This window comes from Leguminivora glycinivorella, chromosome Z (assembly GCF_023078275.1).
Source record: "Leguminivora glycinivorella isolate SPB_JAAS2020 chromosome Z, LegGlyc_1.1, whole genome shotgun sequence".
Taxonomy (NCBI): domain Eukaryota; kingdom Metazoa; phylum Arthropoda; class Insecta; order Lepidoptera; family Tortricidae; genus Leguminivora; species Leguminivora glycinivorella.
Genome location: NC_062998.1, coordinates 8,410,042 through 8,482,130, shown reverse-complemented (window position 1 = coordinate 8,482,130; position 72,089 = coordinate 8,410,042). Strand labels below are relative to the sequence as shown.

Genomic DNA, 72,089 nt, shown 5'->3' with positions numbered 1-72,089 from the left:
AATTTGTCACGAGGTTAAGCTTCAATTTTGGAACGCCAAGATACCTAGCCAAATGCACAAACGCTCACGATAATATCTCTTTCGTAGCTATCTATCTCTATCGCTCTTGCGTATTGGCGTGACAGAGCCATACTACCCATCTGTGGCGTTTCGATTTCGTTTCGCGTCGCAGAAATGTCATTCGGCTACGGGGCCTGAGATATCCATACCAATATTATAAATAGGAAAGTGTGTGTGTGTCTGTTTGTTTGTCCGTCTTTCACGGCAAAACGGAGCGACGAATCGACGTGATTTTTCAAGTGGAGATAGTTGAAGGGATGGAGAGTGACATAGGCTACTTTTTGTCTCTTTCTGACGCGAGCGAAGCCGCGGGCAAAAGCTAGTAGATAATAAATCATTGAGCGGAGGGTAGTTTTTAGTTATTTACAAACGTATATACCTAGTTACTTATTTCTTTCGAGATTAGTTTTGATGGATAGGTATTTTTACCCGACTACGGCAACGCAAAAGGAGGGTTATGATTTTGACCGGTATGTATGTGGGTATGTATGTATGTATGTATGTATGTTCATCTGTTCCCTCATAACTTCTAAAGTACTCGTTAGAATTTGACAAACGATATGTCATTCGAATCGTCTTAATCGTCCGCTGGTTATAGGCTATATAACGTCACCGCAAACGAAACATGGCGCCCTCTAGAGGTCATAAAGTAACGAAGCAAAAAAATAAAATGAAGTTAGGATGACATGTTGTATATCATTTGAAAGGGCTTAATTAGCACATTTCAAATATGTACATACCTATTGTTAGCTTTTACTTCCAGCATTACTTGATTACACCGGATAATTCATTAATTTCTCGGAAAAATTGACTATTTGCAAATCCGCAAGCGCTCTGCCATAGTTCCATGCATTATCACACAAGAAGGCTTTTGCCAAAGGAACTAATTTGGCTGCTTTATATAATTATTTTATTAAAGACTTGCAATATTTTTCGACCTAAAGTTCAATTTCGTACAGCAAATTGTCATAATAACAACTAAACGTAGTTTGACACTGTTTTGACATTCTGACGTGTACGAGTATCATAGATTGTAGGACACCCTAGATGAAGGGTATGTTACGTCATCATGGCATAATGAGTTTCCACTACGACGATATATTATTGAAAGCCAGTTAATCATCTAAAATTAATATAATTTTCATAAAGAGAGAGAAATGCGGTATCACGATACTGATTGTCAGCTATGCCTGTCTCTTTCAGTATACGGTATGCTTCATGAGAGTGTATATACATTCTAGTAGACGCGGTTCTAAACGTACTTAAAGAATCACGCGGTCCTAAGCCGGGCGCCGAAGGCGCCCTCTAACTTAAAGTGTCGGGCGAATCCCGACGCACGCGGTTCTAAGCCTGGCGCCTTCGGCGCCCTCTAACTTAAAGTGTCGGGCGGGCCTTTTGGCATTAAGTCCGCCATTTGTACATGTTTCGTTAGTTGTGCAATAAAGTTTAAATAAAACTAAATAAATAAATAATAAGCCCGACGCATGCGGTTCTAAGCCGGGCGCCCTCTAACTTAAAGTGTCGACGCACGCGGTCCTAAGCCGGGCGCCTTCGGCGCCCTCTAACTTAAAGTGTCGGGTGAAGCCCGACGCACGCGGTCCTAAGCCGGGCGCCTTCGGCGCCCTCTAACTTAAAGTGTCGGGCGAAGCCCGACGCACGCGGTTCTAGGCCGGGCGCCTTCGGCGCCCTCTAACTTAAAGTGTCGGGCGAAGCCCGACGCACGCGGTCCTAAGCCGGGCGCCGAAGGCGCCCTCTAACTCAAAGTGTCGGGCGAAGCCCGACGCACGCGGTTCTAGACTTAAAGTATTGACGCACGCGGTCCTAAGCTGGGCGCCGAAGGCGCCCTCAAACTTAAAGTGTCGGGCGAAGCCCGACGCACGCGGTCATAAGCCGGGCGCCGAAGGCGCCCTCAAACTTTAAATGTCGGGCGAAGCCCGACGCACGCGGGTCTAAGCCAGGTGCCCTCTAACATAAACTGTTGACGCACGCGGTACTAAGCCGGGCGCCTTCGGCGCCCTCAAACTTAAAGGGTCGGGCGAAGCCCGACGCACGTGGTCTTAAGCCGGGCGCCGAAGGCGCCCTCAAATTTAAAGTGTCGGGCGAAGCCCGAAGCACTGAGCCGGATGCCTGTTTGCCACCGTATGCCTGTTTGCCACCGACGTGGTATAAAAAAATCACCTATTAAATTAGGTACATTTATTTTGGTCCGACCGAGATTCTCGGCTGCGAATAAATTGTATGAAGACTATCGGCCGAGACTTCATACAATTTATTCGCGGCGGGTTATTCTGTTACACTCATATACTGAATAACCAGGTCACGCTGAACAACTTTACAGTCATTCATTACCTGCACCACCCATCTGAATTAATTTTGTACAAAGTCGTCGTAGCAATTAAAACCTCTGACTTGATTTCTGTGATAAGTACTAGAGTTTTTTTTCAGAGGTGGGGTTAATCTTCAATGGATACTGCCGACCTGGTATTCGACAGCATGCCCGACTCGGCTACGCTGGAGATCTCGTCCTAACCGCCTACGAACGTTACTAGAAGTTGAAGCATAAAATACGAAACATAAATATCCTTAGTCATTCACAAAGGACGTGCTGACTACCAAACGTAGAAATCTGTGGGGCAAATTCTCTTCACAGGTAGGGACTTCCTATATATCGATAAATTATCCACTAATGAGTCATTTAAACACCGTTGCAAACAATGCTCTTTCTACGACCATGCATGCCACTTAGTTTTTAATAGTTTTCTAGAATACTATCGTGAAATTCACGCTGTAACGTTAATAACAACGCGTTGCCATGGTTACAGAGCCAAACAATGCGTTTTCAATTTTTTCCTTACTACGCGCGTGCTTGGGAAGCCGGCGGGGGTTAACTTTGGGGAGTCGACTTTTATGTTGGGTTTTAAAGATCTATGCACGAAATTGTAAATGACGAATAACAATTCGGGAGTAGAAAAAATAATAATACAATTATCTTTTCTATTTTTTAAATTTTAAAATTATGATTCGAATTTTATCACTTATCAACGTAGATAAGACATCTATCACACTCACACTGACATATTTGCCAAAGCGTGACGAATACTTTATCCACATAGATAAGTGATAAAATTGCAAGCATCATAGGCCCACAGTAGGAACATATTCACCAAAATGTAGTCAACAAAAATACTTAGAATATAAATCACGGCTCGTTCCCTACATCAAATTTAATTTACATAAATATTCGCCCCAGGTGATGACGAAATATTTCGGTGTAAAGCGTAGACTAGCTACCTGACGAGTTGTGCTTGTGTACCTACATTAATGGAAACAGTTATTGGAAAACCAATTTTAGAGAACGTTTAATTAATTTTAGATAGTTACCATATTTTGAAATACCTACAAATTAATATGCTTATAAAATGTGTAGTGGTAGAGGTCAAATTTTTTTTTTAATTTAAATAATGAAATATCATATACACGTATATGAGCTTATAGATCAAGAGCCCAGGCCCGCCAGACCTTCCTCAAATTCTCAAGGATGAAACTTTGGGACAATGTAGAGTTCACATCGGCATTTAATGTGTGCATATTTTCTAGTTCGGCCCATCGGCCAATTTTTTGCTATCAAGTGATGAAGGTGAAAAAACATGCATTACTTTCCTTAAATTCTCAAGCTGATTTTTATATATGTGTTAGAGCACGTTGTTAGAAATTGGTTATCATCAATGCCAGACCGTTTCCGCCGGCCATGATTTTTACCAGACGCGACAAAGTTGGCAAAAAACGACTCTAACTTACTTCATTTTCTCAAGCCTGATTTTGATATATGATACGCAGGGACCTGTAACTAGACCGTTTGTAAGCAGCCAGACCAATCGGATGGACCCAACCATCCGCCAAACCGACTTAAAGTTTCGATATGAGCATTAGTAGAATTGAAATATTCCGGGTCTATAAAAGCTAAAAAACTTGAATTTTCTACATTAAGCTACGTGTATATTGTATACTTGACGTAATAAGCGACTTTCAAAAATTTTACTTCTAAGGAAATAAAAAAATGAAAGTTTATATGTGGTGCAAGATTAATTTTAAGCTATGAATTTTATTTACACTGCGTAAGTACATGTGTATTTTATTATAAATATAACTTTTACCAGACGCGACAAAGTTGGCAAAAAACGACTGTTGTGTGAGCGGCAGCCATACGTGCGAATGAAAAGTCCCATCGCTCCAATGTATGGCCGCCGCTTACCGCTGCTGCGCTTAGACCAATGTCGTGGCTGAGCCGTAAGGGCGAGCAATGTGTGCTTACAGCCGAGATGGTGCTAGTAAAAAAAAAAACAAGCTGGCGACCTCCTCGCACAACGTATATGCGATACAGCGAGGAAATGTTGCCAGTGTTCTTGTTACAATGCCTCAAGCTATTTTAGACATTATCTAATAGCTTTCAAGTTTAGTCTTAGTTTCTTATTATAATTATGTACGTAAAGATTTTAGCAGTTAGTTTTTCACTAACCGTGTTCATGTGAAGAAGACCGGTGCTTCTCGTCTCCTTTTCTCTCCATTTCACTGTTCACTGTTCATGTCCATCACTGGAGTAAATCGGTGACCGCCGCTTCCAGGACGTGTTTTGAAAGTCTTTCGGTTGAAGATTACTTTCAGAGACGCGTAACTGCAAAAAAAAAAAGGTAAGTTAAGTACTAACTGTATACTATACCTTCTTCTTCTATACCTTCAAATCAAGAGTGAACAGGCATCTTCTGGGCGAGCTCACTCCATCGTAGGCCGGATTATGCGACGTTCTTGCCAATGTCACTTCTTCCTGTTCGCAATTCTGGACAATCTGAATTCTACGCAATTAGTATTTCACCTCATTCGCTATTGTGCACAGTTATTACTTGTGGACAGTGGCGATTCTTCCTGTTCGCAATTCTGCACATTCTGCATTGCATACAGTAGTTTTTGACCTCATGCGCTATTATGTGCAGTCATTATTTGTGTACAATAGCAATTCTTCCTGTTCGCAATTCTGCACAATCTAAGTTCCACACAATAGGTATTTCGCCTCATTCGCTACTGTGCACAGCCATTATTTGTGTACAGAATAGTTTCTTCCTATTCTCAATTCTACGCAATCCGAATTCGACGCAATAGGTATTTCACCTCATTCGTTATTGTGCACAGTCATTATTTGTATACAGTATAGTTTCTTCCTATTCGCAATTCTACACAATTCGAATTCCACACAATAGGTATTTCGCCTCATGTGATATTGTGCACAGTCATTATTTGTGTACAGTATACTTTCTTCCTATTCGCAATTCTACGCAATCTGAATTCAACCCAATAGTATTTCAACTCACTCGATTTTATGCACAGTCATTACTTGTGTACAATCTTGTTTTGCATAATCTCAGCTTCCTCAATCCCCGCAAATACGCACACATAGAAACGCAGAAAGTGCCTTCCGCGGCGCACTAGAGTAGGCAAAGCTCCAAATAGCATTATTAATATTAACTACCGTTATACACATTCAGCAAAAATAACATTTAGGTGTCAGATGGCGTTGTTACAGGCACTGTTTTCAATTTTGACACCTAATTTCAATATAAATTAAATCTAACCAGTCACCATATCAATATCTTGTAAGCAAAATGTTAAAATCGAACCTTTGCTGACTATAGGTTTAGGCCAATATTTACTAAATAATTACTACTACTATTTACTAAGTATTTTTCGGGAAACGTTCGTATTTGTCATGCTATAATAGTTCACATTGTGACATTTGATGAAGTAGAACTGCTGATAATAGATCATAACGAAATTCCTCAGTGACGTATAGCTCATGTAATGAGATTTCTGCGTTTCTATGTGTACATGTGTTTGCGGGGATTGACGAAGCTGAGATTGTGCAGAACGAGATTGTACACAAGTAATGACTGTGCATAAAATCGAATGAGGTGAAATACTATTGAGTCGAATTCAGATTGTGTAGAATTGCGAATAGAAAGAAAGTATACTGTACAAAAATAATGACTGTGCACAATAGCGCATGAGGCGAAATACCTATTGTGTGGAATTCGAATTGTGTAGAATTGCGAATAGGAAGAAACTATACTGTATACAAATAATGACTGTACACAATAACGAATGAGGTGAAATACCTATTGCGTCGAATTCGGATTGCGTAGAATTGAGAATAGGAAGAAACTATTCTGTACACAAATAACAGTGGCGAATGAGGCGAAATACCTATTGTGTGGAACTTAGATTGTGCAGAATTGCGAACAGGAAGAATCGCTATTGTACACAAATAATGCCTGCACAGAATAGTGCATGAGGTCAAAAACTACTGTGTGCAATTCAGAATGTGCAGAATTGCGAACAGGAAGAATCGCCACTGTCCACAAGTAATAACTGTGCACAATAGCGAATGAGGTGAAATACTAATTGCGTAGAATTCAGATTGTCCAGAATTGCGAACAGGAAAAAGTGACATTGGCAAGAACGTCGCATAATCCATTAAATGGATTAAATAAGAGTAATTATTTTTTTAATGCGTCCAAGCGGCAATGTACCTACGCCGTCCAAATTAATTTGCATGACGCCATGTAATGACGATTATGTACGTACGCTAATTGATGTGGACGTAATACATTGCGTGCTGAATTATTATGTACTAGCTATTGCCCGCGGCTTCACTCGCGTTAGAAAGAGACAAAACGTAGCCTATGTCACTCTCCATCCCTTCAACTATCTCCAACTAAAAATCACGTCAATTCGTCGCTTCGTTTTGCCGTGAAAGACGGACAAACAAACAGACACAAACACTTTCCCATTTATAATATTCGTCTGGATGAAAAAAAATCTCGTATATTAAAAAAAACATGTAGTTAATAGGCCGATATATTTAGAATAAAAACATGTAAGTAATAAATTTAATGTCCGTCTATACTTCTAGGTATAAGTACCTATTTATTTAAATTTCGACAAGAAGACGAAAAGAGTCAATGGCCTAGATATCTGGATGTCTTGTACAAATCTTCGAATATTACGAACTGCACTGTATCGCAAAGTACATTGAATCTCAATACTTAATTTAATATCAATTCTCTCCTAGCATAAAAGACAGAAAACTAGGTCGAACATTTCCTCTATTCGCATCTAATTTCCTTTGAATCTAACGTTATTCAGTCATACACTCGTATGTATATAGTTATATACTATACATGTGTTGGTACAGTCATCAACACAGCCGTGCCACACACAAAGTGCCAGAAATAGATATACAGAACTTTATTGCCTGTACATTAAGAGGATACGGTAGCGAAAATGCTAAAATGGAAAGGAGCCCCCCTTTTACGCTCTCGCCTCTTTCCTCCTTCAAAACTTCATCAATCGGAACGAAATTTGGGAATCTGAATAACAATGAAATAGTCTATGTCGGACCGTTTAGCTTTTTTGGTTAATTGTTACCAATCTTGAGTATCACACCTTTTTTTGCGCCACAGTGGAAAAGGCCGTTTTGGAAATTTTTGATTGGCTCTAAAGTCTGTAAAAAGCAGAATATCAAAAAAATCAAAACGTCCGACACAGATAAAAATAATAACAATCTGTGTTGAAATAGTACATTACGATACAAGTGCGTAAAAAAGGAAGTTCGAAACGAGTGGCAATAAATAGTGTTTTAAATACAGTTTATTTCCTTTTCGACGAGTATGTACGACGTTTTTCAGTACAGATGGCCATCCGAAGTTTCGACCTGACATATAATGAACCACTTCTCGCACTAGTGCGTAAAAAAAACACCATCTGTACTGAAAAAATCATTGCTCTATCTTCAAAAACCAGGGAGGAAATAGTCGAGAGCGTTTGTATGGAGAATTGACCCCTACCGTATCGTCTTAAGGTCTGCATACATATTTTTGGCACTTTGTATTCACAGCTGTGTTGTTGACTGTACCCAACTGCTAAAGTGTAAGATGAACTTTACCCCTGTAATTTGAAGTTGACTGTGTAAGACTGCTTATAATTTAGAAGCCACATTGGAACTATAAGGCCGTGGTATTGAAGCAGCGGGATAGCGGGTGGCATGGTGTCGCTTCCGCTGTCGCCCAAAATAGATTAATTCAAGTTTATATGTTTTTTTCGTGAGGTATGGCATAGATTAAATATAAGAAGATCATACCATCCCATACATTAAATAGCGACCGCCTAAGAACGCGCATACACTACACCACACAAAGAATAGATGGCGCCACAAAAGATGCCTTGTTGTCATCGATTATTTGTAGATTGGCGGTAAGTGTGACTTTCGAGACATAAATCTTTGTCAAAAGTGTAACGTCATCCTTTTCCCAGACAACGTCACATATATTTATACCATTTCGCTTCTTAATTGTAATTATCCATATCCATACTAATATTATAAATGGGAAAGTGTGTGTGTCTGTTTGTTTGTCCGTCTTTCACGGCAAAACGGAGCGACGAATTGACGTGATTTTTTAGGTGGAGAAAGTTGAAGGGATGGAGAGTGACATAGGCTATTTTTTGTCTCTTTCTAAAGCGAGCGAAACCGCGGGCAAAAGCTAGTTTCTTATGAAGATGACCGTTGCTTTTATTGTCCTTCAGATCGCAAACATTTAAATTGTACCTACTTGTTTAAAAACCGGCCAAGAGCGTGTCGGGCCACGCTCAGTGTAGGGTTCCGTAGTTTTTCGTATTTTTCTCAAAACCTGAACCTGAACCTGAACTGAACCTATCAAGTTCAAAACAATTTTCCTAGAAAGTCTTTATAAAGTTCTACTTTTGTGATTTTTTTTCATATTTTTTAAACATATGGTTCAAAAGTTAGAGGGGGGACGCACTTTTTTTCCTTTAGGAGCGATTATTTCCGAAACTATTAATATTATCAAAAAACGATCTTAGTAAACCCTTATTCATTTTTAAATACCTATCCAACAATATATCACACGTTGAGGTTGGAATGAAAAAAATATCAGCCCCCACTTTACATGTAGGGGGGTACCTAATAAAACATTTTTTTCCATTTTTTATTTTTGCACTTTGTTGGCGTGATTGATATACATATTGGTACCAAATTTCAGCTTTCTAGTGCTAACGGTTTCTGAGATTATCGGCGGACGGACGGACGGACGGACGGACGGACGGACAGACAGACATGGCGAAACTATAAGGGTTCCTAGTTGACTACGGAACCCTAAAAAGCAGCCTATGACAAATAAAAGGGTTTTAAAATTCTCGCAAAAATGAAATCGTGCCGCTTTTGAAATGTTCGTATGAATAAAATACTGCTGCTTTTGCATACTTAGTTTATTTAAAACGTAAACAAAAACCCCAATTTCACCGTAGCTTTTAAATACGTTATTATAAATGTAAATTAACGAATAAATTAAAGTGTTCCCTTGCTTCAGTTAAATCATTGGTAATTTGAGACTGGAAATAAATTACCTATTATTAATTAATTAATTAATGTTAGTAAGTTTAACCTTCATGGTAGGTCTAAACTAAATAATAACAAAGACATATGTAACTCCGTATAGACAGATAGTCTAAGAAAAAAACGTACCTCAAAACCATACAGAAAAAGTTACAGTGACGCTCGGCTAGATGGTACTAATATTAATATTTGACATTTTAACACATATCAAGCTAAGAATATGGGCCAAATTGTCAAAACTGAGATTCAAAAGTTTTAAGCTTCTGTCGAGGGATGCATGCACTGTGATTACACATTTTACTTTGACAGTAACTCTCTAGAATACTCGATCCTGTTTGATAATAATAACTCCACGCCCGAATTCGGCCACGGCGACTGCTGTCAGCTCCGGTGCTGTCGCTGATGTGCTCGCAAGTGGCTGACGAAGCCAATCTTGGCGGTAAATGTTCGCGAACATTGCGGGCATGTGAGCATACCATTAACATAATTGTATGGTGTTGCCGCTGGTGATCTGGCTTTAATTGTGTCACGCTTGGCATCAAGCTCTAAGCGCCGACGAGATTCAAAGTCGGTTATTTTGGAATTTATCGCAAATCGCCATCGTCTTTTTTTTTAATAAAATGGGCTTACTCTTGTCCACAGACTAGCCAAAGGCAAAGACGTGGCCTACGATGTAGTGAGCTCGCCCAGAAGATGCCTGTTCACTCTTGATTTTAAGGTTGCCGGGTTATATGAGCTCGGAAATATAGCCGCCGGCAAGGAATTCCATAGTGCGCATAAGAAAAGAAGAAGCAAAGCGCTTCGTGCGGATTCGTGGAATATCTACCAAGTATTTAATGTTCAATACTCTGAGGCTCGGAGGAAATATAGACTGGAGTAGCCTTTCAGTTACTTACCCCTCTGCCAAAAAACTTGAACAAATGTTCATAAAGTCACGTAAATACAATTTCACAATCGATTCATGCTCATTCACAGAATCGCCACGACACATATCACTGGTAATTAAAAATGCCCGCTTGTGCTGTGAACACTTGTAATAAGCGCTCAAATACCTCAAGTTTGCAAAAAAATGGCATAATATTCCATTTGTAAGTAGTTTTAATATATTACTGTTTTTATTATCTAAATGATAATATTTTTGTCATACGTCATCGAATATCGATTTATGTGATCGAATGCAATCGATTTGAAATTTGTTGGTGGGTAGAAATTACGTCACGAACACTCCCCACGAGACTTCGATTTTTTGCTGTTTAAGAAGTTACCTAATGTGGTTTACAATAGGGTCGATATTTATATATCAATTTATTCATAAAAAGACGCACTCCCCACGAGACTTCATTTATATATTTTGTAAGAATTAACCTAATTTCAATTAGAATAGAGCATATATTATAATAATATTGACAAGGATAATAAAATTGAAAATTAGAAAAATCATTTGACCGAGACTTCGTCGTAGAGATGTGGGCATGGTCGATGAAATACCAACTATCGATAAAAAAGTATGATTTGCAAACCTTGATCACACAATTCATTTGAAATATATTTGCAATTTTCCGAAAGAGAATGATTTGAGTTTTATTACATGTACTTAATAAACTTTACACTTTGAACCAGTATTGAAAACAGTTAATGAAGACTAAACCATTTCTAGTTTATTTATTTAACCAAGTTTGTCTATAATGATTTAGTACCACCAACCGCAGTAAACGTTGTTGATTAGTTAGTCTAGAAAAATAAATTAATGTTTTGTCAAAATGTCAAATATTTCTTTACCTACTAATCCTATTATCCATCGCTGGTCCACCCGCGTGATACCTACTACCCAGGATTGTCATTAGTGAATTTTAATATGATTATAATAGTGCCAAACATTAAACAGATCTAGAAAAAACAACGACATCATTAAAATTATAATTTGCTTCATTAATTATTATCGACTTCAGTTATCGATGCCTGCCTCATCCCTATAGTTTGAGACACACACGTGCGCATTTAGTGTCCGTATACACTGTGTTTCTACGAAGTATTTCCATGTGTGATATGTCTGTGTGCATCATAATGAGCATGTGTTATTTTTTTATCATAATGTGCGTGTGTATTGACAATAATATTTTTTGCATTTGTGAGTAAGGTAAAATACCCCATAATGGACGGTGATGCCATTATGGACAAAAAAACACAAATCCTTAAAAATAAGTATCTAAAATAAGTTTCTAAAAACTGACCGCTATGTACCATAAACTAGAGTTGTAGAACTGTTTAATTTTGAAGTTTCAATTAATTCGGTTATTTCTGAAGGATTTGGAGACAAGATAAAATTCACCAGTTTACTGAAAAAAATATCAAGACGAATTCTTAGTAATGATGCTAAGAGAGATGAGTTCATGTATAAAATAATAAAAAAATAACGCACGGTGTAATCTTGAATGCGTTTTACTTACTGCATTAAGCATGAGATAAGGTATAAAACATACTAGTTTGTTGCTCCAAAAATATAAAGAAATGACGTTATTTTGCGAGTGTCCATTACTGGACCCGAAAAACTGCCTACCTCCTATGATGGACAAGGAACAATTTACAAAACCAAAATTTACAAGAAACAATCCTATGTTAAAATAACCCAAACTAATTGTATTTATGGTGTATAAAATTGACTCATTGCGTATCAGTTGGCTTTAAAAGTAAAATTTTAAACTTATTTCACTGTCCATAATGGGGGATCCATTACTGGAGAACTGCCGTCCATAATTGGAGAAAAAACACCTAGTTTTAATTTGTTAACTATGAAGAAACCAATAGGAGTATCTATTCTGCAATACGCTTGAAATGTAGAAGAAGGATAGGACATTCAAGATTTAACACGCTTGGCGGTAGAATTTTTACATTTATCAGTGAAATATCAAAAACAGGCGAATTTTTTTCTTAAACTGTCCATGATTGGGTCCGTCACCTTACTCCTTTACATGTGTTATTTCCTCACCTCCCGCGAATCTTGGTAGAATTATTTGTACGTAGACGGAACATGAAGGCTACTCCAGTCTATATTTCCTCCGAGTCCTGAGGATTTGCGAAACAGTTATAACTACTCTCGATTATTTTCAATAGCAGTGCGATGCAGAGAGAACTTAGTGTTTCTTCGAACAATAAGCACCTTGACTAGGCACCCCGCCGGCCTAACCAAGATTACTTATTTTACTACTAATGAAACGCTTGGTGTATCTCTAACTCTTTCCTATTATATTGCGACCGTAACAGTTCTGTTACACTTGATCAGTGAAGTGAAAATAAGCTCCAATATTGCTAAAGAAATGTGTGAAAAACAACTTTGAAGGACATTCAGAAGAAATGTTTATTTCATAAAATTTCCTTTCACTGTCAACAAGTAAAAAAGTTATTTTACTAACACCCCCATTCATCGATATCGACAAATATCCGTTGAGCAAAGTTTTTGGGTAAATGCCTATTCTAAAAAACCGGCCAAGAGCGTGTCGGGCCACGCTCAGTGTAGGGTTCCGTAGTTTTTCGTATTTTTCTCAAAACCTGAACCTGAACCTGAACTGAACCTATCAAGTTCAAAACAATTTTCCTAGAAAGTCTTTATAAAGTTCTACTTTTGTGATTTTTTTCATATTTTTTATACATATGGTTCAAAAGTTAGAGGGGGGGGACGCACTTTTTTTTCCTTTAGGAGCGATTATTTCCGAAACTATTAATATTATCAAAAAACGATCTTAGTAAACCCTTACTCATTTTTAAATACCTATCCAACAATATATCACACGTTGGGGTTGGAATGAAAAAAAATACCAGCCCCCACTTTACATGTAGGGGGGGTACCCTAATAAAACATTTTTTTCAATTTTTTATTTTTGCACTTTGTTGGCGTGATTGATATACATATTGGTACAAAATATCAGCTTTCTAGTGCTTACGGTTACTGAGATTATCCGCGGACGGACGGACGGACGGACGGACGGACGGACAGACAGACATGGCGAAACTATAAGGGTTCCTAGTTGACTACGGAACCCTAAAAAAGAGATGGTAAACTTTTTTACGTCTACATTTAAGTAGGTTTTTGTTGTCATTTTATGTAGTATTTGATCATAAAATCAACGGCGTTCGACATATTTTCTGTTTGTAGTAGCAAAGTGAGAATTGCTATGGTGGTCGGCAAAGAGCACAGCGCTACGAAAATTTTAGAATTCACTACGCGTGAGCTACGTGCAGCTACGTGCTACGAGCCCAATAGCATATTCGTAGAGCGCCTACGAACAGAGATTTTTTTTGTAATTTTATGGCCTGGTACTCGTAACTCAGCAGTTCTCGAAAAGTTTGTACAAAAATTAAGGGAAAAGTTAAATTTGTTTTTATTAATTCCTATTTTGTTACCAAGATTTTGTTAAGGTGGCTCGCTTTCCATACAAAAAACATCTATCATTTATTTAGTCACCGCATACTACAACTCAATAAAAATATGCGCATACATCTACTATACATTATCCGTCGTCGCGGTAGTGAATGAAATACATTGGTTCATACAGAAATCATGGACAAATCCATGTGAATTTTTTATTAATTTTACGTAAATGTGCGTGCCAAATTTTGTGTACAGACACAGAGCCGTCATATTTCGCGCATTTTTAATTGACATTGTCATCAGTGACACTTGGCTCTTGACAAGTAATTATTAAAGATATTGGTTTAGTTAACTCAAGCAGACTCAGAAATAATGACGCATTTTGTCAATAAAGATACATATCGTATATTTCGGCACTGCTAATGTAAATCGAAATGGCGTCTTGGTCAAATGCACCGATTATGAAGCAGAAGATCTTGAGTTCCAACCCGCAGTTTTTTTTAATCATTTGATCTTTTTTTGCATTTTTTTTTATATTTTTTAAATGGAATATTTGGCTATTACTATATTGCTTTCCTATTTTTTATTTTCATACAAAAATACAATACAATCTTTTATTATGCCTTTGTTGATAAAATAAAATATTACACGTCTGGTATAATACATTATACATAGGTCATAGTGTGGGCATAGTATTAGTAAAGTATTGCATTTACTGAGCTGGTTGACCTATGTTATTGTTGTGTGAATGTTTTTCTTCAACAACTAAATGGTTATATACAAGAATATGGGTAGCTTTTGCACATTGCAATTTTTCCTCAGTCACTCGTTGACCACGAACGCTGTAAAGTGTTTGAAACATCGGGAATTCGGGATGAATTTTAAAATCATTATACGCGATTTAATCCGTTTTCATAGTTTTTATTTCATGAGTAACTATCGCGGTAACTGAAGACAATATTAACTAAATGGTTACAAATAATAATTATCATCAATATAATCTGGTCCAGGCAGGCAATTATGGTCGCGCGATAAATGATAAAACATCTGGCCGACCCTATAATCGCACTTACTAATAGTGCGACAGGGACGGCCTGATATTTTATCGTCTATCGCGCGACAATGCTACCCGTGCTGTACTAGCTTTTGCCCGCGGCTTCGCTTGCGTTAGAAAGAGACAAAAGTAGCATATGTCACTCTCCATCCCTTCAACTATCTCCACTTAAAAAACATGTCAATCCGTCGCTCCGTTTGGCCGTGAAAGACGGACAAACAAACAAACACACATTATCTTTGGTGAAACAACGAATTCTTCCACTTCAGATTATAGAGTAACCAGCTTTTCCCATTTATAATAAACTAGCTTTTGACCGCGGCTTCGCTCGCGTAAGAAAGAGACAAAAAGTAGCCTATGTCACTCTCCATCCCTTCAACTAAATCCCCTTAAATAATCACGTCAATTCGTCGCTCCGGTTTTGCCGTGAAAGACGGACAAACAAACAGACACACACCCTTTCCCATTTGTAATATTAGTATGGTTTTGACATTATTATTTATATTTAATTAATTATATATGTATAGCCCAATTTCGTCGGGAACAGCGTGTTATGTAATGGCCTCGTTGGTGTACAGTCGTCTGTCACGCCGTGAAGGTGCGTTCGATTCCCAGGATTCTATTAACTTTTTGTATTTTTTTGGATAATAATTTCGTATTTTTTATTGACCGAGCAAGAATGGAGAGCCGAAGGTATCAATTTTATCTTAGAGAACCTATTGATATTTTTATTGTCATTTTGATTTTCTATTTATTAAGTTGAGATATAAAACACAACTTTTAATACCCTCGCTAAATATAATATTTTATCGAAATTACTCCTTAGATAAAAAAAGTCCACTTGAGTTTTTAAAGCATTACGTTACTCAGTTAACTATTGCATTTTCATTTACTAATTTAAGATTTCAAAAGCGATTTGAATACCCTTGCTCCATCGAAAATAAACAATTAGAAAAAAAAAACATTCGAATCGTAGTTTAGAAACTAAAATTTATCTATACTTTTTTGGAATTTTTTAAAATATCAGATTAGGATAATTATGTTAGAAATTCTGAGTTCGACGAACCCAAAAATTATTACCATGTAAGAGAATAGGTTTTTAATCTTTTTTGTGGAAAACGCTCAGTAACTACTGTACGAGTTCATATACATTTATGTATAATAATAAAACAAAAAATAGTGTCTCATAGTGTTGTGTTCCTGCCGGTGAGTAAGGCTGCCAGAGCTCAACGAGGGTGTGGGGTGCTGACGACGGGAGGACTTACGGAACTAATTTGTTCCGTCTATTGTCCTTTGAGTCGTCGGCAACCCAAACCCTCCTTTGAACTTGTACACTCCTTTTTGCTGTGCACACGCAGCAAAGGGGAGTGTACAAGTTTCTAATGGGGCGGCAACGCGCATGCGACACTCTTTGAGTTGCAGGCGTCCATAGGTTACGGTGACCGCTTTCCATCAGGCGGACCGTATGCTTGTTTGCCACCGACGTAGTATTAAAAAAAAGAAAGAGAAAAAGTCCTGGATTCGAACCCAGTACTTCCATGCAAATCATGCGATGGCACGTATTTACCGCAAGGCTATTTAAGAGGATACGATACCGAAGCACGAATTCAAATTTGAGATTTTTAGGTCTTTATCGCCGTCGCGCTGACGGGGGCGGCACCCACAGAGAGGCCCTGTGTGCGTGCGCGTGGCGCACGCACACACCCGCGTCCGCTGCCGGCGCAAGTACTTACTCGCGCTCAAGCGCTCTCTATATTTGTCTAGTTTCGGACTTTTGATGCATAATGTTTTGGACTCCGTGAAGATATTAAGTGTACTGATTTGACTAAAATGCAAATTTGTAATGTTTTAAGGAATGGTAGAAACAATTCCTTATCTTATACATAATGTGATTATCTTAAAAGATGATTTCTTTTAAGATAGTCACATTGTTAGCGAAATAAAGTTATTCGGTATGTAAGAAGCTAAAACCTTTTCGATTTCAAAGAGAAGCCATATTATAGGAGTAGGTACGTACAATCAACCAATTAATCTGAATCCTAGACCATAGGCCAATCTAGACCCTTTCACAGTAAAAGTAGAACTGACTTCTGTAGCAAATAAAGGACGGTGTCAATACGACAGGGTTCTAGAGTGGCCTAGGATTCTACATAATTGGTTGACAGTATCTACCTACCAAAAATGTATGTGAATCTTATTCTTTTTTTTTGCACATGTTTGACAGAAGTGACAGCGTAGGAAAATTTAACTAGGTAACAATTTGGTACCTATTATACTTACCAGACACCGGATTATGTTCTAAGGTAATTAGAACTTTTTAGCAGAATTCTAACAAAAAATCTGCCAAACAAAATCTTATTGCATATGAAGCATAAGGACCTTTTTCAGATGGAAAGCTACATATGAATCTTATATTTCTAATTTTCTAGGGTTGTGTATACATATTACCTACCTAGCATTAGAAATACAAGGCTTAGCACAGAACAAGACCAACCATAAAAATGCTTAACTAATTTGCCATCTAAATTTAAACCTAGGTATCGGTACTTAAACGTTATAGATACTTTTGATATTTTTATTATTTAAAACTTATTTATACTTACATATCAGCATTTCTGTTATCATAGAATTAAAACGTATATAACACTCATTTCATCTACCAACTAAGGGCATCTGTAATCTACATACTAATAAGGCCCGGTTAAAAGTCTCGAAATGTTATGTACATTTTATAATTAGATAAGTGTAAATGGGTCAAAAAATTGGGTCCATGTGCAATTGTGCATTAAGTAGGTGCACTTTTCCCAAATTGCTGCATGTATGAAATAAGGCCCATCAGTAACTTAACAAAAAATAAGGTATTTCTTACATACCGAATTAAGCGTAATTGTGTCGCTTAACTTCAAACCTGGATAAATCCATTCTGCTACAAGGCTGCTATATTTTTTATATATTCAATCTTAAAGCAAAATGGATTTATGTACCCAAGTTTGAAACTAAGCGACACAATTAATTGATAGTATGTATCTAGGAGATTTTTTTCTTTACAAAATCGTATTATTCAAGAGCGCTATGATAAACGCACGTCGAAATAAAGTAAAATTGACAATATTTACCGATGAGATTGTGCTCTGTGTGTAATGGTAAATATTAATAATATGAAAAGTAATTGTTTCAGTCAGAGCATCTTCACTCGTCAATTTCGTCTTACTCTTTAGTTGTGAAACATGGGTGACAAAAGACGGTCGCCGGAAGGAAAAGAATAAAAATATATGGATACCTATATATATTATAATATTTATCCCGTAGGACAGCAGGTTACTTCAAAGTACTTTAATTAACTACCTAATTTTAATGTTGTCTTCGGTTCCCGTCGTCGTTCGTCGTTCGTCGAATCCCGGTAAGGGTATTTATTTGTGTGATGAGCACAGATATTTGTTCCTGAGTCATGGATGTTTTCTATGTATATAAGTATGTATTTATCTATTTAAGTATGGTTTTGTATTTATCTATGGGATATGGGTTAAATTGTGGCGTAGGCGAGAGGCTGGCAACCTGTCACTGCAATGTCACAGTTTCGTTTTCTTTCAACCCCTTATTTGCCAAGAGTGGCACTGAAGCTTTAGTAGTTTCATGTGTTCTGCCTACCCCTTTATGGGATACAGGCGTGATTGTATGTATGTATGTTATCTATTTAAGTATGTATTATTTATTTATTAGTAAAAACATGTTTACATGACATTACAGTAAAACCAATGCGTCACGAAACTTAGATAACAAAAAATAAAAAAAAACAGTAAGTAAGAACATGAAAAAAAAACAAACAATAAAGTTTAAAACTAAACAATTTATTTGGGCGATGACGTAACAGCGTGGCTCCTTTGCGTCGTTTGCCCCGGTGTAGGATTCGGCAAGTTGCCCCGAAATCGCCGAAAAACCACATCTTTCGGCCAGAAGTCTGCGCTCGCGATGGTGTCCTGCGCTATATCTTTCCTAGCACCCATAGTACAAGCTTTGCTTAGTTTGGGGCTAAGTTGATCTGTGTAAGTTGTCCCCAATATTTATTTAATTATTTAATTACTTATATAATCATAATGTAATAAAATGTGCATTTTTTCGTGGTTACCAACATGCATACCAACCATAAAAATGCTTAACTAATTTGCCAGCTAAATTTAAACCTAGGCTATTTAAACGTATAGATACTTTATATACTTTCATTATTTAGATCTTATTTATACTTTTCGGCAAAGCATTTTTGTTACCGCAGAATTAAAACGTTGGTAATACTCATTTCATCTACCTACTAAGGGCATATGTAATGTCAATGCAAACAAGGCCCGGCTATTAAGTTTCGAAATGTTATGTACATTTTATAACTTGATAAGTGTAAATGGTTCAAAAATTTCGTGCAGTAAGTAAAAAAGTAAAAAGTAAGTATTATTAAACAGAAAAACTATGGGTCTTATTTGATGCAGGTATGAAATAAGGCCCATGCCGCCCATGTGTCCACATGTTCACAACCTTCGATACCCAAGAAGTAGCGCTGCGGAAATAGAGATGGATCGGATATAATCTTCAAAGATGAGCTATCAACAGCGCCAGTATTTGAGTGGTGGCCAAAGAGTGGAAGGCGACCCCGCAAACGCCCAGTACTTATGATACACAATACACATAAACACAATACATTAAAATATTTATTGCCCCGTAGGACAGCAGGCTAACCCACACTACTTTAATTAAATACCTAATTTTGTCCCTTTAAACTTAATATGAAATAAAGTCTGCCTATCTTGACCACATTGACCTTGACGCACTGCTTGTTAAGACTTGAACCCCTCTAATTTAGAGTACCATATCCTAAATGCATAGTCCTGAATAAATGTGTTTTAGACGACAGACCGTAGTATAAATACTTATCACAAAAATTGATGATTGAATTCATGAACACAATGTTTATACAAAGTTATAAAACTTAAGAAGCGAGCGATGGGCCTTATTTAGAGAAGTAACTATTTAGGGCATTTTTTGATTCTATGTCTGCGAAGAAAATATACAAAACGGCATGATTGATAAAACTTAGAAGAAATATAAGCACTGGGCCTTATTAAGGGCAGGTACTGGTACCAACCTGAACAAACTATGTATTACTAAATAAGGCCCATCGTTTTTTTAAATATTTTAAAACATGACTTGAATTATTAATATTATGTCTGTTTTTATTGTGTGTAAAGAAGTACATATAATATGACTAATATAACTACTTACCTAATTGGTGTTCGGCAGAATAGTAATAAATAAACAATGATGACCGAATACCAAATTTTCGGCAAAATGGCTGAAAAGACCGAATACCAAATAGTTGCCTAATATTCGTGGAATCTATCGTAAAATACAGCATAACTTTATAATTGTTACTAGTAAATCAATGACGAGAAAAGTTATGCATGTATAAAATAAACCTATACCTGTATGCAATTTTTACGTACCTATACTTAAAAAAATATGAACTTAGTATTTCTACAGAATATATAATACAGATTCAAACTTTCACGATTTTTACACATTTAAAATTGCAAACGGGATTTAATCGCGTATTTACTATGTTTTAAACACTAACCTCCGACGTTTCCAGGACGGCATTATCCCCGTGGTCTCGGAGCAGACTGGTCTTTTTTGGACCACCAATTTTAAATATGAACATATAATAGTACGTATTTCTAACTAAAAAGTTCGTCAAACACGCTATGTCGATATTTCGACGTAGTATATCGATAACTTTTCACATCACTAGATTATCGACATTAGATGTCGAGTATTTCCCATCACTTTATTTCAGTGTACGTATATAAAAACTTAGCCCCGCCCCTAAATTTGGTGCGATAGGGACAACTGCAGCTCAGGCGCGAAATCCCGCATAAAAACTGCAAAAATCGAGGTTCCGCTCTCGACTGTTTCCTCCTCCAAAACTTAACCAATCGTTACGAAATTTGGAAATCAGAATGACAAGGAAATTATCTGTGTCGGACCGTTTCGTTTTTTTGGATAATTAATCTCAGTTTTGAATACCACGCCTTTCTTTCTGGAAAATTCAATTAAGCCGTTTTGGCCAACTTTGAGAGGCTCTAATTCCTTTTAAAACAAAAATATCAAAAAAAGCAAAACGGTCCGACACAGATATTGATAATAAAAGTCTGTGTTGAAAAAACCATTGATCTAGCTTCAAAAACCAGAGAGGAAACAGGCGAGAGCGTTTGTATGGAGAAATGAGGGGTATCGTAGCGTCTTAAACAAGCTGTCGCCGCGTGAAATTATTAAGCCTACGAAGCCTGAGTAACCTAAGAACTTACGAACAGAGAACTTCCCTACCGGCTTGATTCGAACTATTATATATACCCACGTCAAAGATATGAATTGGATATATCACTTTCTCAAGAACGTCACTTTTTACCCTGACATTTCCGACCCATATCGTATTTAGAGCAAATTACGGACGTGTATTCAAATTTGAATCAGGCAGTTGCCAACCATAAAATACCATAAAATGCAACCTATTATAATGAAATTGGATACAAAAATATATAAACCTATTACGCACGTCAGCGTAAGTACTGTTCTAGATCTATGAGAAACCAATTTTCATGTGTGACCGTGACCGTGAGTAGGTACCTAATATATTATTTCGTGCGGCGCCTACGCGGAATGTCAAGGTTAACCCGTTATTTGTGGTCAATCTAGATTGATTTGATTATATTCCCAAGATTTTCATCAACCAGGGAATCGATTTATGAATCCCGTATGCACGACTTCGCTATTCGGAAATCTGTAGAAAACAATGAAAAGCTGTATTTGAAATTATTTTATTTTGGAATCTAATGGCAATGACCACTCACATAATCGAATAATCTTCAAAAATCGGCCCCAGTAGTACCTAATTCTAACCCCCAACTCAAGGGTGTTATAATATAAGTACCTACCTATGATGCTATCATCATTCGTACAGCTAGGCCATTTTCTTTTTCAAAATTGTTCACCCCACTTTTTTTGTAACATATATTTTGCGCGATTCATACTCAGAATCGCGAGCTCTTTCGATCCTGATAGGAGAAAAAATGTCCCAAGATTTCCATACATTTTACAAACCTTCTATTCCGTTACCGCGCCATACAAAATGTATGAAAAAATGGTAACTATAGGCAAAAAAAAGTAGAAATGGTCAAAATAGTTGCCACATGCCAATAGTTTCTACTGTTTTTGCCACACTGTAGCTTTTAAGCGGATGGGATAAAAGCGGTTTTTAACGTAAAAGTGGTAACAGCAAAGTTTTCTGGCGTTGGTTCATTGCTCTGCTAGATTAAAATGCAGCAGTTAAAAGAGTAGTTATTTAGTAAATATTATTTACCAGAAGTGCGAGGAATTTTTAACTTGCAGTTATGTATAAACTAGTTTTTTCCCGTGGCTTCACTCGCGTTAAATTCGAAAATTGCGGAATGCTAAATACAAACGTCTACCCCCCATTTAGGGAACTGAGGGGTTATGAAGACACAAAAAGTGACCTATGTCACTTTCCATCCCTTCAACCGTCTCCACTTAAAAAAACTTCGTCGCTCCGTTTTGAAAGACAGACAAACAAACAGGCACACTTTCCCATTTATAATATTAGTATGGATTCTTATAAAATATATTATAATATATCTACCTGACACATAATTTTACCTATACACCAAGTAGAACATGCAAATGAAGGTAACGTTATCAACCGGAAAACCCATGTTGTACATTATATGACGTAGCGTTCCGAAGGGATGGTAACAGATTGTTTGCTTTGTTTGTTTGTATAACTCAAATGCTCCTTCATCTTCAAAATTCAGATTCAGATTCAGATTGTTTATTTGCATAAAGTACATGTACATGCAAATACAGGTATAGGGTATTTACAATTATTTACATTATTTACATCATGAATTTCAAATTTATAAATATAATTACACTGGCATAAAAAAGAAAATCATTATACAAAATCAATGTCAGGTACTAGAATTAAAATTATATAAAAATAAATAAAGATAGCCAATACAATAAAATGTTAATAAGTCCATTACAATCAAATCAATCCAGTGCATTAGCAAAGTATTCATCAATAGTGTAAAATGGTCTATTAAATCTTTTACTTTTATGTCAAAGGATCTTAAATCACTGCATTGTTTTATGTCAGTGCTTAATTTATTAAAAACTTTAATTGCAATAATGTTCAGGCTATTATTAAAATGTATAAAGTTAGATTTAGGTTGGATCAATTTTGATTTATTTCTTAGATTGAAATTATGAATTTCTTCTGCTTTTTTGTGATCATTTTGATTTATATAAATATACACACATACTCGATATAAATACAATGCCGTAACTGTAAAGATTTTATGGTCTATAAACATATTGCGATGAGTTACTGGTATTCGTTTAGACCCAGTGATAATTCGTAATGCCTTTAAAATGGAGTGATCGATGGCGATTTTCGGCAAAAAGTTAATACAAAGTCCGAGGGGTTCAATTTTCCAGAAGACGAGATGTTATACTGTTTTGAAATATCACAAAAACTTACATAATTATTTTTACATTAAATAAAATCAAGATAAACGTTTTTATATCAATCAATTTTCCAACAAAAGTAAACAATAATAATATATCTTTATTGTACATAAAAGGGCAAGTTACATAATAACTATACTAAGGATTTGTACAAAGATGTCGGCTTGTAGTGGTCAAACTTTGATAAAAATAGATAAAAATCTGTCCTTAATTCTAAATTTTCTGAATAAAATCTTTATTTTTTTTTTATTGAAGAGGCAGGTACCCTGTATTTCTATAAATAAAAATATACGTAATATTATAACCGCAGCAAGTTTCAAACGAATTTTATATAAGCTTTTCGTCTGCCTCGAACTTAAAATATGTAATGCTAAATTTTTCCGACAGCTGTGCTAAAAATGTTGATTATTAAATCAGCAATTCCCGTCAACTTTGTACAAAAATTAAGGGAAAAGTTAGTTTTCCGACAGCTGTGCTAAAAATGTTGATTATTAAATCAGCAATTCCCGTCAACTTTGTACAAAAATTAAGGGAAAAGTTAAATTTGTTTTTATTAATTCCTATTTTGTTACCAAGATTTTGTTGATTAATTGAGATTTTATTAAGTTTTATTTCGTCATTAAGGTTCTCTAGAATCTATATTTTCTTAATTATAACAATTATCCTGTATATATCTTACGAAAGTCGAATTATATTACTAAATGTTGGTAACAAAATAGGATTGATCAATTAAAATTTGCTGACGTGGCATTGTACAAAGTTGACGGGAATTGCTGAAATACTAAATATTAAAAATAGGTAAACATTAATCTAAGAACTTTTGGTAATTACCTACCTAAAGCCACAAACTTTCCATCTCTAAATATGTCTCATTTTCAGTTCGTACACTTTTCAAACAAATAAATAAAGTAACAAACCAATATCAACAAATAAATAAAACAAAATCCAAATCATCCCATATATATTAACAGAATACCGAAACAATTGAACCGCCCGATTCTAAATTCAAATAAAATGAAAACGGTACGAGGTTAAGTTAGCACGAATGAGCCAATCGCGAGGCGTCTCGGCGAGTGCGGTCGCTCGCTTCGAGGCGCGATACTCGACTGAGCCGAACTGAGCCAAGACTCCAGTGGCTATCTGCTTATGTAACATAGTATCGACTCACCACAACTTTGAGCAATAATTTATACCGAAATTATGAGACCGGTTGATTAGATTTCAGATTTGATTAGGGCTTGTCTTTTGGAATGAGTTCGCAAATTAAATTTAGGTCTGTAGTGGTGTCGGTACACAGAAGTTTAAAAATAATAAATGTATCTAATTTCTTTTTAAAAGTATTTTTAATGTTACAGTTAAAATTTCAATAATTTTACGTTTTAAAGTTCAGCTTCTCATCTAAGTAGTGAGAATTAAAATCCGCTGGGATGTTGTTGATATCTAGGCGGGGTGATATTGCTTGGCCTGCCTGCTTTAAGTAATTTCGGCAGACTTCTTTTAGTGGGGTTACTTAAAGAGAAAAATGTATGTATTCCAATAAACCGGTAATCACAGTAAAATTAAAAATTAAAAAAGAATTTCCGCGAATAAATCCAATCAGTATCTCTGCAACTTTGTCAACAACGAGTAACGACAGTCTTTCAAAAGGCCATGCCAGGATAAGCTAAGTGAATCTATCCCCAGCGAGTTTTGGCTTGATTTTTTTTGTTATTGATTCGTCTTTGTATTAGTATCGAGTATGCCAAATTTCAGCTCCCAAAACTTTATAGTTTAGTAATTAAAAAAAAAACGAAATTTGAACTTTCTTCGATATTTTTTTTTTGGGCAGCCGATTTTGACGCGCGTCACGTATATTGTGCATGTAGGTCGGACAATTATATGATATTAATTTTGTGTTATATTGCCATACAAAAACTTAAAAAAAAAATTTTTTTTTAATTATTATCATGCAAGCGACACCTCCAGATTTTTCATCAAAGTAAGCTCTTTAATAAGCTACCAAATGAATATAAATACTTAATTTTATCTGTGGTAGAGCAAGGTGTTTTTTTTTTAATTGAATACATCACAATACATTTTACTTCCATACACTCGTTAAAACGAATCGCTGACAAACTCCAGAGAAACGTGCACGTTCGTCATAAACACTGGCCACTAATAAAAATTAAAAAATACATATATGAATATGTTTTAATCCGCCATGGCTGACGAGGTGGTGGACTACGTTCGTCGGAAGACTGGCTACACGCTGAGGGTGCAGTCGCGTCTTTACGTGCACTTCAGCTCGTTCGTTGTGCGCGTGCCGCGGCCGCTGCAGGACACCATCGCGAGCGCAGACTTCTGGCCGAAAGGTGTGGTTTTTCGGCGGTTCCGCGGGGCAACCTGCCAAATCCTACACCGGGGCAAACGACGCAACGGAGCCACGCTGTGACGTCATCGCCCAAATCAATTGTTTAATTTTATTTTTAATTTTGTTCTTTTTATTTTCTCTCTTTTTTGTTATCTAAGTTTCGTGACGCATTGGTTTTACTGTAATGTCATGTAAACATGTTTTTACTAATAAATAAATAAATAAATAAAAAAAGTCACAAATTGCGAAAAAAATGTCTTATTGGCTGGTAGAATTTACCTATAAATGATGATTTTGAATCATCATTTTGAGGCGCTGGTGACCTAGCGGCAAGTACGTGCGACTTTCGATCCGGAGGTCGCGGGTTCGAACCCCGGCTCCCACCAATGAGTTTTTTGGAGGGTTTATGTGCGAAATATATATTTTGATATTTACCAGCTTAATTTAGCTATGCGGTGAAGGAAAACATCGTGAGGAAACCGGACTAATTCCAATAAAGTCTAGTTTACCCTTCGGTTTGGAAGGTCAGATGGAAGTCGCTTTCGTAAAAACTAGTGCCTATGCCAAATCTTGGGATTAGTTGTCAAAGCGGACCCCAGGCTCCCATGAGCCGTGGCAAATGCCGGGATAACGCAAGGAGGATGATGATGATGATGATTTTGAATCATAAATATTGAAAAGATTGATGGATTTGATTTAGTTTGATGTTTTATAGGTATTTTTTGTTCGTATTGGTAGGGTGAAAAATTTTGTGTTTCACTCGGCGGCAAAGTTTGTTTAACCTTCGTGCCTTGAAACCCTCGCAACGCTCAAGATTCCACTTTTTGAACCACTCGCTGCGCTCGCGGTTCAATATATTCCTAACTCTGCCACGCCATGGTTCTTCCCAGTTCTTTCTTTTTCCTAACAGAGCCTGATAAGGTTATTTAGATTCTACTTACTTTAAAAACCTACCGTCAATATTTTATTCTATGTCTATGCCAAGTCAATGCTCAACATAAAATGCAAACTTTGGTGTAATATCAGGGGTGGCTCACTCCGCGATTCTATCGCCTCGCTACAAGTACAAGCTGTCGGCCGCGAGTTCGCGGCCTAATCAGGGGTGACGCGCGTTCTCACGGAACGCACGTTCGGACTTTTTATTGTTACTTTACGTCGCAAATATTTTTAAGGTTCATATGCGACGTTCGCGTGTGGATTTGTGGAATGGCTAATAATGCTTAGTTTAATAAACATCATGAATAATAAAATAGGACAATCTTACACAGATCTACTATTGATTAAGTCCCACGGAAAAGCTCAATAAAGCTAGGAACATACTACGCGGACGTCCGTCGTAAATCGACCGCGACCGCGACCGATCAGTGTGCACGGTCACAAAACATCCAGCAATGTATATTTTTTTTGTAGCAAGATTTATCCGGCCCTGATCGGACGTCCAGGTAAGTACATAAACAAACCATTTATTTGCAATCAGTAGGTACGGTTAGCCAAGAAGGCAAGAATGTATGAATATATGACTTTCATAGCCAAAAAGCCACATAATAATGCAAATGAAATGTTTATATTAATATTGTATGTTTTCGTACTTTTATATATTTAACGTTTATATTATGTTTAAGGTGAGAACGACCGATAGTTTAACACAAAACCAGGGCACGGTTACGTGAATTTTTATTATATGTATATTCATTGTCCAGATCCCCGTCCGCGGTCGATTTACGACGGACGTCCGCGTAGTATGTTCCTTAAGGCCTGTCTTAAGGCTTGTGCTGTTGGGACTTAAACAAAAATATATAAATACTGTATATATATAAAGTACTACCTATAAAGTACCCAAGACTTGAATATATATTAATAGTATGACATTTTATTTGAGTATTAATTCGTTTTAATCCATAGGCAACCCTATCGTCCGACGCTGCGCCCATGCGGCTCGTTTCTTTGTTAGACTTTTGTAGGCAAAGGCGGCATTTCGTGTATATCAAAACAGTGGGCCTTCTGTACTTGTACTATTATATATTCTGTGGAAATATTGTGGGTAATATCCCAAAATATCCCCTATTCATCGATTATTGAATCGATTCGATTAGACCACCTAGCATCTTTTCATTATCTGTGCATGTTAACTGTCACTAACGTCAGTTAAGTAGAACACTGTCAAATGTCATTACAGTTTGTACAGTGGGTCTGCTGCCGAAGAAACACCTATTTTTAATAAATATAAACGATTTCTGTTTAAACAACGTCCTATAAAAATGGCAGAAGAAGCAAAGAAGCGGAAAATTTCCGATGCTGAGCCCGGTAAGTAGTCTAGTAGACATAACCTACATTTCTATTTGTTTACGACGCTGGATGGTCCTAACTAAGTTTACCTGACTTCCAGAGACTTCGGCGCCATCGGTGAAGATGCCTCACATCCAGTGCCCGTACCTGGACACTATAAACCGGCACGTATTGGACTTCGACTTTGAGAAGTTGTGTTCGGTGTCGTTGACTCGGATCAACGTGTACGCTTGCCTCATTTGCGGGAAATATTTCCAGGTTAGTGAACAGTGGGAAATCCTGGTGACTTATTTTATATGGCTAATGTTTGTGACTACCATAAGCTACTCTGTAAGAGTAGATGCCATGTTTAATACACAACATGGAATACATTTTGTATTGAATATTTGGTGATTGGTGCTAAAAGTCTTGAAACTCAATGGAATTTTGTTGACAAACATAATTTAGGGGGAACTTATAAGTGATTCTGTGTACAATATCAATTTTATATGAAGGAAAGCATTGTGAGCAAATATAAGACGAACTAGGTAAACCCTCTCTTATGCACTTCATCAGTTTTAAATACTTAACAAGACATTACAGACAGACATTACTGGCTGACTAATACAGGCTGTTTGTGATCTTTACCAGACAGTATGACAATCTTACCCAGCAGTGCCAATTAATTATTGACATTCTTACAGGGCAGAGGCACCAATACTCATGCGTACACCCATTCCGTGGCCGATGGGCACCATGTGTTCCTCAACCTGCACACACTCAAGTTCTACTGCTTGCCGGACAACTATGAGGTTATTGGTAAGTCTGAACACTGCACAATAAGAATAAAATAAATAAATAGCCCAGTTCATTTTAGATTCCATTAACTCTCCAATAGTCTTTACACCCTGGCGGGTGTTGCCTCTGCGTGAGTCCCATGATACAATATGGGCAACATCAACTCGGTGTACCCCTTACATTTCATTAAAGTGCACGCCTCCCAAAGGTCCGGAACAACATTGTTCCGTGATGAGAAAGAAGCCTACAAATTTAAAAAAAAAAACCTTTTATTTCTGGTAAAAAATAACTTATTTCTAATCCAACATTTCTGTTATTTTACACCAGAACCCCCAATTGAGATATAGGCCTCTTCCAGCTGGGTTCATTTGATGCGGTCTTGGGCTACCCATATCCAGTAGATCCCTGCTACCTTAACCAAGCCGCCTTTCCAACGCGCTAATGCACTGCACAATCCTGCTCATAAATGTCATCAAGGTTTTTAGAAACTACTGGTAGCAGAACTCTGGTAGTTAAATAACTAGTTATTTATTTACTAGCTTTTTCCCGCGGCTTCGCTCGCGTTAGAAAGTAGCCTATGTCACTCTCCGTCCCTTCAAGTATCTCCACTTAAATATCACGACAATTAGTCGCTCCGTTTTGCCGTGAAAGACGGACAAACAAACAGACACACACACTTTCCCATTTATAATATTAGGATATGGATTAGGAGTATGACCTTGCTATCCCAATACCTAGATTTTATCTAGAATTTGTTTTTTGGTTTAAATAGTGTGAAAAAGTAACTTGCGGACTTTTTAGACTTCTTGTAGAATTAACATTCTGGCAGCAAGTTAAAATTATATGAAGTATGAATGGCACATACCTAATATTTAACCTTTTGAACTCTTTGCTTCTGCACTCCAATACCTCTACTAGTAAATAACGAAAATAAACCTTATCTAAAAACAGGACAATTTGCTTCATTGACAGCGTCAACCATAGCAACTTTAGGCGTTGCTGGCGTCATGGGCCCGACAGCACACGACGCCTTTAGGTGTTCTTGGCGGTCAAAGGGTTAACGAAGATTGAAACATACATCACATTTTTCAGATTCCTCGCTAAATGACATCAAGTATGTGCTGAACCCGGTGTTCACTCCAGAGCAGATCGCCCAGATGGACTCTAACACGAAGCAGTCTCGGGCCATTGACGGCACAATGTATATGCCGGGCATTGTGGGACTCAACAACATCAAGGCTAACGACTACTGCAATGTCATACTACAGGTACAGATTACACACACAAGGTAACAAGACAGATTGAATCATCGCTGATTGGCATGAAGTGTTGAACCCGGTGTTCACCCTGGGGCAGATCGCCCAGATGGACTCCAATATCAAGCAGTCTCGGGCCAAAAATCTGTAAACGCCAATCTTCATCAATTTGAAATAGATGGAAGGTCTTCCCTCTTGCTCAGGCCTGCCCTCACTGACCCGCTATCAAAATACACCCTGTATACATATGTACATTTTTGAAACTGTTATAAGATATGGAGAAACCTTATATTATTATTTCTAAATAATACATCATTTCATCTTGTCAATGACAATGACGTGTCTCCCATGTAAAACACAAGTATTGACATAGTTTTTGGCATTGAATGTGTGGTTCACATAAGGCATCAAAAGGGTTAAATAATTTTGAAAATTTTAATGTAACATTTGTAGAAGTGCACATGAAGATGTAACAACTATCCTGTCCGCGTATTTGCTAGTGTCCAATAAACTGACTTGTTCCGTCTATTGTCCGTCGTCCGTCGGCAACCCGAACTTAGAATTGTCCTTTTTACTGTGTATTTAACACAGCTAACTAAATAATCAATTATTTACATCAGTGCCTTTCGACCAAGTCAGCGGACTAAATAAACAAATATTTCCAGTGCCTCTCCCAAGTGCGGCCCCTGCGCAACTACTTCCTACGCGAAGCGAACTACGCCAACGTGAAGCGGCCGCCGGGCGACTCGCTGTTCCTGCTCGTGCAACGGTTCGGCGAACTGATACGCAAGCTGTGGAACCCGCGCGCGTTCAAAGCCCATGTGTCACCTCATGAGATGCTGCAAGCTGTCGTGCTGTGGTCTAAGAAACGGTTCCAGTTTATTAAACAAAGTGAGTATTGTAGCTCATGTTATGGTTCGGAGAACTGATACGCAAGCTCTGGAACCCGCGCGCGTTGAAAGCCTATGTGTCACCTCATGAGATGCTGCAAGCTGTCGTGCTGTGGTCTGAGAAGCGGTTCCAGTTTATTAAACAAAGTGAGTATTGTTGCCTGTGTTATGGTTCGGCGAACTGATACGCAAGCTCTGGAACCCGCGCGCGTTCAAGGCTCACGTGTCACCTCATGAGATGCTGCAAGCTGTCGTGCTGTGGTCTAAGAAGCGGTTCCAGTTTATTAAACAAAGTAACTATTGTAGCGGTTCGGTGTTTTGTTTTTGTTTGTGTAACTATTCGGAGAACTGATACCTACGCAAACTCTGGAACCCGCGCGCGTTCAAAGCCCATGTGTCACCTCATGAGATGCTGCAAGCTGTCGTGCTGTGGTCTAAGAAGATGCAGTGATCAAATTTAATAAAATGAAACATTGAGAATTGATATGTTTTAAAAGTGACATTACCTTCCGAATGAATTCTTCTTTCTTACATTTTAAAAATAGCCTTTATATATATTTTACTATCCCTTCCTGTGTTGCATGCTAGACACTTACATTTAAACTGTATAAAAAGTATAAAACACAGTTAAAATATATATATATATCTTTCATTTCACTTTATTTTGGGATCCCCTTCTGGGTAGGTCTCCTCCAGTTTTTGCCATGCCTTCTGACATTTTAGGAATAATATTTATTTCCATTATGTGCCTTGCGAAATTATGTGTATATGCCCCTTTATCATTTATTTTTTGATCTGCTGTTGCTGCCCTAGCTGTCCTTATCTGACTTGCCTAAACATATGCCACGCTAATTATAATAGCAATTCATTAAGCAATGCTATCAATCGTTTGTATGGACCATTCTGCAATTTTCGAATTTAACGAAGCCGCGGGCAAAAGCTAGTTAACTATAGTTGCAAATGGACTGGCCCTAAATAAGGGGCTATTAAGACAGACGTTTAAACCTTTGTTGATATTTTCAGGTGATCCAGTGGACTTCCTCTCCTGGTTCCTAAACTCCCTGCACATGGCGCTCAACGGCACGAAGAAGGCCGACAGCTCCATCATATACAAGTCGTTCCTCGGACACATGAGGATATACACGAGGTAATCTGGCTCGCAAGCATAGAATAAGTGAGGGAAGAGTTGTAACTCTTCTAAATGCGAGTTATTTGTATAGGCATAGTTAAGTGACATCTAGCGACAATCACGCGTCAACTAGCGTGAATTGAAACGAAATGAAATATTTATTTTCCAAGTAGGCATATTACAATGCGCTTATGAACGTCAAATAAAACTACGCCGGCTCTAACCCTACGCCTCAGCCTCGAGAAGATTTCAGTCCCCCCTCAGTTGGAGGGGGGTATCCACTATGGGACCGGCAAGAAACTCGGCGGGCAACTTCTTTTCAAAACATTACATCTTATAATTAACATGCATTAAATAACAAGATACAATTTAACATGCAAAAGTATTCATCAAAGAATATGAACAGACTAGGTGCTCTATGGAAATTAATTTCAATAAATTATATTATTGCTTAATCATACGTCGTTCTTCTTCAGAGAAAACATATCAAATCACTTGTCAAATAGCGTGAATTATCAGTACCACTACTCGATACTAGGTGTCAACAGAGTCGTCTGCCAAAAATGTATATCAGAACAGTTTACAACTTGTGTTACAAGCAGAAGGAATTGAAAACAGAATACTGATTAATACTATTGTAATATTAGCTAAAAATTGGTGAGCATTAGACTTTTCGTTCGTCGCGACATCTATTGACAAGTAGCAGTACTGATAATTTTCGCTAGTTGACACGTGGTTGACGCGTGATTGTCGCTAGATGTCACCAAAGACATATCGTCACTACTTTGAAATAATCTCGTATCTCACGCTGCTCCTCAAAGTTAAAACGCAGTAAGTCTATATGCATTCCATACTACTTTTACAGATGAAGATACAACTATGTATAATGTATTTCTTTATTTTCAGTAATATGACATGGGATCTCTTCCATGAGGAAAAGATACAAGTATTTAAGATAAAAAGTACCTCAGCTAATAATATGGGCTATTTGACATTTTAAAACATAATATGTCAAATTGTCAAAACTGAGGTCCAATAGTTTTAAGACTGTGTCGAGAGATGGCAGTCTATGCACTGTGATTCTGATTACACATTTTACTTTGACAGTAACATGATCCTCTTTGATGTCACTTAACTATGCCTTTACAAATAACTCTCATTTCGTGTTGTATGGAGTCACAACTCTTCCCTTACTTTTATTCCTCTATGCTCGCAAGAAAATTGATGCGAAAATCTAAACAGCTCTATCTTTTAAGAAAGCCTCTGTCACAGTATAAGATCGACCCAGTAGTGAATCTCCCGCAATCGGTGTTTGGGTCTCTCGCACGCGGCGCGGCGCGTACCGGCGCGACCGCGATCGTCCGTTGCCACATGTGCTCTCTGCACCTCGCTCGCGCAGAGCGCTACTCAAGGGGCAATTCCACGTAACTGTAATGTAAGTGACCACTTCATTGCATGTTTTTTTTATTTATGATGCAAATTGAAATCTTAATTTGTCTCTAGATAAGCCTACTTTTAATCCTTAGATATATTGATATTATTTGTGCCGTTTGTATATCCGAGGTCTTTATAGAGAGAGTACGTCGTAGACGTCGCATCGGACCGATAGATGGCGCCATCGTTCGTTGTAAGTCGCTCCGGCGTCACACCGCCGCGATGTTGGTAGTCCCGTTTTTCCCCACCTGCAACACAAGGCCCCCCCGCGCCCCGACCCGCCACCAGCCACCCTCATTGTTTCGTCGAACGCCGAAGTGACCGGTTGTCGCGTATTCCGTTCGAACATTTTTACAGCATGGTGTCTCGAAATTAATCTTTTAGTTTCTATTTCCTTGTTATTTCTGGTCAAACCAGAGTTATTCGTGTTTTTATTTAAAAAGTGGCTTATAACGTTTCGGAATTATGAAATTTTTCAATTTCATCCGTCAATTCTTTCTTCCCTTTTAATTTACGCTCGTTCGTCTTGATTAATGAGATATATTATGCCTCGCTAGCGATCATTGTTCGTCTTTCGGGGTTCTCACTATAGAAATGAACGAGCGGTGCTTTATGATTCTACCCACTTTTTTTGTAAGAAAGTTCCATGCTGCAAAAATCGTTACCATTAATCAGTTTTCTTTTTAAACTATTCGCATTTCCGAGACTAAAGTAGGAAGTGTTATCCGCGTATTAAAAGTTTCGCGCGAGAATATAAGCGGTAACGTAGGTAAGTTGCTCCGCCGGGGCCACGTGCTCCGGGGACCAAGTGCTTCGCGACCGCGGGCTGCGCGACCTGCGGGCTGCGGCGGCGGCGGCGGCGGCGGGCGCGGTGGAGGAATACCGCGCTCCAGTTGCCTCCTCGTTAACGATGGCCATCTCTGCGGTGCCGCCGAACAACGTTGTGGCCGCCGCATAGGCGTCGCATGCGACGCTGTAAGTATGTCTGCTGCTGCCCCGACGCGAGCGCCGTGCCGTTAGTGATCAGTCGTCAATACGCAGGCTACCAGCGCGGCCACCTTCTGCCCCCGCCACAACGCCGCGAGCCTGCTGAAGCTGTCCACCAGTATCGCTGGCCGCCACGCTTATGCTGGCGCCTCGATGGTGATACAGAGCGTTCGTCTGCCGTGACAACGCCGCGATCCTGCTGACTGTCCACCTGCTGTAGCTGTCCACCAGTATCGCTGGCCGCCACGCTTATGCTGGCGCCTCGATGGTGATGCAGCGAGCTCATCTGCCGTGACTACGCCGCGATCCTGCTGAAGCTGTCCACCAGTATCGCTGGCCGCCACGCTTATGCTGGCGCCTCGATGGTGATGCAGCGAGCTCATCTGCCGTGACTACGCCGCGATCCTGCTGAAGCTGTCCACCAGTATTGCTGGCCGCCACGCTTATGCTGGCGCCTCGATGGTGATGTAGAGCGTTCATAGGCCGTGACAACGACGCGACCCTGCCGAAGCTGTCCACCAGTATTGCTGGCCGCCACGCTTATGCTGGCGCCTCAGTGGTGATGCGGAGCGTAATACTGTTAACCGCTGCACAGGCGTCGCAATCCTTCTGCTGCGTCTGCCGTGACAACGCCGCAAGCTACTTGAAGTTTTCCACCGGTGTCGTCGGCCGACACGCTGATGCTGGCGCCTTGATGTCGCCTCGATCGCACGAGGTAAGATTGCAGACGCGGCGACCTTCATCGCGCCACCGAGCGCAATACTGCGGCTGCCGCGAAGGCGTTGCTAATTTTCCTGCCGCGTTTGCCGTGACGACGCCGCGAACTCTGTCGATGCTGTTCACCGATGTAGCTGACTGCCACGCTGGCGCCGGTGCCTCCCGCGCTGACGGCGGCGACCTCGAGAAGGCCACCGAGCACGATACTGCGTGACGCGACAGGGCATCGAGATGCCTTTCGAGCTGACGACGGCCGTCTCAATCTCACCGCCGAACGACCACGAACCACTGTTGCGTCTGCTGCAGTGACAAGCTGGTAAGATTGCTGATGTGGGCCCTTGGTGCTGCTAGCCGCCACGCTGATAACGCCCGTCGCGCCTAAGATGTCACGCTCACCGCGAACACTGTCTTCCGCTACAATGGTGCCACGACCACGACTATCCAGGCCCCGTCTGCTACGGTATCGTTGCAGACTCTGTTGCTGACCAGGCTGATACTTCCCTCCAATGTGACGCCGGGCGCCGCTATCAGCTGACATCCCGTACACTATGGTATCCACTCTTCTCTTTCCAGTTCCCGTGAAGTACGACAGTATTTACACTCTATTTTGACCAAGGACTCCTCCGTCGCCGAAGTGAGAACAGATAAATTCTAAAGATGCTACGTCCTAACGTGGTTTGGACACCCATAGTTGAACGAGGTAAGACGTCAATAACCGGACGAGGAGCCGCACTGCTGCGAGGGTGTCCTGACGATGTTCGCGAGCTATCTAATCGGAGAGGCGCCTCGCGAGACGACCCTGTGATTCCTGTACATCGCTCATTGTGTAGGTCAAAGACATCTTAAAGGTTTGCGCAGTTTTCAGAATGTTCAGATCTGAATTCGAGCCAGCGTCCTGCATCCTGAGCGTGCGTCCGTTTACCGGGTGGACACCAAAACCGATCGGTAATCTGGCCGCGGGGGTTCCAAGTACACGACGATTTCCCGGAGGCTTGTGGCGCCCCCTGTCCATTCGAGAGATTAACTTATTCGCCGAGCCTCTAATAAACAAATTGGGAAAAATAAACCCGCTTCGCCTTAGTGAACTTGAGATTCCAGCTCAAAGCGAAAGGGGCCAGGAACTCAGGAGGACTTCAGTAGTTATCATCTGGCTCGACTATACTGAATTAATATAGTGCTTGATTCGATCGTAGAACCTGATTTCATCAATTTCACAACTTTCGTGGTCTACAGAGGAAGGTTGCACCGCTGCAGTTTCCAGCATTACCTCGTACAGCTGCCGATAGCTGTAGGCCAATCGCCCCTGTTTTGCTTGCATCTGCAGCCCGATAAGACCTTCAATAATCGGAACATTGTACGAAGTAGCTCTTCCGATGGAAAATAACCTTCAACAGGTGGTGGCGCTGGCGACTGTAGTGACATGCAGCCGGATTAAGGTTCGCATAGCACTATATGCTATGCACAGTTCGGTTGTATGTTATGTTATGCTGTACGATGGCAGGACACTACATCTCTTCTGTTACGAGTAACTACGACAGTAACTGCTGACTCCAACAGACTGTCGTACGAGGTCAGTATGCACCCCCTGGGAGCCAAGTAAGTGACCTTCGGTGACCTCGCCTTCTTCTGCTTCGCCCGTCATCGTACCTCTTCGTCTGCGAGAGCCCTGCATTACGCCGTACAACGGTACGTATTAAGCCTCCGCCACACATAAAGCGCATTCCGCTTCGCTAACGCTACGCTATCAGCGCGCTGAATGCGCGTGCATTCCGCACGCGTCCCGCGCGCGTTGCGCTTGCAATCAGCGCTCGTTAGTTCCCGCTAGCGCCCACTGGGCGCAACGCCAGCGTTTGTGCGGTGCACCGCCATTATTACGCTCCGCCTACGCTCTTAAAGCGCGCATGTGTGGCGGTGTTTTAATTCACCCCTTGACCTGCTACCACGACGTGTTCAGCAACCACCAGCGATGCGACACGGACGTCTCCACCTCTCAGTCTACTCTGTCGACCTTCATTGCACGAAGTAGAAATCCGTCGCATCGGGTTTTGGATTAGGTAATGGATTACCCTAAGAGTCAATGACTGACTTGAAGAAATCGACTGATACCTCCGTCCAGTGTAGTAGCAATCGACAGCGCTCGTACTTTTCATCTTCTAGGCTAGTTTTACCGAGCGATCGGTATCCTCAAATGCCCTCACTAAAAAGAGTTCAGAGTTCAGGAGTCTCGCTTGCAACCGCGCTCGCTTGACGCGAAATAGTCTGATCGAAAATACCAGTATTGTAACAAATAGCCCTTGGGCGCCTGAGTGATGACCTTTTTCTGTGTTTGATATGGACGTAAGACGTTGGACTTTAAATAGTCATATCAAAGCTAATATTGATTTAGATATGTTTTACGAAGGGTTGACAAAAGCAGTATCAATTACGTTACCCTGCTACAGTACAAATAGTTACACTACTTTTACAGTTAATTTCCACACTTTGTATCTGAAATTGGTTTTATAACCTGATAAAATAACGTGTCTGTTAATAATAATAGTGTATCTAAGGTTTTTGTATCTTGTTCAAGTCAGCCTCGCCTACATCTTTTTTGGTTTTGATCTGCGATGTATAATAATGTCATTTCTCTAACTATTCGCTGACTAAAGCTAAACGTCATCACGAAAATCTCTTTAGGCGTTTCTGGCACCGAGATATTCGCGGATCGAAGGCTATTTCGACTGATACATCTGTCAAATCGGTTCAACAACTGATTCACTTATTCTTCTATGCTATGCCAATAGGGCTACCAAAGGCTTGCGCGCCAGCTGACTCGCCACCAGGAGATAATAAACAGGTCTCTATAAAGACCTCGGATATACAAACGGCACAAATAATATAAAAATTTTACCTTCCAATAAAATTCTTATTATTTTGCCTGGTATATCCGAGGTCTGAGTGATGCCTTCCTGGTAGGCTTAATATACCGTCGGCACTTCTCCTCAACAATGTGGGTGGCTGGTGGCGGGTCGGGGCGCGGGGGGGCCTTGTGTTGCAGGTGGGGAAAAACGGGACTACCAACATCGCGGCGGTGTGACGCCGGAGCGACTTACAACGAACGATGGCGCCATCTATCGGTCCGATGCGACGTCTACGACGTACTCTCTCTATAAAGACCTCGGATATACCAGGCAAAATAATAAGAATTTTATTGGAAGGTAAAATTTTTATATTTAAATTAGCACCATGAATAAAAAAAACATGCAAATAATTGGTCACTTACATTACTCTGTTACATGGAATTACCCCAAGGACAAACCGCGCGGCGGAAAACGTGTTAGAAGAATTATTACTGGTTTTATACTGTGCCTCTGCTGACGCAATGAGCCAACTTATCATCCTTCTTGCGTTATGCCGATATTCGCCACGTCTTATGAAAGCGTGGAGTCCGCTTTGACAACTAATCCTAAGATTTGGCGTAGACACTAGTTTCACGAAAAGCGACAGTTGCATCATTTGATCTTCCGAGCAGGCGGGAACTTAACAATAAAATTTAACGAACGGCGGTTACGGTTTGGTGCAACCGATTAGTCCGGTTTTCTCACTATGTTTCCTTCACTGAAAAGCGACTGGCTAATATCAGTGACATTTCGCACATAAGTTTTCTCTGCTGATTGAACTCTCTCCAACTATCCCTTGTCACATCTTGCTGTTTTTCTGCAGTTTAAAAAGTATTACTTGGAAGGAGTTCTCTTTTCCAAGATTCAATAAGATTGTGTATGTGTAATATAGCCCCCGCAGCAAAAAGTATAAGCTTGCATTCTTACGTAAACCTGATATCGTAATATCATTTTGTTCTTATTCGTATGTGCGATTCGCTCACGCTACTTAAAAAACGTAGGTGCAGAAAAGTACTAGAGAAAGTTTCTATGATTTACTATGGGCTATCTAATATTGATTCAATTATGACAGGAAACTGCCACCTCCTGACGCGGATGACGCAGCGCGAGTGGACCTAAACAGTGACGAATACAAGGAGCTGATAACCGAGTCTCCCTTCTTATACCTGACGTGCGACTTGCCTCCCACGCCGCTCTTCACCGACGAGTTTAGAGAGAACATCATCCCGCAGGTCAGTGTTGCTACCTGATTATCATAGACAGATATAGTACTACCAGCGTCTGGCTCATGCTATACCTGACGTAGTGAGTCGAACTATACAGCGACGAATACAAGGAGCTGATAACCGAGTCTCCCTTCTTATACCTGACGTGCGACTTGCCTCCCACGCCGCTCTTCACCGACGAGTTTAGAGAGAACATCATCCCGCAGGTCAGTGTTGCTACCTGATTATCATATACAGAGATAAGTACTACCAGCGTCAGGCTCATGCTATACCTGACGTAGTGAGTCGAACTATACAGCGACGAATACAAGGAGCTGATAACCGAGTCTCCCTTCTTATACCTGACGTGCGACTTGCCTCCCACGCCGCTCTTCACCGACGCGTTTAGAGAATATCATCCCGCAGGTCAGTGTTGCTATCTGATTACCATAGACAGAGATCGTACCACCAGCGTCTCGCTCATGCTATACCTGACGTAGTGAGTCGAACTATACAGCGACGAATACAAGGAGCTGATAACCGAGTCTCCCTTCTTATACCTGACGTGCGACTTGCCTCCCACGCCGCTCTTCACCGACGAGTTTAGAGAGAACATCACCCCGCAGGTCAGTGTTGCTATCTGATTACCATAGACAGAGATCGTACCACCAGCGTCTCGCTCATGCTATACCTGACGTAGTGAGTCGAACTATACAGCGACGAATACAAGGAGCTGATAACCGAGTCTCCCTTCTTACACCTGACGTGCGACTTGCCTCCCACGCCGCTCTTCACCGACGCGTTTAGAGAGAATATCATCCCGCAGGTCAGTGTTGGAAACTGTTTAAAGATTCTAACCTTGTTGTATGTTTATTATGACACTGCACACGACAAATGTGACATCCAAAGACGTAAAGAGGATATTTTGTTAAAACTGTATACAATCATATTTCAAACCAGTTACTCTACGGGCTAGTGCATTTTTAACCCCCGACGCAAAAACGACGGGGTGTTATAAGTTTGACGTGTCTGTCTGTGGCATCGTAGCTCCCGAACGGATGAACCGATTTGGATTTCGTTTTTTTTGTCCGAAAGCTGAGTAAGTCGGGAGTGTTCTTAGCCATGTTTCATGAAAATCGGTCTACTATGTCGCGGTCGGGGTTTTTTTCAAAATTTTAATTTTGTGGTTATGATAGTAATATTCTTCTTATATAAACCCCATAATATTACCCTCATACACAAGACAGATGGTCATGTGACGATTAATTGAATTTTATGAAATAAATAACATTTCAATGTTTTTTTTTACTAAACGCAGGTGAACCTCTACCAGCTACTATCCAAATTCAACGGGCAAACCTCCAAAGAATACAAGACGTACAAGGAGAACTTTCTCAAGCGGTTCGAGATCACGCAGCTGCCGCCGTACCTCATACTGTATATCAAGCGGTTCACAAAGAACACATTCTTTGTGGAAAAGAACCCCACCGTCGTCAACTTTCCTGTCAAGTGAGTATACGTGAATCTTTCTCACTGACTCTCATCGGAAGATCAGCGCTGGAAGTTACCAGCAACACGCTGAGGTGAAGCCATTTCGTGGCACTTCATTCCTTTCTGCCTTGTTATTATGTGTATTTTATAATACCTATGTTCACGAATAAACGTTTATTCTATTCTACATCTTTTACCCTCCGCGCACACGGATGCAACAGTTGCACGGCGACATTTTTTGTCTCTGTCGTGCGTCTAAGGAGTGACGACAGAGACAAAAAATGTCGCCGTGCAACTGTTGCATCCGTGTGCGCGGGCCCTTATACTCCGTTTGTTTTAAGATTAGAATTATCTGTCAAACTGGTAAACGAAGCAGTGGTCGTAAACCATCCTTCTTCGATTTCGGCCGATACCACTGATTTCTCGGAACTTATGTACATAGTGTATGTAGATAACAGCAGCGGCTGGTCCATACAAACCGATTCCCACAGGCTTGTCTAAAATTGATTACTAATAAAGTACCTGATGTTAAGGTAGGTTTCTTTTTGCTCAGTGTTGCCTAGCAGAAATTTTCACCAGCCGCCACTGGTAGATAAATAAATAAATGTTATAGGACATTCTTTACACAGATTGACTGAGCCCCACGGTAAGCTCAAGAAGGCTTGTGTTGTGGGTACTCAGACAACGATATATATATAATATACAAATACTTGTATACATAGAAAACATCCATGACTCAGGAACAAATATCTGTGCTCATCACACAAATGCCCTTACCGGGATTCGAACCCGGGACCGCGGTGCAGCAGGCAGGGTCACTACCGACTTCGCCAAACCGGTCGTCGATAGTGACACAACACAATTGCAAACAATTTATTAAAATTCTTATTCTAAACGCTTTTCATCTTAGAATATAAATTAACCGAAGTTATGTTTCTTATCTGTTCACAACGCTGAGTAATGTATGTTTTAATGAAACATGATAATGAATACGAGATATTTATTAACTCGTATTCACTGTTCGATCCGCAGAATGGGGCCGATAAAAAACCTTATATGTATCTCGTTCATGACAGGTCTCTCTAATGCTAAAAAAACCGGTCAAGTGCGAGTCGGACTCGCTCACCGAGGGTTCCGTACAAACTTTCAATAGTTGAATCATCAAAATGTTATTCATAGAACTCTACAGATTTGACTAAATCCCTCAAGACTCAATTTCCCACATAACAAGTAATATTTTAATATACAATTTTATTGTTAGACAACGTCCAAATAAAATCAAGACTATTCGACTTCAATAGTTTACGACTTACGACATGTCGCAAGGACGCTCCTGAACCGACCTCATTATATCAGGAAAAACGCGATGTAGGAAATGAGCGTTCAACGTACAGCGACATCTATCGGCAAATTGAGTAAACTAATGCGCGCGAGCTAGTATGGAAGATGATTTTTATAGAATAATTGTTTATTGCGTGAACCGATTTTAACCATTTTGCCTCTATTTGAAAGCAGGTAATTTCATTGTTATTTTGTTAAAAAATACAGGTACAATAAACACCTGCAAGGGTGTTGAAATTGAAAATGTAAATCTAAAAGGTTTTTTATAAATTAAAAAAAAAGTTTTCAAGATACGTGTACGATTTTATTTTTCCTGTAATATTCATTGTAATAGCCATGTTTGGTGAAAATTTCATAAATTTATGTTGGTAAACTTCGGAGATAAGGGGGGGGACGGTATTTTTTTTACATTTTCCTTCAAAAAACATTTTTTTTCCACAACCAAAAAATTATAAAAAATAGTTTTGATATGCACAGTTTGAGCTCTTTCTAACGATACCCCACTTGATCTAGTTACTTGAAATTTTCAGTTTGACCCCCTTTCATTTTGGCCATTTTCTATCATTTATATTAATTAATTAAAAAAAAATCTTTCAACTTGTAGAGGTTCACAATGTTTATAACTATTCCAAATTTCATATCGATAGCATAAGTAGTTCTCGAGATATTTAACAATGTGACAGACGGACAGACAGACGGACAGAGTCGCACCATAAGGGTTCCTGTTGTACCTTTTTGGTACGGAACCTTAAAAACGAAGTATAGATTCAATAGACACACATGAAAATAATGTAAGGCAGTGGTGGGCAAAGGGGCCCACGAAGAAATTGTATCCGGCCCACCACCTCGCCGGTTCTTTAAAATAGTTTTTCTACTCCCGTTATTCGTTACAAGGTCGTGCATAGAACTTTAAAACCCTAAGTTTCGAGGGAACATTGTAATTTGTAATACACATTGCACCTCACCTTGTATCAAATATTAGCGCTGCGTTAAATTACTTGAAAATCTTGAAATCAGCACCCTCGAGTATCTTGTATTGTGTATACAATCTGTATTTTCCACAGGAACGTAGACTTCGGTGACATCCTCACGCCTGAGATCAAGGCGAAACACAACGGTCGGACGACGTACGAGCTCGTGGGCAACATCGTTCACGACGGCGCGCCCGAGAAGGGCACCTACCGGGCTCACGTACTCCATAAACCAACGCAGCAGTGGTACGTCACTATATTCTTAGTTGATTCAATCAGTTAGCTATGAGAACTGGTCAGTACCAAGCGAGGCACAATGGGAGGACGAATAAGAGCTAGTCGGCAACATAGTTCACGACGAGAAGGGCACCTACCGAGCTCACGTACTCCACAAACCAACGCAACAGTGGTACATCAGTCTAAAGATCGTTATCAGCGTGCTGTATTCGTGGCAAAGTATGGTTGGCAAAAAAACAAATACACAAGTATTTAAAACATTATATATACTTAACAAATTATGAAATATATACATATTTGGGTGAATCAACTTTTTCTTGCCTGTTATTGCCATGGTTACGGTCCCCTGAGTCACGCAGGTTTTATGCAAAATTATGCTATTTAAACTATGCAAAACATGCATTTTCTGGTGTTAACAAGCCCTTTCCTTAATTTGCCACCTACAAACATGGACCACATGCATACTTGCATAATTTCAGTAGCATAATTATTCATAAAACCAGCGTGACTCAGGGGACCGTAACCATGGCAATAACAGGCAAGAAAAAGTTGATTCACCCATTTATAATTAAAATTTGTTCAACAGATTTGACTGTCACGTTCACGTCGATTAGAAAAAATCATTTTAAATAACTAAATGACCTTTCTACATTGACAGAAGTTACAGGAAGGTTGTTATAAAATCTGGGTATTGTGTAAATACACTGTGAATGAAGATACTGGGATTATTCGTGAACTTTATTACACTCCTCCGTGCTCGTCTTACTTAGTGCACTACTTTTGACTTCAACTACTTGAATAACAATTCTAGATAGTCGTATCTAGAGTGCATTTGAATATTTCGATTAAAATAATTTAAATAATAATTATACACTTCGCGTAATGTATTCTTATGACATAATTATTATCATTTGACGTATATTGTTTTAAAAATATATAGTTGTTCGGAAAAGGCTTTATACCGTAGACGTGTAATCCTAAGAAGGTAAGTATTTATTTTGTAGTTAAGAACAAAGTGAGTATTTAAATGTACGTATTTGTTTTTTTTGCCAACCGTACCATTTGCCACGAAAAGTGCACCCTGATAACGATCTTTACATCACTATCAGAAGTCCGTTACGTATTTTTGTAGCAATATACATACTAAAACAACCAAAAGTTGAACTCATTTTAAGTGTCGAGAAACTGCAAAATATCCACAATGGATACTCAAAAACGTACTATTAGCACCCATGTTTTAACATGCGTCCCCTTGACATCCGCAGTTTGTTTTTAACCCCCGACGCAAAAACGACAGGGTGTTATAAGTTTGACGTGTCTGTCTGTGGCATCGTAGCTCCCGAACGGTTGAACCGATTTCGATTTAGTTTTTTTTGTTTGAAAGCTGAGTTAGTCGGGAGTGTTTTATGAAAATCGGTCCACTATGTCGCGGTCGGGGGTTTTTTCAAAATTTTTAGCACTGTAGCCGCAGAAATTTAGTAAATATAGACCGTCAACCAAATCTTGTCACTAGAAAAAGGCGGCAAATTTGAAAAATCGCGGGCTAGCAACACTAGTTTTGAAAATCGGTGGAAATTCGCGTGTCATTTGTATCTTATCTGTGGAAATCTCCAACCTACCAAAAAGAGAAATAACTAGCACATATCCGTCCCTTTTTAATACATTATCTAATTCGTAAGGAAGGAGCGAGACCCTTTAAAAAAAATATCTGTGGCTGTTCGACGTACATTGCTGGTTTTTGTTCGTTTCATAGGGATACCATACTTTAGTTTGATATACATTGCTACTGCCAAAATTTGGTTGACAGGCTATAGGTACCGCTATTTGAGAACGCCTGCTGCAAAACATTCTTTGTTTTAGGTACGAAATGCAAGACCTTCACGTGACCAGCATCCTACCGCAGATGATTACGCTCACCGAAGCCTACATACAGATCTACGAACTCAACCAAGACCCCAAACCTTAGCCTAAGAATAAAAACCTCCAATAAAATATAATCTTTATTTATTGCATATACAAAGTCTGCATCCAGAACCATTTAACAAACTGCGGGCCTTATGACCCTTTCGCTTACACAATATTGTGAGTACCTAATGAATTCCATTTAAATAATATGATAGACATGCCACAAAATATATTACAGTTTTCGCTATATTAGACAGTTTGGGAAATGTGTATAACAATAATGAATAGCTTGGCTTTGGCAGAGCTACGCAACACAGGGTTATGAGACTTTAGATCACACGTTTCATTCAGGATATAAAGATTTGTTTCACATTAGATTCCAGCGTTATTTGATCAATATTAAAATCTTACAGGATCATTCACTTTCAGTTTGATATCGACATTGATGAAAAAAGTAGTTTTTACATCATTCAACAGGATATTAATATCCCGAGCATGCATGCAATTTATTTTATTTGCCAAATTTGAAAGCTACGGCCAATTAAGAAATCAATTAACCACATAATCACTTGAACCATAATTCGAACTACAACATAGATTATCGTAAATATATTTTGTTTAATAATTCATTCATTATCTAATTATGAAATATAATCAAGCCTTTGCAACTGATAACACTATTTTGTTATAAAGTCAATGGTGCTGCAAACTCAAGACTAATGGCGTTATTCATAAACACTTTATAATCTTGAATTACCTAATATTCGCTTGTTTTATCTGTCATGTTGACTTATGTACTTATGACAAAGGGACAGTACACTTTTAACTTCAGTAACATTTCTTATGAATAAGGCTACTTTCTCATTCATACGGTACAATATGATTTTAAGTTTGCATACCCTTGTGTTGCGTAGCCAAGGTGTGATACTAGCCAGCAGTCACTTTAGCCTGAATATAAATAGATTTATAAGTTACCATATTAACACATTCGGCGCCAGCACGAGCCTAGATAACATGCAAAATCTCGTATATATTATAAAAAACGTACAGAACCAGATCATCGGACACTGTCACTGAATGTGTTTAAAAATCTACTTTTTATCCATAAATTTCTATAACCTAAGGCTCTTCCTGACTTACAGTAAAGCTAGGAACATACAATACAATACAAATACTCTTTATTGCACACCTCAATACACGAAACAATATAGCAAGTATAAACAACAACTTAAGAGGTAAAACAAGAGACGGTATTATCGCTAAAGAGCGATCTCTTCCAGACAACCTAGAACATATTACGCGGACGTCCGCCGTCGCGACCGCGGACGCGGATCTAGACAATGAATATACACTTAACGGTGCAAACTTACGGTCGTCGGTCATGGACGTGGCCTTAAGCGCACGGACGTCCGATCGAAATCTGGCTCGCTGGATGTTTTGGTCAGCCGAAGCCACGTCCCGAAGACCGTGCACACTGATCGGTCGCGGTCGCGCGACCGCGGACGTCCGCGTAGTATATTCCTAGCTTAATAGATCGGTACGAAAATAGTATTGCCACCTTGCAGGCTGATAGGCTTCATTCTTAATCCGTAACGCCAATCGGTATACAATACCGCGTTTAAATTTGTCGTTGTTCTACTGACGGAAATGTTTGCCAAACTAGTGCTGTACTGATAAGACAGGAAAGAGCCTTAAGGCCTCTTGTCCACGACACGGTTTATCGCCGTGAAAATCTACGGTTAATTCGCCGCGTGTAGGCACGGTCGCGTCAGTGTTGTATGGATCACTATGAAAGCTTGTAGACGCGCACGGTCGCGCCGCGGCCGTGTGCGCCGTGACTGCCCCTCGGCTCGCCGCGTACGCACGGCGTGATTTTCATCAGTGTTGTATAGCAGTCTACGGGAGTGTGTTGACGGCACCGGACGTATGCACGGATTCGTGCCTGTTTACATACGCTGATTCCCGATTTTGTTATAAAATGAGCATAAATCAAGAATTATTAATTACATTGATTCAAGAAAGGCCAATAATATGGGATAAGACCATAGATGATTATAAAACTAAGCGGCTTAAATATGCCTTTTTTCTAAAATCGGATATATCCAAAACCGTCTTTCCTTTTTTTTCCGTTTCCTATTATGTAATTAAGCAACGATAATCTTTTTTTTTTCGTAAGAAAATTCATTAAAGTAGCACGTCCCGGCCCCGGCACAACCCGGGATATAAACGCTACTAGCCCGTACTTGGCCAATGTCTCTCCGGTGGTTTTGCCGTGTCATGTACAAGCTCGCACGTTTTTTCAACCGTACGACTAACACGCCGTACGGTTGAATAACCGTGTCGTGGACAAGAGGCCTAACTGTTAGGTACTGTAGTCAATAATTTTCGCTTAGCACCTTTGCATTCAAACTTCAATGCAAAGCCCTTTTTCTCTGCAACTGACGGCGTTTTCACGATATCCCATCCGATATCAGATGAAGCAAGGATAGCAAAGATTGCTTTAGTACATTTGATATCAGATCGGATAATGTGAAAACACTTCGACATTTCTTTATTATAAGATTTAAGCTTTACGGATAGCATCCATTTATACTCAAAGCTATCTAGTACCACCCTACCAAATCCCTAAAGCTGAGGCTAGTCTAATGACCCTCGCCCTTCTTGCCGGCGACGCGCTTGAACTCTCCCATGTTGGTGGTGGCTACCGGCGTGCCGTAGAAGGCCAGGTGGTCGATCTGCGTGACGTCACCGCCGGACTGGTTGTCTTTGATGAACAACTGGATGTTCTGGACACTCTGGAACTTGACGAACTTGAGGGGGATCGGGTTGCCTTCCACATCGTTTGGAGCGAGCCTGGAATGGGAGTGGAGGGTTAGCTTCGATTGGCACAGACAATCAAATTGACATTTTTTTTTCTATTGGCTAAGAGGTAACTGTTGACAAATATAAAAAAAATCTCATAAATGCAGCCAGTAAAAAAATAAGTTACGAAATTCATGGTCACACAAAAATTAAAAAGTTTAAAAACATTGCAATCCCTATTTCGATTTTTTCTAATTTTACCCTTAAACAAAGCAGCCAATGTAATATCCGTATTCTAGCACTCTCGATTGTTTTAGGATCATCATGTGATGCACATTATAACACAGTGTTTAGCCAATATTTGACGAGTTAGAAATGAAATTAAACACAGTTCGAAATTTTGACTACAGGTTTGTTTACATTGTTCGCAATTTCTATTGACGGCGACTTTAAAATATATATATTTGCAGAGATCAGTCTGTCAAACCACTGAAACAGATAATCAGTACGTTACAGCAGCGGCTGCTCCATACAAGCCGATTCCCACCGGCTTGTCCAAAATTGATAACTAGTAAAGTACCTAACGTTAAGGTAGGTTTCTTTTTGCTCAGTGTTGCCTAGCAGAAATTTTCACCAGCCGCCACTGGTACGTTACAACCTAGTATCTATGCTTAGTAGGTAATATTTAACTTTGCCTAGCTGGGCGGCTCACTCCGCGCTTTCGTACATGCGACAACCGCGCCGGGGAGGCCCATACAGTTTGACGACCTTCACGCTACGCGTTAGAACTGAATGGCAGCTGCTCGCGTGGGGCCAATTGACACTAAGACTCTTGTACTATAATATATTCTGTGGTAATAGCTAAATACTGCCTAGTTCCAGTGTAGGTTCTACTACTAACTAAATTGAGTAAATAAAGACGCAAAGTACTCACTCCAAGTCCTGCACCGAGTTGTTCCCGGAGGCCTGGTCGAAGTCCAGCGTGCGCGGCTGGTTGATGAACAGCTTCACGAACTTGGGACCCTTATCGGCGGGGCCCTTGATCTTCAGCGAGTGCAGCTTCACCAGCTGAAAGATTTTTTTTAAATTACAAATGGGCTTTCTCATGGCCACAGACTAGCCAAAGGCAAAGACGTCGCCTACGATGAAGTGAATTCGCCCAGAAGATGCCTGTTCACCCTTGATTTGAAGGTTGCCGAAAGAATATTATTTTGTTAGTTTTTTTGACCACTATGACGCGTTATGGCGTCCACTGAGGCACGTCTAAAGACCAATATCAACTTTTGTGGATTCCAAAAAGGTTCATGAAACAGCGCTGGGAACAATTAGGGTCAGTAACACCAAACTGTCTGTCACTACCGTGCTTCGTGACATTGCTGTTACTATTAACTGTGGTTGATGCAATAGGCTCTCATTCTTTAGCCCACTATGATGCATTATAGACAGGCTGATTGTATTATTTTGTCAATGATCTCCTTATGACAACAGAATAGTGTTGGCTATCTTTACAAAGTAATGCCCTTAAATTTCCACAGATGTATTAAAGGTAGACATTGGAAACAGTTTTTCAAGCAAGCAGAAATGTTTGTTTTAGAATAACTAATCTGTCAATAATCAATATGAATAAAATATGACACAATGTCACCAGCAATTCCGCGACAATGCTAGACTTCGCTCGACGCGTCTGCCAATATCGTGCGATATGTGTTGGCCATGTGAGTCATAAGTTATGTTGGATCATCTCATTGCCAGCGAGAGCACAAATAAAATAATATTGCAGGCAATCTTTACCTGGTTGAACGCAATGTTGATGATGAGCTGCTCATCGCAGTCGCTGGCGAGGTAGCCGCCGCCGCTGGTCAGCGCGTGCGCCAGCGGGTGCTCATCAGCCTCGTTGAGGCACTCGCACTCACTCTTGGTGATGAACGTTCCGAGGTCCATCTGCAATAGATAGATGTTATAGTATGCGACAGAGAGGAGTAGTAGAATGCAGCGGATCCCATACCAGGGTGTCCACTACTAAACCCAAAAAAAATTCCCTGACTTTTCCCTGACTTTCCATGACCATTTAAGAAAATTTCCCTGACCGAATTTTCATTCTTTGGTGACATTTTACCACTTTTGCTTAGGGTTGCAAAAAACGGTCTTTTTTTTCTGTCTTGACAAAAAAAACCTGAAAAAAGCAGTTTTTTTAGGGTTCCGTACCTCAAAAAGGAAAAACGGAACCACGGAATCACTCGTGCGTCTGTCTGTCAGTCTGTCACAGCCAATTTTTTTCTAGGATATGTTTGGTTTGTAAGTACGAAATATTAAAACTTGCAAGGCAGTTCATACTTTTGTACCTACGGTTTTTTTACCTTTATGTTACCTACTAAACTTTAATTTCTTTTATAAAACTAACAGTAACGAAATCTGTAGCTGGTAGTTATGGCCATTTACTTTAAGCTATACCAGAGCGAGTTTGAGTTTCGGCGCCTTTGGATACAGCACGACAGAAAAAAATATCGCGAGCGCAGCGAGCGCGAAATTTTTCCCTTTTATACGTCCATGTACATAACATAGCAAACAAAATGGAGTACCTAGTCTATCAGAGCAGTCAGGAAAGCAGGCTTGAAATGAAAACGAGATTCCGAGCGTAGTCAGCGCGAAGTATTGACTAAGTAACTAAAATATATGATCTAAGTAGAAATAGCAAACGCGAGCGAAGCAAGCGTGAAATTTTTTCTCTGTTGTCAGCGTCGGGATGCCCATTTAGGTGTTTATGCCTTTATTAGGTTTCCAAGTGCTTTGAAGTTCTCTCATCGTAACGCTCCTATGCTCTTTTGACTCAATTTATCAATAAAATTGCACCTCTATATGACGTTTTGCGCCATTGGCTTTATGAGGAACTCCGCTTTGGATTGTCGGACAGATACTTAGAATTTGGACAGCGCCGTAACTTTGTCTTTGTCATTTTCACGTCGCCCTAGCAAAAGCACCTACCTTATTAATGTTGTTGGTGACATTGTGGTGCAACTTTCCAGTTAATCTAAATCACAATAACTGAATTTATTCCCGACCCGTCTTCGCCATTTCGGAATATGTGGGTGGGGCACGCAATGTAAAGAAAAAACCTGGATTTTTCCGCATCTACGATTTTGGGCCGGCTATTCCGGCTAAATTAAGGTCAGCTAGAGCATGAAGATATCCCTTATTAGCAATCACTGGGATGGAGGCCAGGTACTATACTTGTCATAAAAAGTCTAAGAGACAGTTCTAAGTTGCCTTAAAATTACTACCGGGAATCCATCTTTGCTGTCATGGATGTGGCCAACCCAAGAAATCATATTATTATTTCAATACTTTCGATTTTTTTTCTTGGTGCCAAATTTTTCCCTGACCTCCAAATCATTTCCCTGACTTTCCCTGACTTTCCATGACCACTATGAGCTTCCCTGACTTTTCCCTGACTTTCCCTGACTTTCCAGAAAGTGGACACCCTGCATACATTTCAGATAACAGACTATACAATAATAGGTACATTCTGGGGCACAACTTCCTGTGATTTAACATAGAGGAATAAGTATGGGAAGAGTTATAACTCCATACATCAGTAAATGCAAGTTATTTGTACAGGCATAGTTAAGTGACATCTAGCGACAATCACGCGTCACCTTCTTGTATACAACTTTAAAATTGTTGAGGTTAAGAACATTTTTGTTGCAAATTTGCCTTCTCTAACCCTTTGATTGGTAGAAAGTTGCCACCAATTACAGTTGAAAATCAAATGACTAGAAACGGAAGTCAAATGGTTAAAGGGTTAAAGTACACAGTAACTTACATGGCCGGCAACTGCATTATCGTCATCACCAGCATCATCAGATCCATAGTAGTGTCTCACTTTGCTCTCCAAAGTTGCCGGGTCAGCCCCCTGTAGCCGGTCAATCTTTGTCTGAAACATACCCACAACTTCATGAAAAAGTGTACCAATTTTTTTTTTTTTTTTTTGCTTTGGCTTTTACCCCTGCCAATTTGCACAGGGTTTAAGTGTACCAATTTGAGGATGAGCTGAGAAGATTTGTGACATTTGGTGGAATACCTACAAAGGGTTGTAGCGATAGCTGTAACTAAGTAGTTCTTTTTTGCTAGTCTGGTGTTAACAAACAAATAGTTCACTGCATAAAATTCGCAAGGCAGCTGCAAAATTTTACATTGTAAATCTGTAATTGTAATTATAGAATTAACCTTATACCAGTTAAAGTCCATCACTTCTTTAGGTCACTCTTGTGTGTTAAATAATTTCCTTCAGGCACAAGTGTCACAAAGTTGAACTAATTAGTTTCAAATAAGAACGAAATCCAATTACCTACTTCAGATAAATTCACAAACTTTAGGACTCAATTAACATATCATACAAATATTAACTAGTGACGGAAAAACGATTTAAATTAGTAAATTACTTTAAGGTTCGACTTACTCTATTTCTGTAAAAAACAAAAGTGGGCATAGCGCTGATGCCTTGCGCCGCTGCCGTCTCTGCACAGCGGTCTACGTCCACCTTTAGGAATACCGCCCTAGGGAACTTGGCTGGCAGCTGCTCAAAGAAAGGCGCGATCCTCTGGCACGGCGGACACCTACAAACATTACAACTTGTCACTAACACCATTCTTACCACGATGACTCCGTAGTTTTGAAACTTCTAGGTTACTACAACTCACCAAGTCGCCGTAAAGTCCACGACGACCAGTTTCGTGCCGGCGTTGGCCATTTCGTGTTGGAAATGGCCCTCATTCTCAATTACTGTGGCTAGACCCATAATTTGTATAAATATAACGAGAAGAAAGCGCCTGACTTCGAACGACAACAATCAGGGAATGATACTTCAAAATGGTTGACAGACGCCACATTTGTGTTGCCAGTGAATTTATGTCGTGTCATTTTACCAGTGCTGCCAGGTGTCATAATCTATAGACATAGACAATAGGCTAGTTTCCTATAGTTAAAATAAAATATTTTATGCAGTGCACGAAATAAAGCACCACATAATTAGAAGAAAAATATGGACAGTAGTTATGTTTCAAGATAATTTCTATTTAATAAGTCAAAGAGAAAGATATAAAGTAAATGAATTGACTGTGACGTCACTCCTCAGTATTTCATAGTAATTCCATATTAGCAAAGCGTTTTGACAGTTCTTAAAAAGAAGCTGATTTGACTAGTAGGAAACTAGCCTATTTTACAAATCGATAATAATCGTTGTTCAAAAAAGTAACCAAAGAGCATTGAATCACTACGTTTAACTAAATAATTTTTAAGAAAATAAAACCGCCTTCCTTTGGGCTTCTGGTGATAAATACTTTCAAATGTTGGATTATGTTATCAATTCGTCTGTATATTTTTTAATGTTTGTTATTCGATATCTCCGTCATTTCTGAACCAATTTTGAAATTTGGATGATTCTGAAGTACTTACAGATATGAATGATTATCAGAACGGAACTCTAACCAGGGGCGGCTCACTCTCCATCAGCAGATCCACTGCATCAAATTTCACTGTTCTGGACGTAAGTGCATGCTGTTCTTATAAAAATACCAAAGTCACTATAAGTGTGCCGTTCAGATTTGAGGAGTTCCATTCTGACCATCATCAGGAGTTCCACTGAACAAAATGTCACTGTTTCGTACGTAAATGCATGCTGTTCCTTTAAAAACACAAAAATCACCATATGTATGCCTTTCAGATTTGAAGAGTTCCCTCGATTTCTCCAGGATCCCATCATCAGAACTGGGTTCTGAGAAAAATGGGACCAATCTATATGCATATACATTCAATCAAAAAAAAAATTTCAAAATCGGTCCAGTAACGACGGAGATATCAAGGAACAAACATTAAAAAAATAAAAATAAAAATTTTAAGAAAAAAAAAACCGCCTTCCTTTGGGGTTCTGGTGATAGGTAAATATTTTCAAATGTTGGATTATGTTATCAAAATGTCTGTATATTTTTTAATGTTTGTTATTCGATATCTCCGTCATTTCTGAACCAATTTTGAAATTTGGATGATTCTGAAGTACTTACAGATGAGAAAGATTATCAGAACGGAACTCTAACCAGAGGCGGCTCACTCTTCAATCTCTTTATCAGCAGTTCCACTGCACCAAATGTCACTGTTCTGGACGTAAGATGCATGCTGTTCTTATAAAAATACCAAAGTCCCTGTAAGTGTGCCGTTCAGATTTGAGGAGTTCCGTTCTGACCGTCATGAGCAGTTCCACTGCACCAAATGTCACTGTTCTGGACGTAAGTGCATGCTGTTCTTATAAAAATACCAAAGTCACTATAAGTGTGCCGTTCAGATTTGAGGAGTTCCATTCTGACCATTATCAGGAGTTCCACTGCACCAAATGTCACTGTTCCGTACGTAAATTTATGCTGTTCCTTTAAAAACACAAAAATCACCATATGTATGCCTTTAAGATTTGAGGAGTTCCCTCGATTTCTCCAGGATCCCATCATCAGAACTGGGTTCTGAGAAAAATGGGACCAATCTGTATACATATACATTCTATCAAAAAAAAATTCAAAATCATTCCAGTAACGACGGAGATATCGAGGAACAAACATTAAAAAAAAATACAGACGAATTGAGAACCCCTTCCCTTGAGATTTGGAAGGCGGTTAATAATACAGACGAATTGAGAACCCCTTCCCTTGAGATTTGGAAGGCGGTTAAAAAGGCGCGAAATTCTTGGTTTTGCGAGTATTATAGGACTTTTTCTACGTGGTTTAACAAAATATGAGAAAATGTCCAAAAGTGGTAATAGTTCAAATAATTATACCGGTGAAGGCTCGTTTTCAAAAAAAAATGCCAAAATAAACAATAGCAATTTATAGTCACTAAGGCATAACAGCAATTTAAGTAAACTTTGCAAATTAATTAAATACAAAAATTACTTCGATGTGATGTAGATTTTCAAAGAAATTGTCACTTAATTTTAAGTAATTTCTGAAACAAATTGAATTCGTCTTAGCCTCGTTTACTATTTTTCAAAACCTTATAATAAAAATGTAGTCTGAGAAGATTGTAGTACAGGATATACCAATTATAAATTTACCTGTTTTAGTATTCAAAATTGTCCAAATTTTACAAATAAGATCGACTAATTCAGTTACGTTAGTTTTTCTAAACGTGCATTAGAGAAAAATTCATAATTAATTTGGTGAGTTCGTTTTCAAAAATCCAGTCTTATAAAATTCAAGATAATAAGATGCTCTAACTGAAACTTGAATTAAATAAATCTATTGGATAACGGAAAGTGTAGTATTTCGATCGCCGACTAAAACTATCAATGTTACATTCTTTTGACGTTTTTTTTTAAAGAATCCTTAATTTTCTGTGGAATAATAAAGTTCGCTCCTAAATTTTTCATATTTGCCGTCTTTTTATTTTTAGTGTAATGGTTTGGCTTCACAGTCTAAGTGCGTTTTCACATTATCCGATCCGATATCGGATGTCGGAAGGATTTCAAAGGCAAAAATCAAAGATGGCGGCTTCAATGTATGGGATATCGGTCCTACATCCGATATCGGATCGGATAATGTGAAAACGCACTAAGGGTGCGCGCCCACGGGTGACAAAGTTGCTCGGCGACTTACGTATTTGTATGAAAAGTTGCGTCGCTTCGTGAGCGCACTTTCATACTAGCCCATGGTCGCGACAAAAAGGTCGCTCGTGGGCGCACCCTCTAAGATATCAGTTAAAAGTATACATATAGCTCCATACATACTTCAATGAAGAAAGCAATGTGTTGAGCCCGCTCCAGAGTCCAGACTAACGACGCGCGAATCACGGCGCAGAAAGTTCCACAGTCGCGTTCGCGGCGTCGCGCCGTGATTTGCGCATAGTCTGAAGCGGACTTTTATTTCTACTCACTACTCATATATCAGTATTTTAAGTATATGAGTTACCGACGGATAACTATGTTTGTAGTCGCAGTTAAATATTGCAATATTCTTACGCCCGGAATTACAACGTACATGCAATGTTTTTCATCACAATACCGAAAAATGTATATTATTTGGAATATAAATAGTTATTTGTTTTACAAGGGGGCAAAGTTGTTATTTAACCGCACGTGCCAATATTGATACCCGAGCAAGCGAAAGATTCCAATATTGAACCGCGAGCGTAGCTAGTGGTTCAAAAAGTGGAATTTTGAGCGTCGCGAGGGTTTCAAGGCACGAAGGTTAAACAAACTTTGCCACCAAGTGAAACACGATTTTTTTCATCACACCAACACGAACAAAATACTGTCTATAAAACATCAAATTAAATCAAAACCATCAATTTATTCAATACTTATTATTCAAAATCATCATCAGGTAAATTCTACCAGCCAGCTTAAGACATCAAGTTAAAATTTGTATGAAATTACTTTGCACTCTTGTGGATAAAATGAAATTTTGCTATCTGTTTTCGAATAGCAAAGTAAGCCTTTAACAGTTGGTGTGGTGAAAAGTTAATTATCGCCCTAAAAATTTCATCCTCCCTCGGAAAAAGGTTATTTTCTGTATAATTCCCACTATAGCGTGCAGTGTCAATGGCACACAGGTGGTACTTATTAGCGAGTGTCACGTTTCACGAACGACATGAACATGAAATAGTTATTTTATTTGTTATACATGGTGGCAATGTTTATTTTAATGCCGAGTGTAAAAACCGAGCAAGCTAAAGGAATCTATAGTTGAACCACGAGCGAAGCGAGTGGTTCGAGAATAGAATATTGTGCGTAGCCGAATGCACAAACGCTCACGATAATATCTCTTTCTATCTCTATAGCTCTTATATAAAATAAAGGCACATTTCGATATTTGCTTGACGTGCGTGAATTTAGAATAGAATGTTAGGTAGTCAATTGTTTTAAAATCACTAATATTTACTCAAGCAAGCGGATGATTCTTGAAGGATTCGTTGCGAGAGTTTCGAGTCGGTTTCAAGCCTCTAAGGTTAATCAATTTTTAAGGTACCTACAGGGGGCCGATTTTTGAAACTCTGCCAATAATAAATATCTCGCTGTGATTTAAATTCTACTAACAGAATCGAAAACGAGTGGTCATTACCAATTACTAGCCGTCCTTTTTAAAAAATAGCATTACGTCGTTTTCCACAGACTTTCGAACGGTGAATTCGTGCGTTCGTAATTAAAAAATCGATCCCCTGAAGGTGCTTTTCTTACGCACTAGTGCGAGAAGTGGTTTATTATATGTCAGGTCGAAACTTCGGAGGGCCATCTGTACTGAAAAATGTCGTACGATACACGTGCGAAAAGGAAATTCGTAACTCGTGTCGATTTAAGGGAGTGCCCTTCGATCGTGTTTTAATTTATCGCCACTCGTTTCGAACTTCCTTTTTTTCGCACTTGTATCGTAATGTGGTCTGTGATCGTAATGTACTATTTCATCACTAAACCAATACCAGAGAGATATTAACTGATCATTCTGAAACAAAACAAAAGCCAATAAAAAACATACAGCGTGTGTATTCCATACGGGCGAATATCTTAATAACGATTAGTATCGGACCCAAGGAGCTTAACTATATGCTTTCTTTTTGAATAGACGAGATTTTTTTTTCATACATAATAATTGAGCACGCAATGTATTACGTCCACATCAATTAGCGTACCTACCTAATTGTCATTACGACATGACGTTTATGTCATGTGAAATTAAGTTTGACGGCGTACATTGCCGCTTGGTCAGATTAAAAAAAAATATTACTCTTAATTAATAACACTTTTTAACAAAATAATTATGCTATACGATTCGTTTGATCTGATACTATAACTGGATACATTATTCGCTCGTATGGAATCCACACGCGGTATAAGGAGCTCAATTATTATTATTGGTAGCAGATATTTTACTCGGTAAAGTGAAACAAACTCGTAATTATAGGCGATTTAACAACATTTCTGTGGGTAGATAAACATTCACGCGTACATATTTAAAACTGGCCGCCAACGTACTTCTTTATTACTAGCTATTGCCCGCGGCTTCGCTCGCGTTAGAAAGAGACAAAAAGTAGTCTATGTCACTCTCCATCTTTTCAACTATCTCCACTTAAAAAATCACGTCAATTCGTAGCTCCGTTTTGCGGACGGACAAACAAACAGACACACACACTTTCACATTTATAATATTAGTATGGATAAAAGAAGCGGTTATATTTATGTTACTAAACACACCCTATTAGATATTTTGTTATATTGTATCGCATTATATAGATAATTAATTAAATAGATTACGAAATTGTATAGACCCGTGCAACAAGAGTGGACACTACAATGGCTGGTGTCATATCTTTGTAGGTATCTGCTGTCTTAGAGCTAGACTAATACCGATGACAGTATCAAAGAGACTAATATAAACATTAAGTCACCCTGCCAAAACTCGTGATGTCAGATAATGTTACAAACAATAGCACAAACTCTTTCAAATAATTTTCCGTACACAATAACAGAATGCTTAAATCATCAAGAGACATACGATCTTTAGTGAGTTTTCACATTATCCGATCCGATATCGGGTGTAGGACCGATATCCTATTAAAATAAATAAATAACACCTTACACAAATCAACCTAGTCCCAAACTAAGCATGGCTTGTGCTATGGGTGCTACGCGACGATATACATACTTATATAGATAAATACATTACTTATATACATAGAAAACATCCATGACTCAGGAACCAAATCATTCATCCAAATCAATCACGTTCATCACACAAATAAATGAAAACATCCATGACTCAGGAACCAAATCATTCATCCAAATCAATCACGTTCATCACACAAATAAATGCCCTTACCCCGGTATTCGAACCCAGGACCGCGGCTTAGCAGGCAGGGTAACTACTGACTACACCAGCCCGGTCGTCCACACCCGCAGGTCCGTATTATACACGATGCCATCTTAGATTTTTACCATTGAAATTCTTCCTACATCCGATATCGGATCAGATAATGTGAAAACGCACTTAGTCTTTATAACATGTAGATACGCAAATCGCCAAATAAAGGCATTTTGCTTTATTCCCGTTTATTAAAATGGATTGGATGTGGTTTTAGGTGGGCTGGAGCGGCTTATCGGGGGGTTTGCCGTTCCGTCACCCCGCAGGAGGTCTCTGAGGCCCCAGTGCAAGCGTTACATACGCTATAGGTCTACAGTGGAGTCGTTTTGACTTCAAAATCAGATAAATCAATAAGCCTTCGTGGGAACTACCGTATCTAACGAATCTCTTAAAGTATGACCGTTGCATTTGTCTGAGCTTGAAGTTGAGCGACGCAAATTATCTCGGAATGCAGAAGGTAACTGGCCTTTAGTCCTAAACCCTACAATTATATTAGGTATTACCAAGGATTATTTATATAGGATTTACAGTCTCCATCCATACTAAGAATCGTACCTCATTTTTTTAGCGCCACCTACCATAACTACACTGATGACCTACAATTTTTTTTTTTCGAAATGTGTATTGACGAGATTATGATATTATAGTAAAGAAGTACCTATGTCATTTGTTCTTATAATAAATAAAAACACACAAAAATATTTCGGGAAAATATGACTTTGGCCACTTCCAGGGCTGAACAGCGCCATCTAGTTTTAAGCCTAAAAGGCCCATACATTCAGGGCTGCGCTTTTTTGTATGGGCTTTGTCAGTCCAGTAATATATGGTCCTTGGTATTACCTACAGACTTTGAGAAGTAGATAAAAACTTATTCTACCCAGGCCCCGTAGCCGAATGGCATTTCTCCGACGCCAAACGAAAGCGATACGCCGCTGGCTCTGTCGCGCCAATACGCAAGCGCGATAGAGATAGATATCTACTAGCGCTTCGTTTCGTGAGCGTTTCGTGAGCGATTGTGCCATTCGGCTAGCCAGCCAGTACCTAATAGTACTCATTAAAATCCTAAGTAAGTTCATCTGCTAAAGTTTCTAAAAGCGTCAAACCTATGAAACTCGGCATAGGTGGGACTTATTTTGTGGTCACTGAAAAATGATGATCGCTGGTTGAAATCTTAGCTTAGCTTCATGGTATTGTATATGTAGGTGTTATAATATACTTACTCCGACTCCTGGATTTCCGCTGATACCTTTCCGCTGACAGAGCAGCCCCAACTGAATTCTATTTTTATTTGTCACCCCGGTCATCTTTTGTTCTCGAGCAATGGCTATAAAACTCGCGATTGTTCTGAGACGGTCAACAGTTTTCAATCGCAGTCGCTCAAAGCATCATCAAATAAGTGCATGATGGTGTTTATCAACAAATATTTAATTTTCGTTTTCCCATTGGTCGTTGGACTAAATCGAAGTGCTAATCCTGTGAGCTCCAATGCTTTTCCTACGAGAGCTGATCTGCCTTTGTACTTGAGGGCCCTGGAGAGGATAGTACAAAGTGCGGGAACGCCTCAGAACAAGATCGATGGGAACTTCGGACTTGGACTGTTCCTTGTGAATGGTAATATTAGCAGTTTCATGTTTACCTAGAATTTCAGGTGTTGAAAATTTATAGTTCGCCGTTAGATCAGACAATTTGATAATGGATTCTATTTTTAGCGCGATAGAAGTTACACCCTCTTTTCGCCTAGGCCCACTTGGACCAATACCTATTTCTATTAGAGCCAAATTGAATTACTTAATATAATATTTCTCACAATTTTCAGTCTCACATTTAGTTATTAATATTTGTTCTATGTTTAGCAAGTACCTCTTTAGATACAAAATTTCAAGTCGTCTGATAGGTTTATTTGCTGCTAAGCGTACTTTACTATACTGCATGTGAACATTTTCATCTCTATTCGTCAATATCATAAAGAGTAATTTAGGATTTGCAGTAAACTTCGGGTAAATATCTAAAATACTAGTCCTTTATGAGCAGACAACGCAAAATTATAGCAATTTCGTTGCAGCATTGTCGCGTAAGTCACGTATCGCGTTAGGCTTGGGATTAATATGAACCTTAATTGATCATCTACTCAGAAAAGGTTTGTATAAATAAACTTCTTTATTGCGTCGAAATTACCAGAAACTTTAGGGTAAACTCGCCTCATTCGGTGACACGCCTAATTTGGTGATACAAGCTTTGAAGCACTATTCCGGAAGACGATTTTTGGTTGTTTCACCGAATAAGGTGTGTCACTGAATAAGGCGAGTTTACCCTACAATGTCTGATTGTAGTGCTTATGTATGAGCATAATACCTATGTACATATAGTTTTATAGAGTTGTTTTTATGTCAAATAGTACAGAATACAATTATTATAGGTAATTTAATGTTGTCGGTCGTTTTATAAAGTTATCTTTTTCAGTTAATTTGAAAAATGTGATGCTAAGAAAGAACTCAAGCATGCCGATAGCTCTGAAGGTGCAAATACAAAGAATTTTGAACAAAAACAAGGTCCTACTCAGCTACTTTAAGTATATGAGGACCAACAAGTACGACAACTATGAATGTAAGTACAAATTATAGTAAGCGCCTAATAGATGTATTTCTCGCGATTATAATTTGCTGTTGTATTTTTGGCAGGCGCTAATGAATTTTAATATCCTCTAGACGTGATTTAGAACTATGAAAATGCATTTCATAGCATGGATATAAAATTATTATTTATTTAATAAGGTGTAGCTTATACAAACTTTACACAATATTAATGTTAAATTAATAAAAATCAAATATGCAGAGCTTTTTTACCTAGCTGGCCGTCCTTGCTTGGAAATTGAAATATGCTAGTCAATAGTTCATAATCATTACGTATGAATGATTTCTGAGTTCTGAAACGGTAAATGTCATTACATTTCTGATGTACAATGTATTAGCACTAGCTGAACGGATTCTAGTTTTGCCGGCAACACGAAGCTAATACACAAGCCTTCAACCTATTAACAACCATCCAGCTTTCATCATTAGCTTACTAAAAGCTAAATCCTGAATACCAGCGATGTGGTTTGCCACATCACACGCTGAGCCAGCGCCTTTTGTACCACGATATACCTACACATGTTTCTTTTTAATTTTGTTTCTTTTTTCACACATGTATTAATTAAATATAAGTAGTTGTAGGATGTTTATTATGCATGCTGCATGATAGTCATAAATTCTAGTCATAGTTATAGGAATACCTGTATGAAACTAGTTTTCTATAAGAATTTGCATGCCCTCTAGCTGGCTGAATACACTGCACTTTACATTTGTTTGATACCATCTACTTGACTGTATTCTTGCAAATAAACGATTTGATATTTGATATTTGATATTTTTTCCTGTTTATTGTAAGCTTTTAAGTATACGTTGTGTTGTGCATACAAATAAAGTTATTTATCAACCTATCTGTCTATCCTGCTTACATGGCTTAAATAGCTAGCCTCGTGTATAGTTTGTGACATCCACGACGACGCGCAGATTTATCGAATCCTTTAATAACATAGAAATACGAATCAAGGTGCGCGCCTTCCTGAATAGCACGACCTACCCCGGTCACAAGCGCCCTCTGTGCCACCGTTCAAATTAACGTCTTTTTCAGTTACTTATTTATTCATAGATGAGGACAGTTGGGCGGAGAGGCTACAGAAATTCAACACGATATCCGATGTTCATCTGCAAGGATTTTCTGAGGAATACCTGATGGAGGAGTACTCCAACTGGACCTGGTACGAAAAGCGGATACTCGACTTTGATAACAGCATTCCGACTCCGGAACAGTCAGGTATGTCCTCTTAGCAGGTTTTCTAGTACCTGGCACTCTTTCTAGTCGATGAATTCTAGAAAACCGGTTCAAAGCGGGGTGGGGCGCATGGGGAGAGGGAAACTACCGGGACGAGTACGTCACACAGTAGCCACATCACGTGACGCGCTCTTCGCCGGGCGATATCTTTGGGCTCAGTGGGTCCCCTTTTCTCTGCGGCTGACTGTACCTGACCATCTAGCATAGCTGTTTTCAAACTGTGGGGCGCCCCCTCCAGGGGGGCGAAGCAACATTCTAAAGGGGGCGCGGGACCGTGTGGTACAAGTACACACATTACCTAACTAATAATAGTAAGGGGGAGGGGGCCTTGGCATTGCTAGATTCTTCTCTTGCACTGCCTATTTGAGTGAGAACACAAACATTTTTACAAACTTTTGTGGAAACCTTGAGGCTTCATGAAGAATATTCTTTCGATTTCTTGTGGCATCTAAATATCGCTTCCAGATGCCTGCATGAGCTTCCTGCGGTGGAACCCTGCGAAGTCTGGTATCCACCCTTACAAGTGTTCTACTCCAAATGAGTGCCTCGCCTTTGTGGAGAATGGCTCAGACTTCGGATATTCCCTAGTCCACAGGTATTAGCTGATCTGATTTATTATTTGCTATAAAAGCAGTTGATTTGTCATTTAGTTTCAATAAATCGTCAACAAAGTGTTATAAAAAAGGGAAGCGGCGCGATAGGCAACTTGACTGTACTTAAAATAAAATATTTTATACCATGCACGAAAAAGCATCAGATAATTATAAGAAAAACAGGGACAAAAGTTATTTTTAACTGCAATTTATATTTTATAAATCAGATAGAAATATATAAAGTAAATCAGTTGACCATGACGTCACTCAATTCGATTTCATATTAATTCCATGTTAGCAAGTCGTTTCAAAATCGTTTTGACAGTTCTTAAAAAGAAGCTGATTTGACTAGGAGGCAAGTAGCCTATTGTTACTTGACATGCGAGAATTTATACGGATAGTTTCGCATGATCTCCGAGTTCATCTTACCTGAACTTGTTGACAGGGTGTTGTTCCTCCTGGTGGCCCGGTACAGCAGGGGCTGCTACGCTTCTCGCCTCAGCTGGACGCGGCGTTTATCGACAAAATGTGCAACAGCATCTTCGAAGAGGCCTCTTACATTGTCATGAACAAGTTCAAGTCACCAGACCTTTTGATGGAACAGAGTAAGTTAACTCAGGTATACTAGGGGACAAAATGTCTGGCGCGACCACACGTGTTGTCGAGTGAAGTGGCACATCCTTGGACGCCCTGTTACACCGAAAAGTATTAAAATTATTTGTGTTAGATCCGGAACGGGAATAGTAAATAAATCTTTCCTCTGTGATGATGATGAAACCTTTAATATGCCATATTATTATAGTCGTTTAAATAAAAGTATATTCTATAGGAATTATATTTTACTTACCTACGTTAAGAAAATTACGGATACCTACCACCTACCCTCAGTTATAGGTTCTAAGTATGTATAAACTTAAATCCAGAGTAGCAAAATAGATTGGAAAGATTTTCCCGGCAACCTTCAAATCTAGAGTGAACACTTGAACAGGCATCTTCTGGGCGAGCTCACTTGTAGGCCGCGTCTTTGCCTTTGGCTTGTCTGTGGCCAAGAATAAGCCCATTTATATTAATAATAAAAAAAAACTGTTTTCTCCTCTTTCTTTGCCTGCCAGTAACACAACGGGTGACATACGGATATAATTTCAGTGTCGACATGCTCCCTGGCTGGCCACGCGGAGTTCTTCCAGCGCACATGGCTCAACCGTCTCCTCAAACAACAGACTCCCTTCGGTTGCTTCTCTACGTACTTTCAACACAGTGTACAACCGAGTGAAGGCCGGGCCTACGGCCGTGGTCTGCAATAGCCACGTCAGCGGTGTGGCTGCTGCGGCTCTGAGCGGTGTTGCTAGATACATTATTGAGACTCTCTTTTAAAATACATTTATCAACATTTCTTCAAGGAGAGAATTTTATTCTTGAACAGTTTGGACAGCCATCTGAATAGAATGAGAAAGACACAACACTTCTTATAGATAGATATTTATATCAGATAAACAAGTTACCTAGTTGCAAAGCCAAAGAAGTAAAAGAAGAATAAATTAGTTGCAAAGTCTGTAAGATGATGATGCGAGGAAGGATGCTATTCTGAGCGATGTTTGATGTTTTAACGAAAATTTTTCTTTATGCATTTCTTCGATATAGGAAGTTGAACAGTAATTTTTGGCTCTTTTAGACCAGAGGCTCTAGCAAAAATCGAAAACTTTTGCAGAAAAATCTTTCTGTCTCTAGGGCTTTTTTATTGAAATTTGATTGAGAGACAGCGCTAACATTTCGTTTGTTGCAAACGGTGTTCATCTTGGCTACTCCAAGTGACAGCCAGAATGGGACAATTTCTTTTCTGGGCATAAACTAATCTTAGGACTCTGTCCTTCTGTCTATCACAAATCCAATTACCACGAGAGATACTAAACTTATTTACTTAAGCATCCGATTTGAAATATAATAGTTATGAATAAGACTAACCACTAGGGATCAAAATTTTACATTTATATTTTTTTAACTGCTATGGAAAATGATCAACATGAGATGGGGACAAAATTTCAAAGAGTAGTTACTAAGTCAAGTGGGGTATCATGTGAAAGAGCTTAAAATGTATTAAGAAATTTGTTTTTCATAGTAGATAAAAATGGTTATCGTAGAAAATTGTATTAAAATTAGTTTACCAACGCAAATCTAGATAATTTTACATTATAGGAACATCTATATTTTACGGGAAAAATATAATCACATCACTATTATGAAAAGTTTTTTTTACTTATTAATAAAAAAACATCTCAACAACCTTTATGTAAGTTGTTACACTAGCATAAAAGCTAACATAAGTACATTGACTTCCAGTAGAATAGTTAAACCATTTACCGATAGATGGCGCGCATATACTTGACTGGTGGTTTTAAATATTCACCTTTGTTACTTGTGTTCGTTGTTAATTAACATTAACTTTATTGAATGATATTTATATTTAGCACGCATTGAAGTTGTTTCGTAATTATAATTCGGTATTGGACAGTATTGTCGGAAACGGAAGCTGTCATAAAGATATTTTGTGTTTGACATGTCGCATTTAAGTTACCAGTTGTATCACTGCCATTTGATTTGAGAATAATAAAACATAGGATACCTCAAGCTATTCAAAACATTTCCCTAAATAATCTTAGTATCCATTTTACAACCTTGTCAAATTAAGATGAATATGGGCAACCAGTTGAAGTAATTCCTGTAGTTTTTGTTTAACTTGGCACAAGTTTATTGTACCTTATGGTGTCCAGAACAGTCTTTGAGGGTACAGTCACCGGCATAAATAAGTGATGATTTCTGTACCTTGTCGGTTTTAATCATATGACATTTCAAACAAGATGTTAATGTGGCAAGGTACAGAATGATCACTTATTTATGCCGGTAACTGTTGAAAAGGGGTGTAAAGAGGGGTTAAAAGTTAGCTAAGTTATAGCAATTTTTGGTATAGCTCGAAGTAAAAGTAGAATATGATATGACCAAAATCGTAAACTTAAAAGTAACAAAATGACGATATACCTAATTAGTTTTAAAGATAAATACATACTTATATTTAAAAAAAAACATCCATGACTCAGGAACAAATATTTATAGAATAGAATAGAAAATATTTATTTGGCATACAGATACATAATAAAAACAAGTACAATAATACTTAATAACTAGTACACCAAATAGGATGCCACTCAGCGAATACCGTGTCTTATAGACGCGGCACTGGTTTTCAGGGCACCACAGGGTAACACAAATAAATGCCCTTACCGGGATTCGAACCCAGGACCGCCGCTTAGCACTAACCGGTCACTAGTGTTACTAGGTGCTAGGCCAGACTGGTGTTCTGTATGATAGTATATGATATCAGATTTATGATAGTAAGTACACCAGACTTACCAGACCTGCCGAATGATAATCGCCAGGCCAGTTCCTAAAATCGCATTCGGAGATATTTAGGGTTCCGTAGCCAACTAGGAACCCTTATAGTTTCGCCATGTCTGTCTGTCCGTCCGTCCGTCCGTCCGTCCGTCCGTCCGTCCGTCCGTCCGTCCGCGGATAATCTCAGTAACCGTAAGCACTAGAAAGCTGAAATTTGGTACCAATATGTATATCAATCACGCCAACAAAGTGCAAAAATACAAAATGGAAAAAAATGTTTTATTAGGGTACCCCCCCTACATGTAAAGTGGGGGCTGATTTTTTTTTTTCATTTCAACCCCAACGTGTGATATATTGTTGGATAGGTATTTAAAAATGAATAAGGGTTTACTAAGATCGTTTTTTGATAATATTAATATCTTCGGAAATAATCGCTCCTAAAGGAAAAAAAAGTGCGTCCCCCCCCTCTAACTTTTGAACCATATGTTTAAAAAATATGAAAAAAATCACAAAAGTAGAACTTTATAAAGACTTTCTAGGATAATTGTTTTGAACTTGATAGGTTCAGTAGTTTTTGAGAAAAATACGAAAAACTACGGAACGGCACTGAAACTTGAGTAGTTAATGTACCCTGCCTACCCCTTCATGGGATACAGGCGTGATTGTATGTATGTATGTATGTAATTTAAAAAACGAATTAAATAGAAATACGTTGCATCGAGTAGGTACGGCTCGATGCAACGTTGGTGCAGCAGCACAGCCAGCCTAGCCGAAATGGCAATCGGTTCCAACTATACTCTGTCAAAGAAGTCTGTCAGTAAATAAGAACAAAGAAAACTATATGCATCCTTTTCTTGTGGTGACTTGAGAAAGGATGGAGTTTGGGCTATTCTTCTCAGAAACACGGCGTTTTCCGATAAAAATATAAATCATCGAAAATCGAATTTCATATAGATTTCTGGGGCCCGTTTTTCGAACAAAAGGTACAAGCCTTGTATTACAAGAAATTGTGTTTCCAAAATGACAATTTCATTCTTTGACAGTTCGCGAAAACACCGTAATACAAGGCTGATGTCGTAGTGTTGTGTGTAGGCAAAGTGACAACCCTAGCGCAAAAGTGAATAGTTTGGGCTCATTGTTCCCAGAATCACGAGCTGATTCGATCTCGACGATAAAAATATGTCCCAAATTATCCATACAAAATTCGAGTTTCCAACACCTACGTCACGCACGTAGTTAAGTTCATACTAAAATCGTGACGTCAAAGGAAAAAAAATAGGACATATTTTTTAATCGTCATGATCGAATCAGCTAGTGATTCTGAAAAGAATGAGCCCAGATAGAGATGGGCCGAATATTCGGTAAATATTCGGTATTCGGCCGAATAATTCGGTTGCATTGCCGAATATTTACCGAATAAACAAAGTAAATAACTAATGACGATCTCACGTACATATTCCGTTGGATAATAAGCTCCTTTTTTAGTAGCTTTCTAAGGAACTAATAAAAAGAGATAATTAATTACCCATGCGTCAAAATGTAAATACAATTGTTTTGTAAAAAAGTTAAAAAACCGTAGTTTGAGAGTTGAGAAGAGTTCAGAGTTATCTTAACTAACTTTTATTTATCCACTAAAGCATAATTAATAAGATAAGAACATAGTTGTAGTAACATAAGTAACCATTATCTCAATCATTTAATAGTTTTAACTTAACATCCGCTTTATAAATATGGCGTAACCGAATATTCGGCCGAATGTTCGGTTCGGTAAGAGCTGAACCGAATGTTCGGCCGAATATTCGTATTCGGCAAAGTCCATATTCGGCCCATCTCTAAGCCCAGACACGTCCAGATCTGGTGAAATTCGATATTCGAGATTTATTTTGAAAAAAAGCCGATTACTATATGCCGACGCTAATATATTTCGATTTTCGCGGTTGTCCTTCTGGTTTCCCACGTTTTCCTTTATAGTAATAACCCGGTTAATTAGATAGCCGAGGTCCTCATTGAAAGTCGACCGGCCTCAAGTCAATGCCGCCCGGACGGTGTTACATCAGTTTCCGGTTTTCACGGAAGTGCGTACATGTCACCGATCATTGGAACGATTATTGAGAGACGTGCCCACATATGTGTCTAAAGCTCGGCATACACGATATCGTCGATATCATAGCCCCACAACTATGGCCGAATAGTTGCCGTATATTCGTGACGATGATGTCTCCAGAAACAAAATAGGTTACCAATGCATACTCGTACTTCAGGTGGATTCCAGCCTTGAGCCACAGTATAATAAAGAGTACTATCGTATAGTATGGCCCACAGAACTTAATTTAGATAGAAGAAACAAATTCATATATTTGTATAGGGGCCGAGCGTGTCGAATTTTGTACTGAAGTTGATTCATGCCTGTAAATTGATCTCAGGCTCTTGATTGTTCATAATTTTTGTGTTGTTGCAATTGAATATCACGTAACGAGGCATTTTTTATGTTTTGGTAGACTTCAACTTACAAAAATTGACGCCCGAAAGCTGCAAGCTGCGAGTAAAGACGGACAACTCAGTGGATTTCACTGAGTTCATTTGACACGCTAAGTAGATACGTTTGCTTCATCTATGGTATATATGACATCTGTGGTATGGCCACTTTCGCTCCCCGCTGAAAGTGCCGCCCACCATCTCTCGGTTACCTCATAGTTACCGCCTATCAAAAACGCGAACAGTCAACCTGTCAGATCTCACTCATACAAGCATGGTACGCGTTCACCCACACGAGGCTTAGAATGTGTGCTAGGAACGCGCTTCTTTCATATATTTGATCGCCAGTGACCGAGGTGTGCTTGAGCTCTGAAGCTCTTGAAGTTTTGATGACTTAATTTTCAGTATAACATGACATTTCACTTCACTTAAACGACCGGTTTTGTCTAGTGGATACTGCTTGCTAAGCCGACTGTCCCGGAACCCGTAATGGGCATAGATACTTCTATATTTGAGCGATGAAACATATTATATTTGTGTGTTTTCTATTTTATATTTGTCTGAGTATTGACAGCACAAGCCTTCTTGAGTTTACCGTGGGACTCAGTAAATCTGTGTAAGAATGTGTAAGAATATTCATTTATTTGGGGTTTTCTGACTACGTTGGAGTCAAAAAATATTATAGGGCATTCTTACACAAATTGACTGAGTCTCGCGTTAAGTTCAAGAAGGCTTCTATTGCAGGTACTCATCAGACAACGATATAAATATAATATACAAATACGTATATGTTTAGAAAACATCCATGATTCAGGAACAAATATCTGTGCTCATCACACAAATAAATGCCCTTACCGAGATTCGCACCCGGGACCGCGGCGTAGCAGGCAGAGTCACTACGTGCTACCTAGGCCAGAACGGTCGTCAACCAACCAGACTAGGTGACGAATACCTCTTTTAGAAACGTACAGTAAAGGGTTAAATGATATCGTATTCCATCGAAATGTCTGCAGAGTTATGATGGTACGTGTTTTAATTGAGTTTCCATGAAGTTACGAACGGCTGTCACGCGAACTAGATCGAAATCTATTTTATAGTAACAATAAAAATATTTAACAGTACTTTAATTAATCCTTCAGTCAATGGTCCTGACTCCAAATTAAACCCGGTAATGAGGAGGCACACTGACATTTTATTCGCCTGTGCAAGTGATTATTCATGTCACTGTCATTCATATGTGTGAGAGAGAAAAAAATATCATCTTCTCGCTCTCACGTATGAAATTCTTTATGTACCTATGCAATGGACTAATGAGGTGGCTCCATCTGTCATTACCTTTGAGTTGAGTGTGCCTCCTCATTGGTGTGTCTACAACACGCAACTTCTGTACCATCGGTGTTTAGAATGTCCATTTATTTATTAACCTTATGTTGTTACAAATGATTTTCCCTATTAGCTACCACTTGTTTGGTGCTGCCCTTATTTGTCTGCTGCTGTTTCTTTTTCCATATTAAATTATAAGGTGTAAAATTAGTTCTAACGGCCGCCGCTAGCATTAACGTTTTACATGCTCATAAGATGACGTGTGATCTGATTTGTGACAAACATCGCCGCTGCTACTCATGTTTCCGATAGTCAGAATACTGCATGCAATACTTGCATCGTTGCAATGACGTGACGATAGTAATTTGGTCATTAGTGATTGGGATCACGTGACACTTAGTATGTGAGAACAGACAGGAGTTCAATAACACCTCTCGATAAAATTAGTTCGAGTGTTACGTATTACAAATTACAATTAAACGTATTCCGGCTTTGTTTACTGTAGGCTTTAACTCATTTACATATATGTACCAGTTTAAATATTATTAGTACCTAGTTATCTACATTTGAACCTACCTACTGTCTAACTTTAATTAAATTCGCAACTTCGCATTTTAAACACCGTCTTGAATTGAAACCTTTTCTGAATTATATTCGAAATTCGAATATTCCAAAACAAATGGGACTTAGGCACTGGTCCCACCGCGAGCTAGTAAGCTATGAGCTATCGGCTATAAAAACGAACAAAAGATAAGCACCCCCGTGCAAATAAAAGAGACACGGTGATTTTAATAGCTCGCCGCTGGGTGAGTAACTATAAACATCGCGGTGTCTCTTTTATTTGCACAGGAGTGATTATCTTTTGTTCGTTTTTGTAGCCGATAGCTCATAGCTTACTAGCTCGCGGTGGGACCAGTGCCTTAAATTTTTAAGGCACTGGTCCCACCGCGGTCCCATATTTATGAAATAACATAAATCATTGCACAGTTCAAACATTTTTCTTATTACCTTACGTCATGTCAGTATAGGTCACCTATCAGACAAATAAAAAGTACGTAGGTTGTGTCAAAAGGACCAAAATATAATCATATGAGAGAACGAAAAGGATTCTAAAATTGAACCTGAATTGAGTAAGGTACAGCGGGGCAAATTTCGACTGGGGGGCAAATATAACTGGTCCTTTTTTCCAACCCCAACGTGTGATATATTGTTGGATAGGTATTTAAAAATGAATAAGGGTTTACTAAGATCGTTTTTTGATAATATTAATATTTTCGGAAATAATCGCTCCTAAAGGAAAAAAAGTGCGTCCCCCCCCCCTCTAACTTTTGAACCATATGTTTAAAAAATATGAAAAAAATCA

General features: G+C 39.0%; 3 protein-coding genes across 7 annotated transcripts; 2 read left to right on the top strand and 1 right to left on the bottom strand.

The window, feature by feature from the left end:
• The first annotated feature begins 28,032 nt into the window (after window positions 1-28,032).
• On the top strand, window positions 28,033-45,468 carry LOC125240983 (U4/U6.U5 tri-snRNP-associated protein 2). Of its 2 annotated transcripts, XM_048149223.1 has the most exons (11): window positions 28,033-28,180; window positions 28,263-28,420; window positions 28,846-28,960; window positions 30,032-30,207; window positions 30,861-31,086; window positions 32,109-32,232; window positions 39,304-39,367; window positions 39,568-39,663; window positions 40,755-40,945; window positions 43,333-43,485; window positions 45,337-45,468. In XM_048149223.1, the coding sequence occupies exons 1-11, from the start codon at window positions 28,135-28,137 to the stop codon at window positions 45,440-45,442; spliced, it is 1,455 nt and encodes a 484-aa protein (XP_048005180.1). In that variant the 5' UTR covers window positions 28,033-28,134; the 3' UTR covers window positions 45,443-45,468. The 2 variants fall into 2 exon arrangements, with proteins under 2 accessions (XP_048005180.1, XP_048005181.1); XM_048149224.1 differs by lacking the exon at window positions 39,568-39,663 and having other exon boundaries at window positions 39,304-39,463.
• A 464-nt stretch (window positions 45,469-45,932) lies between these two features.
• On the bottom strand, window positions 45,933-53,044 carry LOC125240984 (thioredoxin-like protein 1). Its single transcript, XM_048149225.1, has 6 exons — window positions 52,881-53,044; window positions 52,640-52,796; window positions 52,004-52,114; window positions 49,975-50,124; window positions 49,118-49,251; window positions 45,933-48,234 (listed from the first exon to the last, which is right to left on the bottom strand). The coding sequence occupies exons 1-6, from the start codon at window positions 52,976-52,978 to the stop codon at window positions 48,024-48,026; spliced, it is 861 nt and encodes a 286-aa protein (XP_048005182.1). The 5' UTR covers window positions 52,979-53,044; the 3' UTR covers window positions 45,933-48,023.
• A 6,348-nt stretch (window positions 53,045-59,392) lies between these two features.
• On the top strand, window positions 59,393-65,763 carry LOC125240985. Of its 4 annotated transcripts, XM_048149229.1 has the most exons (7): window positions 59,393-59,532; window positions 60,541-60,686; window positions 61,536-61,679; window positions 62,748-62,930; window positions 63,414-63,543; window positions 63,987-64,146; window positions 64,688-65,763. In XM_048149229.1, the coding sequence occupies exons 3-6, from the start codon at window positions 61,553-61,555 to the stop codon at window positions 64,108-64,110; spliced, it is 564 nt and encodes a 187-aa protein (XP_048005186.1). In that variant the 5' UTR covers window positions 59,393-59,532; window positions 60,541-60,686; window positions 61,536-61,552; the 3' UTR covers window positions 64,111-64,146; window positions 64,688-65,763. The 4 variants fall into 4 exon arrangements, with proteins under 4 accessions (XP_048005186.1, XP_048005185.1, XP_048005184.1 ...); XM_048149228.1 differs by lacking the exon at window positions 60,541-60,686; XM_048149227.1 differs by lacking the exon at window positions 59,393-59,532 and having other exon boundaries at window positions 60,461-60,686; window positions 62,766-62,930.
• Window positions 65,764-72,089: the final 6,326 nt, after the last annotated feature.

What these genes read in the sequence shown, in the direction of transcription:
- LOC125240984 (XM_048149225.1), bottom strand. Translation starts at nt 52,978, where the DNA reads ATGGGTCTAGCCACAGTAATTGAGAATGAGGGCCATTTCCAACACGAA. An exon ending in TTGTTTTTTACAGAAATAGA is followed by an intron (nt 52,115 to 52,639) that starts GTAAGTCGAACC and finishes GGTATGTTTCAG; the next exon opens with ACAAAGATTGACCGGCTACA. An exon ending in ATAATGCAGTTGCCGGCCAT is followed by an intron (nt 50,125 to 52,003) that starts GTAAGTTACTGT and finishes TATCTATTGCAG; the next exon opens with ATGGACCTCGGAACGTTCAT.
- LOC125240983 (XM_048149223.1), top strand. Translation starts at nt 28,135, where the DNA reads ATGGCAGAAGAAGCAAAGAAGCGGAAAATTTCCGATGCTGAGCCCG. An exon ending in GTTCCAGTTTATTAAACAAA is followed by an intron (nt 31,087 to 32,108) that starts GTGAGTATTGTA and finishes TGATATTTTCAG; the next exon opens with GTGATCCAGTGGACTTCCTC. An exon ending in CATAAACCAACGCAGCAGTG is followed by an intron (nt 43,486 to 45,336) that starts GTACGTCACTAT and finishes TCTTTGTTTTAG; the next exon opens with GTACGAAATGCAAGACCTTC.
- LOC125240985 (XM_048149226.1), top strand. Translation starts at nt 60,476, where the DNA reads ATGATGGTGTTTATCAACAAATATTTAATTTTCGTTTTCCCATTGGTC. An exon ending in TGGACTGTTCCTTGTGAATG is followed by an intron (nt 60,687 to 61,535) that starts GTAATATTAGCA and finishes TATCTTTTTCAG; the next exon opens with TTAATTTGAAAAATGTGATG. An exon ending in GGATATTCCCTAGTCCACAG is followed by an intron (nt 63,544 to 63,986) that starts GTATTAGCTGAT and finishes ACTTGTTGACAG; the next exon opens with GGTGTTGTTCCTCCTGGTGG.